Source organism: Populus trichocarpa, chromosome 11 (assembly GCF_000002775.5).
Source record: "Populus trichocarpa isolate Nisqually-1 chromosome 11, P.trichocarpa_v4.1, whole genome shotgun sequence".
In the NCBI taxonomy this organism is placed as follows: domain Eukaryota; kingdom Viridiplantae; phylum Streptophyta; class Magnoliopsida; order Malpighiales; family Salicaceae; genus Populus; species Populus trichocarpa.
In genome coordinates this window covers 11849869-11917463 of record NC_037295.2, presented here as the reverse complement: position 1 = coordinate 11917463, position 67595 = coordinate 11849869, and the positions used below count along the sequence as shown (strand labels likewise).

The 67595-nt window shown below is 33.3% G+C and overlaps 1 protein-coding gene and 1 pseudogene across 2 annotated transcripts; both read left to right on the top strand.

The window, feature by feature from the left end:
* The first annotated feature begins 39678 nt into the window (after positions 1-39678).
* Positions 39679-46129, top strand: LOC7483642 (serine/threonine-protein phosphatase PP-X isozyme 2). 2 transcript variants are annotated; one of them, XM_002317317.4, is made up of 8 exons: positions 39679-40056; positions 41463-41615; positions 43520-43582; positions 43656-43741; positions 44677-44752; positions 44854-45122; positions 45196-45274; positions 45668-46129. In XM_002317317.4, exons 1-8 carry the CDS (start codon positions 39916-39918, stop codon positions 45716-45718), a joined length of 918 nt encoding a protein of 305 aa, XP_002317353.1. In that variant the 5' UTR covers positions 39679-39915; the 3' UTR covers positions 45719-46129. The 2 variants fall into 2 exon arrangements, with proteins under 2 accessions (XP_002317353.1, XP_024437373.1); XM_024581605.2 differs by lacking the exons at positions 45196-45274; positions 45668-46129 and having other exon boundaries at positions 44677-44774; positions 44854-45009.
* A 6677-nt stretch (positions 46130-52806) lies between these two features.
* LOC127905922 (uncharacterized) lies at positions 52807-66373 on the top strand (annotated as a pseudogene).
* Positions 66374-67595: the final 1222 nt, after the last annotated feature.

Sequence of the window (67595 nt, the reverse complement as noted above, 5' to 3'; positions counted from 1 at the left end):
AAAAGTAAAATTCCTTAACTAGATCACCGATGTCATAGCATACAATAAATTCTACTTTCATAGTAGATGAAGCAACAATAGTTTGTTTAATACTTCTTCAAGATACAACTTCTCAAGCGAGAGGAAAAATGTATCATAAAGTAGATTTTCTTGTATCTACACAACTAAAAAAATCCTAGTCTAAATAACCAATCACCTCAAGGTGATTAATATAAGTCAACTTATAATTCTTGGTTTCTTATAGGTACTTAATAACTTTCTTAGCAACTTTTTAATGGTCAATTTTTGGGTTACTTTGGAAACTTCCCAACACTCCTACTATAAATTCCAAGTCAAGTCTTATATAGACTTGTGCATACATTAAACTGCAAATGCATATAAAATGGAATGTTACTCATATGCTCATTTTCCAATGCATCTTGTGTTTATTGAATATGATTGAATTTATCCCATTTGACAATGGGTATTATTGAAGATACACACTTTGACATCTCAAATCTTTCTAAAACCTTTTCAATATAGGCATTTTAAGACATTTTTAATGTTCTTTGAGACCCGTCTCTGTAAATCTCTTTGGTAATGACATAAGAGACTTCACTAAAATCTTTTATATCAAAGTTTTAAGAAAGAAATTGTTTTATCTCATGTAGCAAATCTAAATTACTACTTGCAAATAGAATATCATCTATATATATAGCAATTCCTCCCACTAACCTTAAGGTAATGTTCTTATTAAAACTGTATGAGACTATAATATTATGAAATTTAATATACCATTATCGGTAGGCCTGCTTTAGTTCATATATAGATTTCTTTATCTTACAAAACAAATGGCTATTTGTGTCATCACAAAAATCTTCAGGTTTATTCATATATACTTTTTCACTACAATTTCCATTTTGAAATGATGTTTTCACATCCATCCAATGTAGTTCTAAATGAAAATAAGCTATTAATACTATTTTTATTCTAAATAAATCTTTTTTAGAAGCTAGAGAGAAAATTTCTTTGTAATATATACTTTTCTTTTGAATATAACTCTTAGTTATAAGTCTAACTTTATATCACTCAATAAGAAACACCTTTTTTTTTTCTGTTTTATAAACTCATATACAACCAATAACTCCAGATCCTTACGGTAATTTGATAAGATTCCAAACTTGATTTTTAGACCTAGAAACTCACGCGTTTACTAAATTCTTACCTTACAAAAAATTCAAAGATTATATCACCATCAAGAGTTGTTATCCCGGGTTAGAAAAAGACAACTTAAACAAAAAAGAATGAAAGGGATTTAATACTAAGAAATGGACAAAAACTCACATGGAGTAGTTATTTCTGTTGCTGCGGTTTTTCAGGTTTCTTCCAAATACTGGCTGTTGTGACTATTAGGAGAAGTTGTTGGCGCCACCACTAATCTTTAACACCACTTCCAGTTACGCTGCATCACCAGAGCTTCTCAAACTCAAATAACAAAACCCATGAACTCGAGCACCCCCAAGGTTGTTGCTGCGAGCACAATGCCTACTGTTTCTGTCCACAATGAGGACAACACTTCCTGCAGCTACGAAGTGAATTAATTGTTATTGTTGTTAACACTACTAAAAAGAAGGGTGATTAGCATCGGATCTTAGCATCAAAATAATTTAGATGCAATTTTAGCAACAGATTATATATATATATATATATATATATATAAATTTTTTAATATTAGCAACGAAAAATCAGATACTAAAAAATAAATTAATATATTAAAAATCAGTAACGGATTTTCCGTTGCTAATATGGTTGCTGTTAAAAAAAGATTAAATTTTGACTTTTATAAAAAAACAATAAACAATAATGACCCTTTCTATACTTCTCCAGAAAACAAAAGGAACCCCACAATTGCAAAATTTCTTCATTCTCCAGAAGAACCCAATATTATCCATTTCTATACTTCTCCACAAAAACCTAATTAACCCATATCTCCCTTTTTATTCCTTCTCCATAAACCAAATCCATATCTCCCTTTCTATTCTTTCTCCAGAAACCAAACCCATATGTCCCTTTCAATTCTACCTATCTCTGTCATGCGTCATTTTCCACAAACATATTTTGTTATTTTCTTAACTTCTTCTCCAGTTAATTTATGCTTCCAAACTTCTTCTGTACAAGTAGTTGAGAGATAGTGGGGGAGAGAGAGAGAGAGAGAGAGAGAGAAGAGAGAGAGAGAGAGAGAGATTGGGGATGTTTTTGGCTTTGATTTGGGATTGTAATAGAAATCAACGAGAGATAAGGACAAAGTTTTCTTGGGTATCGAGCAAAGCTTTCTCTGGGGGTCTTGGTTGGCCCGACTCTTTTCAACCAACCTGGCGTCACCCCGCTTTGCAATATGAACGGACACAAAGAAAGAACGCAGGCAACGAAAATGCAAAAGAGGGCAGATTGTGGGAATGTGGGTTTGATTTTGGGTAAATAAAAATATTAATATTTTAACTTTTTTTATATTAGATTTAAATTTGACGGAATCAATTTCAAATTTTTGAAATTGAAATTGAATTGGATAAGAATTTTTAATCAGCAACGGAATATCCGTTGCTGATTTACACATTCAGCAACCGATAATTGGTTACTAAACAAATCAGCAACTGATAATCCGTTGCTAAAAAATTAGCATCTATTATTTGCATCTGAAATTATTTGTTGCTAATTCCGTTACTGAATTTTATGAGCAACAGATTTTAATATTATCTGCAATGGACTAGTTAGTTGCTAATAGGCTCATTTTTTAGTAGTGTAAGGTCGTTGTCCAGGCCAACATCATTTTATACTGCCACCAACGGTTCACAATGGAATGGTCCTCCTAGTCCCTTGGCTTTCAATGCTTTCAGACCTTTACTTTACTTTTCCTTTCTTTTCTTTATTTGTTGTTGCTTTAGGTGGTAGAAAGGATGGGCCTTTAAAGCACTAGGGAGGCTGAGGATCCATAAATAAAGTTAAGGTCATTGGTGTTTTCAAAGGTGATGGCTGTTAGGATGTAAAGGTGGTTGTCGGTACTGTTGGTGTTGCTTCTCTACTGCCGTGGGGAAGGAGAGAGCTATTGTAGTGTGGTTGGCTGTCAAGGCTGGAGCTTGCAGACTGTGGTGGTGATGTCGTGAGTTGTGATGGTAGCTATTTGACAGTGAAAGAAAGCTGATGAATCAGCCATAGATGGTTGAGGGCTGTTCTGGCTGAGGAGATTATGAGGGGAATGAGATGAATTTCTTTTTATTTTGACAGTGGCAATGTGGAAAGTAGGGATACCTGCTAGAGAGAGAGGATGTGGGTTTCAAGTGCTAGTTTAGATGTTTAGGGTATATGAGAAGTTCAAAAGAATATAAAAGGCAAATGTTTGAATAACATTAATTTTTGGTGCTCGGAAGGGATCATTGCTATTAAATGATTTTGTTTTTTTGCTTTTTTTTTCTTTCTTTTTTGGCTGCTGAGGTCAATGTTTTATGGCATTTTCATAGAAGAAATGGTGAGGTTTCAGGGTTTATGAGAATCTTGATTCTTGATGTTCAAGAAAAACATCTACAGAAGAAAGCTTGTCTTGTTGTTTTGTAACTGTTAAGGAGAAAACACCAACAGTCTCAGATTTTGAATTATTAGGGATGAGTTTTTGTTGTGTAATGAGAGAAACTTGGGGGAAAAGAAAAAAATATCTAAACCACATCATGTCCATTAATTTGGCATATTAATACAAAGATAAAGGTGCATAAGAGTCTAGAAGAGTGCAACTCAGGCATATTCTTTATAAGTTGTGATTGAGACGGGTCATTGTAGTATTTTTTTTTTTGTGGATATTTGTAGATAAAATAATTGGTTCTCAATAGTTGGATCTTGTTAAGGGGAATTATTAGTGTGTTTTGAGATAATTATAGTGTATTTTGGTGAGAGAATGATGGACAAAATCATGTTGAAATAAGGTAAATCGAGCAGTTTTTTTTTTGGTTAAAATGAAAAAGAAAATAAATAGTAATTGAACGCGTTGTTTATGATTTCTCTTTTAAAAATGAATCACTTGTCATCTATAGTATCTTTTTTAATTCAGTCCTTAATCTTTTAAGTTTTGCAATTAAGCTCTCAATTGAACCCAATCAGGCTTTTCAAAGTTTAATTGGGTCCCTATTATTCTAATTATTGTAAATTAATAGGTCTCCACACTTAATTTCCTTTCAATTAAGTTGTTAATTAAGTCATTTAAACTCATTAAAAGTTTAATTAAGTCCTTAAACTTAATTAATTCTTCTAATTTTGGCCAAATTAACTTTCAAACTTAATTTTGCTTCAATTAAGTCCTTAATTAAGTCAATTAAATCCATTACAAGTTTAATTAAGCCCTTGAACTTAATTAATTCTTTTGGTTTTGGTCAAATTGACTTTCAAACTTAATTATGCTTCAATTAAATCCTAATTAAGTCATTTAAACCCCTTAAATGTTTAATTAAGTCCTTGAACTTAATTAATTCTTCTAATTTTATGATTTAAATTAATTGGTGTGCTATTGCAAGCAACCAAAAATAAAACCTAGACTTTTAAGAATATATGCAGTAATGCGAGTAAGGATTGTTCTCACGGAGAGTATCTAGCCTAATTTTTATGCTATGTAAACAAAGAAGGTTTGAGTATAATGAAAATAATTTTAAGAAAAACAACTAAGAAAAAAACTCAAATTAAAGTATTGAAACTAATCAAAAGAACAAACATTGGTCAAAGTCAACATCCACTATCGGTACTTTTACAATCGATCATCGAAGCAAGTATATATCAATTCTCACTTTGAGTATTCATTATTGGAACTATTTTCCTATCTCTCCTTGGTCACAAGTAATTAGAAAACAAACAATTTAACTAATCATAACTACTAAACAACTCAAGACAAGATTTAAAAATTTAATTTAGTAGCAGCTTTAGAATTAAAGAGATTGATGAAACTAAACAACACAAACATAAGAAATTGCATTTAATTTAGTCAAATATTCTTCCTAATATTTACTAATTTTTGACGTAGCAAATCATTAAACCTTAGTTGCTTCACAAATTAGAGAGATCAAACAATTACGGATTTGATATCTAACATAGCATTAGATTGCAACGAATAATAAACTAGTAGGCCTCCTAGTAATTAAACGAGACAATAATGAAAATAGGCATTGAAGAACATTAAATACTCAAAGCATAAATTCAACAATGAAAAAAAAATAAATCTCACAGTTTTATTGATTATGAGGCTTCCGTTTCCTTTGACCAAATAAAAATTTAGCTACACAGGACCATGATGAAAACTCTCATGAAAAAAAGAACGAAAAATTCAAGAAGAGGCATAAGAAAGAGAGAGGAGAGAAGTTTAATCTGATTTCCCCCTCTCTTTTACATGTTTTTTTCTTCTCTTTGGAAATCCATAAAATCTCCTAAAAATACTATCAATATTATCCTATAATAATAACCACAAAATCTGAATAGTTAATGAAATTATAAAATAATAAAATAGAGTTTTAATATAATAAAGAAAGTGATGTCTTCAACTGGAATTCATGCACCAAATCTGGAAGCTTTCGAAAATAAATAACATCATAATAGATTTGCATGCCAAAGGATATTTCAACATGTTGGTAGTATAGGTATAATGACTTTATGCCGAATTTCAACCTCGATACAATTAATATATCTCAAGACTCAAAAACATGAAAGTTATAGTGATTTTTATTAGAGTTTCATAGCATTTTGAGTCATCTCAACCGAAGCTCAGATGAAAGAGTTATGTCTAGATTACAAAGTTGTGTTGAAACTGTCCAAAATTGCCTAATTAACTTTGTTTTGCCCTTAACGTCTCAATTTGCATCCTAAATTAAAATATAAAAATAATGAGCATATTTAGACACCAAATAAGTATAAAATACTAAACATTAAGGAAGAAAAATATGACATTTTACATTCTCGTTAAATTCCCTCACACTTAACTTTTGCTTGTCCTTAGGCAAAACTCATTTTCATTTTCCCAAAAACACCAAGGTTGCAATACCATCAATAAAGAACAATTATGCTCTTTAAAAATCATAACATATCATTAACAAACATCCTTAAACAACTCATAATTATTAATAAATAGTTTCACTCGAAGATGAAGTAAACTATATATGTAAACCCTTAAGGAAATAAACATCCAACTCTCGTGTGGTTGAAAGATATGTGTTTCACTTAATTCCATTTCAATGAAAATAATCTACCATGGGCTTACATATCTTCTTATTCTTTCTTCACCCTAGGATCACATGCATAACACGAATCATAAGGATTTTTCAAGGATTGTAATGAGGCTTAGGATCAAGGTGAGAAACATTTGGGAATGTAGCTCAAAAGCCATCTAAACTAGGAATAAAAATAAATCAACTCAAACTCGAATATATAAGACATGTAGAACAAATCACTCCATTTAACACTTTTTTCAATTTTACTTTAAAGTATTTAAACCATGTAAAGCTTTTATATTGAAAAAGATTGTTAAAAAGGAACAACTTTTGTTTTTTTCCATGTTTATGTATATCATGTATGAACACATCTCTTTCTTGGACTTTAAGGAGGAATTATGAACATGGACAATTTATAACATTAAAAGCAATTTCCTCCATCATTTTTTTTCTTTTTCCTTTCTTTTTCTATTTTTACTTAATACATCAACAATATAACTCATGAATTGAGAATGAAAACATGTTCTATAGACATAGTCACACCACCAATACAAACACCCCCACATTTATTTCTTGTACACCCAAACATATTATAATAATAACAATACTCCATTAGCTTTACAACTTGGATAAATGTATTCTTTTTCGGGTTTACATCTTGTAACATGGGTTTCTAATAAACAAAATAAAGCTAAAAGGGGTTTCAATAAAGGAAAAAATTAAGTACAAGATAGGCTATTTAACTTATATAGCTTATAACAAAAAAGGCCTTAATCATGATCATGCTTACATGTGTCAATATGATCTCGAAGAGCATCAATGCGAGTTTTAGAGAAACAAATCCATAGAAAAATATCTTGCATGAAAAAAAAATAGTGAGACTGATATAGATGTGTTAGTTTAAAGACTTAAAATCTCACCGATTTTTGTCTACCAAATTTAATCACTACTATCCTCAAGAAAAATAACTAGATTGATTAATTATAAGTTGGAGAATTACTTATTCAATCTTGTTATGAATTTTTTTTCAAATTTAATTGAATCTTGCTCATGTTATACACAATCATAAATCGTTGAAAACCACAAGAACTCAAGCAAAACTTTTTTTTTAACAATAAAAATAGAATTAAAACATAACCTAAATCCTTTCCCCCACACTTAAAACCTACAGTGTCCCAAATAAAAGGTGAAATGCAAAGAAAATGAAAAAATAACCAAAATATAAAAACAAAAATAAGAAGAAAAAGAAAACAAACTCTTTTTGGGTTGCCTTCCAAGCAATGCCTTTGTTTATTGTCATTGGCTCGACTCAATGCTTTCTTCTTCAATCACCATAAATCGGATCCTCAATGTCCATTTTTCCCACATTCTCTACTTGAAATCATTCGTAGAAAGGCTTAAGTCTATGGCCATTCACTTTGAATATTTTGAAAGTTGCTAAACTTTAGGTTTCAACTGCATCGTGAGGAAAAATATTAGTAACAACAAAAAGTCCAATCCAACGAGAACGTATATTACCTGGAAACAAATGAAGCTGTTAGTGGTGTATAAAGACTTTTTAACCAACTTTAAACTACTTCCTCAAGATCATCTTGTCATGAAAAGCCTTTGTCTTTTCCTTGTAAATCATTGCACTCTCATAAGCATCATTATGAATTTCTTTTAACTCTTGTAGTTGCAACTTTATATGTTCTCCACTTTCATCCATCTTCATGTTGAAACTCTTGATAGCCCAATAAGTCTTGTGTTCTAACTCGATAGGAAGGTGGCATGGTTTCCTAAACACCAACTGATATGGTGACATACTAATGGATGTCATATATGCAGTCTTATACACCTACAAAGCATAATCCAAACACAAACTCCAATCTTTTCTACTTGGACTATCTGTTTTCTTAATTATGGATATGATCTCCCTATTTGACATTCCTTCTTGTCCACTAGTTTACGGATGATAAGTAGTTGAAACTTTATGGGTTACGTGGTACTTTTTCAGCAAAGCCTCCATAGTTCAATTGCAAAAATGAGTGTCTCTATCACTTATTAGAGCTTTTGAAATTCCAAACTTCAAGAATATGTTGGACTTGATAAAATCTGTAACAACTTTAGAATCATCAGTTCTGGTGGCTTTAGCTTCCACCTATTTCGAGACATAATCAACAAGAAACAAAATATAAACATAACCAAAAGATACAAGAAATAGTCCCATGAAATTGATTCCCCAAACATCAGGAACTTTACAAAATAATATGGGGGTTTACAACATCTCATTTCGCTTGGATATAGTATTTGTCTTTTGACAATGATAGCATGACTTCCAAAAAAAAATATGAATTACAGGGTAAAGATGGCCTATAGAAACTACATGCTAACAGTTTTGTCATCATCCTCTTAACTTTAAAATGACCTCCATAGGAATGACAAAAGGTGAGAATAGAAATAATTTCATTTTCGAGAACACATCTTCTTATCACTTGATTTGCACAATACTTTCATAAATATAGGTCATCCCACATATAGTATTTGGGATCACTCTTAATCTTATCTCTTTGAGCCTTAGAGATACATGGGGGTAACATATTAGTAACCAAATAATTTATAACATTCGCATACCTAGGTAATATCATGCTCACGGAGAACAATTGCTCGTCAGGAAACATTTCTTGCAAATGAAGTTTATCCTCCACAAGAACTAAACAACTCAAATGATCTGTAACATGATTTTTTATCCATCTTTTGTCTTTAATCTCCAAGTAGAATTCACTTAAGAGAAGTATCCATCTTATTAATATTGGTTTTGCCTCTTTCTTCATCTTCAAATAACAAAGAGTTGCATGATCAGAGTAAACAACAACTTTAGTACCAAGTAAATAAGATTGAAATTTTTCAAAGCAAAAACAACATCTAAAAGTTCTTTTTCAATAGTAAAGTAATTTCTTTGTGCATTATTCAAAGTTCTTGAATCATAATAAATGGTATACGATGTTTTTTTTTTAATTCTTGACCAAATATCTATTGCATAATCACTTGTGTCACACAGCTCTCTAACAACATAAATGTTGATCCTTACCCTCAATAAATAACTGACATCTATTCTTTAACATCAAGTGATGAGATACACCCAATACATGGCCTCTGGACCTTTCCCATTACCCTATAAAACCCACACCAAAATCTTAACCGGGGGGGGGGGGGGGGGGTTGCAATGGAAAAAAAAAAAAAAACAAGAGACTGAAAAGAAGGGACGATAACCACACTGCCGTTACTTATTTCAATGCTTTCCAGTTTTGAAAAACCTTACACCCTCCAGCATCCACTCCATATCATTGAACACCAGTGCAAACGACTGCCTCCATTGTTAGTACCCCTCAAACACTTCACGCCATATATATTTAACTTCACTCATGAGGAAGACACAGTCATGAGATATAAAAATCACTCAACATTCTCATTATATAGATCCTCAGGCACACGAAGTTTACCACCAAGGCTTCTGTTTGTATAACGCTCCAATTGCTGAAGCTAGCGAGAAATTCAGGAGAACAACGAGATGCTGTCATTACAGAGTAGAAAATATTCATTATTGCCAGTACAGTCCTGTGAGTTTAGTAAGGGTATCAAACTCGCCTCGAGTTTTTCATTCAAACCAGACACCTCCCTCTCAGTTGCCCTAGGTATAAAGCTTCTCCTCTTTTTTTTTTTTCATTTGTTCTTGTGCGAGTTTGCTGCTGCAAAGTTTGTTTATGCATATTCTCACTTACATCTATGCAATTTGTAGTTTTATATATGCTTGTATGTCTGCTGTTGAGATGTATATGGGAACACATGTTGCATTTTAAACCTGAACCGAGATATCTACTATGATCTGGATTCCTTGATGTATGCGTTTTATGGGTATCTTCCCTTTGCTTCAGGGCAGTAGGGTGAGCTTGGATTAAATGTTTTTCACTAGGTAATGATCATGAGTTACTTGGTGTAGTGGCTTTCGTTTTCATATAATTTGATCATAAATGCCTAGAGTCTAGTCAAGATGATGGTGTAGGGAGCACGCCTTGTTTCGCCTGTGATGAATTTCTCTGGGAACTATCGATGTTAAATGTTGATCATTAGGAAGCAATATCGGGTCTGGGTTATATCTGGAGGGAAGTTTCTTCGATTTCTTCATTTTGATCTTCCGGAGAAAAGAAAGGTGCATTAGTTTTTGTTAGTGGGTTAGGCTTTCAAAGCCATTGTTAAAAACAAATGGGCTGTTTGTTTTTTTTTTTTGAAAGAGGCTCGTGTTCTTTTCTTTTTTTTTAGGAACAAACTACTTCGTTGAATAAGGCCAAGCTAGAAACCCAATCCACAGAACTGGGCTGAACCAACTGGACTGAAACTTTGAAGTCTAAAAACACATTTAGCATAATCAAAATCTGTCCAAGAAAAAATATATTTTTGAGTTTTTAATGGGCGTTTGATAAACATGATTTTAAAATAAATTTCAAGCCTGTGAATTTTTATTTAGTTAAGGATGTTTTTGGCAAACATATTCTAATATTTCTTTTTCAGTTTTGTATTTCTATTTTTTTATGTTTTGCCAAACTTAGCCTTAGTTAAAATTTAATTCAAAATTTAGATTTTTAAGGGATTATTTTGCAATTAATTTTGGGCCTCTCACATCTTTTTACCTTTTCATATTTAATATTTGAGATTTTGAACTTATACGTAAGTTTTTTTTCTAGTATTAAATAAATCAATTTTAAAAATTAAAAAACAACAAAAAAAATCCTTTTTAAAAAAATAGATTTATGTTTTAAATTGTATATGGCCAAGTTTCTAGAAAAAACCATGTTTTCACTTTTAATAAAAAAGAAAAATACAAAAAGAAAACACGAAAGAAAAAAAAATCAAATAAATATTTTTCATGATTTAGCATCTCTTAAAAATACTAAAAAAATTATATATTTTTTATATTTTGCATGCATTATGGATTTAATAACAAGTTTATTAAATCCATGGAGACTTGACTTAAATTTTACAAACACTAAAAAAATCAGTTTGTTTATTTTTAATATTAAACATTATGAACTTATACGCAAGATGTATTCTCAATATTAAAAAAAACAGATGCAAAAAAATATGTTTTGGCTTTAAAATGGTTAGGCTTAACCCATAAAGTCATGATCCACTTTGCTAGGGTGGACCTGTTATAACCAATAGTAAGACCAACAGTTAGAAAAATAAAACAATGCCTTAATAATAGTAAGATAAATAAACAATTTAGTTTACCTTAGGTAAAGTATGCTGGGAGTGATATTGTCCTCCCTATACACAATCAGTGTTTTTATCCAAACTCTACAAATCAGTTAGGGTTTTTAGTGATCAGAATATTAGGTAGCGACTCCAAATCTTTTTAACCTTAAAAAAAGATAGGAGTTCCTTATTCTTTCCACTCCAAACAAAAATCTTGATCCAGAAGCATGGTTGTCGCAACGTCGCACACTTGCGATAATTGTTATGCTTTTTTATGGAATAGATCATTATTATCTTTCATCATTTTATCCATAAAGCAAATACAATTAGTTTCTAATGTCTTATGAATATTATTTCTAAAGATAACACAACTATTAATATCATGTCTCCATAAGTCATACCATATACAATACTTCTTTACCTAAAGTCTAGTCAATAATAGGGATGATATGATTGTGAAAAGGCTTAATTTACCTCCACACATCAATTGGTCAAAGATTTCCTCTACTCTCTTAATGTCAAAAGAATATTTCCTATTTTCTTTAATAATTTTGGTAGCTTATGCATATTTGCTATTAGATTTACAACTTCTTTAGGCTTTATCAATGTAACGATCTTAAATGGTCTTCTTTATTTCATTTCAATGCCACTAGATTTAATAGCTTCTCTAGACTTTATCAATGTCATGATTTTAAATAGTCTTCCTTCTTTATTTTAATTACCAATATAAACTATTGTTAAACATCATCAAACTCCTCATCTGAGTCTAAGATAGACAAGGAATGTGCGTTCACGATTGTCATAACTAATTTTTAGGTTATTTCCCTTAAATTTACCTTTTTCATTTTAAAATAAAAATAAAAAACAAAAGCAATAATAACAAGAAAACTAACAATTGGTAAAAGCTGGTCGAGGAAGGTTCAAATATATAGTAGAATCAAACAAGAGTTTTAGATAAAATTAGGAGCCTAATCACAACCCATTGTACTAAGACTAGATAGATAGTGTATATTTAAGATCAAATTAAATGATTATTGGATGAGTCTATATAAACATTAAGTCCAGGGACATAATTATGGGCCATATTGAAAGTTTAATTATGTTTAAGAATTAATTTAGGTAAAATTAAAAGATTTAATTAGGTGCAAGGACTTAATTATACTTTTAATAGGTCAAATTAATTTTATTAAGGACTTAAGTTTGGGAGTCCAATTTTAGACTTAATTGAAATTTTACAAAGTCAATTGATTGAAATCATGGGTAAAATTGTAAGAAAATCAAAGTTTAGGATCAATTAGGGGTTAAATTGAAAAAATTCACAACAAATAATCTTTTTGAAAAGCCATTAAACTTTGGGGACTTAACTCGGTTGAAGACATAGGTGAAATTGAAAAAATTAAAAGTTTGATGGTCAATTTGCATACATCCAAAAACACGGACCAAAATGAAAAAGACACTAGAATTTGAGGTTGATATTGAAGTTATGCAGGGAAAAATTGCATAAAATTAAAAGTTCGAGGTCAATTAGGGATGTAATTAAAAGAAATTAAAAGCCGAAGGACTAAATTAAACTTTGGTCAAATCCCTAAATTAAAACCCTAAAAAGTCAAAATGATATCGTTTCATTTAAATGAAACAACATGTTTAGACCAAAACAACATTGTTTTGACAAAGCAGAGATAAAAAAGAAAAAAAAAGAAGTAGACGACTTGTCGTTTGGTTACTGTTTATCATCCCTTACCTTTTTCCTAAAAAGGCTGCTCGAGTGATAATTTTTCAGAACATTTAATGCTTATTTCTCAACCAAATCGGATTAACCATACACCATTGTGATGGCCTGACATTGTACTACACCCTATGATAATTCTTTCCGGCTGATTGCCCCTATAGCCGTCGCGACACCGCCCTAAAAAGGCCAACCTAACTAGCCTTGAGGAGCCCAATTTTCACAAACCATAAAGACACCTTTGAGCCAACAATTGAGATTCTTCCCGCTTGAATCAAGGGCTAAGATTGGTCCTTGATAAAGACAAGATGTCCCTCTTCCACCTCCTATAAATAAGAGTGGATTTCGAGCATCGAGGGACAACAAATTGAAGTGCAAAGTAGGTAAAAAATCAGCCTCCCTAGTTTTTTTTCATCTTCCAGCCTTTCTCCTCTTCCTCCTCTGTGTCTTCACCGTCAACGCCACCACCAGCCTCATGTCAAACCTCCTAGCATGACCACCACCCACCCACCCACGTTAGGAAAGCTTTTTCTTCTCCCCCTGTTGCAGAAACCATGGCCATTGCATGCTGAACAAGAATTCGTTCTACATGCAAAGGCAATTATAATTAACATGGTCACTAGGTGAGGCTAATGACCATGTAAGCTTGGCTGAATCAGTTTCAGCCCAGCCCAATATTAAAAAAAGAAAAGAGAAGTATGTTGGGTCGTCAATCGACCCAACCCAATCTGATCGGGTCCAACCCATTTATAATAATAAAAATAAATAAATTTTTCAAGGACCATTTTTTAAAATATTTGTGGGTCTGTCGTGTATTTTTTTTAAATAATTTTGTCTAATATTAGGTCATAGACTTACGCTATAAGATACAAACTTGATATCAAAATATCTTATTTTTCTTCAAAAAACAATTTCAAATTTTCAAAAATATACTTTGTTTTTTTTTTAAATGATGTTTTGTTTTCATGCATACATCCAAATCCTAAAGGTTTTTCATGCATATTTTTTTAAAAGAAAAAAATTACATTTTTATCATATTTTAAAAATATAAAAATGGATATCGTAATCGGTTTATAATTATCAATTAGGGTTTGTCAAAAATACTAAAAATCTCATAATAACAAGTTTGTTTCCCGAAATATTAGATATAGGAAATAAATGCCACAATAAATCTGGGACTTAGAACAACTAGGATTTAATCCAATAAGGTTGAGCTTTTCTCAGGAAAAGAGATCTGCGTTGAACCTTAGGCACAACCAACATATAGAAACATGACTTAGAAAAAGCAATTGACAAGAAATGCAACTTACCTTAAGTAGAGTGCACTAGGGTGATGCGTCTTCCCTTTGCATAACTAGTCCCCTTACATAAACTCTTGTAGACCATTAGGTTTTCTAGTGACCATAATATTAGGTGGCGACTCATGAACCCCAAAATCATAATTTTATGATTAAACTCCAAAACCCCTTTAACATTTCTCAGAAGACAGATCTGTCATTCGACGCCATACACATCACGATAATGATATTGTCTAAATAGCCATCTAGATATGTTGGGTGGAAGCATAGAGAGCAAGGATATTTTAATTAGTGATGAACTTAACAACTTTATCTTCATGAAAGCATTCGCTACACTATTACCATATTAGTATATGAATTTGGGAATGTGTTCCCTCATAAATTGATTTTCTTCCTTATAGAATAGCTTAAACTCTACAATCTTTATTCCTTTTACAATTGGGTGTAACATATCCATTTAATCATGATATGGATGTCCGTATGCATGTTTTGTTATTTATCTAATTTTTAACTCTATATCTTTTAAGTTAGTTCTATCATATCTATCTTTTTTCCTTGCTTATTGATCAACAACAAGGTCTTGTTGTATAAAGGATTGAGGTTTCCTTGTTGTAAAATAACATGTAAGGCATTAGATTTCTAATACCAGGTTATTACATAGGATAATAGTCTATTAGGGTATATAATTAGCATGTGGTTGTGTATACACTTGTTGGGGAATTGGTTTATCAAGGGATATTATGCTTAGGTTACTTTATTATTGTTTTTGTTGTTGTTGTGTATGATACATTAGTATATATCCCATTACATTAGGCATGATAATTTTAAATGCCCCTACTATAGTGCTTCTGCTTATAGAATTTCCCAGGACTTGACCCCCAGGTGCTTAGGCCTATAGATTTCAAAACCTACTCTACCGCATTTCATTTTGGATTTTATTCAATTGGTTAGATATGGCATACACAATTCTATTAACTATCATGATATTGTTGTGGTAAATCGTGTTTCCTATGTTCCCCATTTTTATTTCAATAACCCTCTTGTCAACATTAAAAAGATTTAAAGGCTGATAGAAGGATGCTTATTTAAGAGTTTTCATTATCAACTGGCTAATACTTATTATATTTGGTTATGACTATTTTATAATGCCATCTAGCCTATTGAATGGATATGTATATGGTTGTGTTTGAGGCAAAAAAGGAATAATATGCCTATTTATTAGTGATGATGACGTTGTTGGAAGAGGTGGAAACATAAGCAACTGTATAAGGATAACATGGTTATGTCCAAATTTAGTTCTATATTGTAGGAGTGAGTTGGATGTTAAAGATCCCTCTCGTGTTATGTTTAACACTAGTTTATCCATAAGAATATCAAGTTCTTTTTTGCCAAGAAACTAGCCCTTTTTTGTTAATTATATTGATTGTTAATCAAGTACAACAACATGTTTACTTATATTCTTTTTTGGTGGCATCTTTGTTGTTTAATAGAAGAAATATTGAATTTGTCCTACCATGTATGCCAATCTATTAACACTCATAGATAATTCTTCTTTTTCTTCCTTTCAACAAGAAGAAATTACAACTTGGAATGTAATTCTAACAAAATATAGGTAGTAGCCTCGTAAAATCGAATAGGGAATGGGGATAATAGATCTTGAACCTTAAAAAAGTTATTTGTTTTGTCCATCACATATAAAAGAAAAAAAATGCTTAAAGAAAAAGGAAAATAAAAGTGATATAATTCAAATAAAGTAGTAAAAAAAGCTGTAAAATAAAGCAATAAAAACTAGAAAGAAAATAAATTATATTAAAATAAATTGCATTTATGGGGTTGACCATCATTTATAGTGACAATATGACCTTTTATATATTGATACAGAGTTTGAATATATCTAAATATGTAACTATTGTCGCATATGTGCGGCGTCGTGGCGATCGTCCACTCTCGGTATGTATCTGGCAAATATGGGGATGGGGAAGACAAGGAATTCTTGTCTTTTATCCGTGGAAAACAGGAATGGGAGTCTCTACCTTGTATTTTGGTCACTAGAAACCCTAACTGGTCTCAGAGATCGGGTACAGGGACTGGTTGCGTAAAAGAAAGGTATTAGCACCCTAAATACACCTTACCTAAGATAAACTGCATTGTTTAATTGTTTGATATATGCTAAGGTGTTGTTGTGTTTTCTAGTTGTTGGTCTGTCTAAGGTTTTAAAAAAATCCTCCTCGGTAAGGAGATCCCTTATCTTATCGGGTAAAACCTAACCGTTTTAAAGTCAACAAAAGAATTTAATATCCGGAATAAGTTTTACGTATAAGGTCATAACCCCAGATACTAAAAGGAAACAAAATAATTTTTTTGTTATTTTTGGAATATTGGCCTAGTTCTCATGACTTTAATAAACTGGTTATTAAAACCAAAATGCATGCTAATACATATTTTTGATTTTTTTTTTGTTGTAGGAAAATATAATATGATTTTTTCTTATCTTTGGGAGACTTGACCGTATGTATGAAAACAAAAACATGATTTTTTCTATATAATTTTTTTGCAACATTTTAGAGAAAATCAAATATTTTAATACTGAATTTGTATCTTTACAGTATAAAAATACAAACCGATATTAATCAAAATTGGTAAAAAAATACATGAGAAAATTACAATTTTTTTTAAAGGGTTTTTTGAATTTCTTGGATTTTTTTTACTGAGCCGGACCCGGCCCAATGCATTTTGGTCTGAGGGTGGCACCTATCCGGCCCAGTAAACAATGACTCTCCATTGTTCACATGAACAGTGGAGAGTGAATTATAATTCACTCTCCACTGTTCATTAGCAAAACAATGGAGCTGGTGGGGGGGTTGAAGTGAAGCAGAAGAAGAAGGAAGCTGACCTGATGGTGTTGGCAATGTTGGTGGCTCACGGTGGCATTGCTGTTGCGGCAGCCGGTTGTTCCAGACGACGATTCTTCTTTTTTCTTTTTTTCTCTATGTTTCTTCTTCTCCCTACTTCTTTTCTGGTTTTCATTTTTTCTTCTGCTTTCAGTTTCTGTTCTCCCCCCTTTTCTATTTCTTTATTTCTTGGTTTTTTTTCCTCTGTTCTTTGTTCACTCTCCTCGTTGTCTCTGTTCCTCTCTGTTTTTCTTTCCCTTATTTTTTGTTCTATTTTGATCATGCCCCTCAGTTCTCAAAATAATTCCCCCTCTGTTTTTTTGTTCGTCTGTAAACCTCCCCCACACTCCTTTTCTCTCTAAAGACCTCCTCTATTTTTCATCTTCTTCAAAAACCCTAATTTGTTTTTCAACTCTTAAAACAAACATCCCTTATAATCTTCTCCCTTGTCCCTCTGTCCTCTCTGGTTTAAAAAACAATCTCCTTGTTTTCCTTATCTCTGTTTTCTTCCGTCTGTTCCTCTCTTTCTTTGTTTTTTCTTCGTTCTTCTCTCTATAATTTTCCTAAAATTCCCCCCTTTTCTCTTTCCTTAGCTTTTGCTATTATAAGGGCAGGGGAAAGGCAGCAACCCTACCTCTGTCCAATCATGGAGATAGGGTAGGGTGGCTGGGGCGACCTCTGTGCAGCCGCCCGCAAGGCATGACTCCCTGTCTAATTTTCATCATGGTGGCAGGTGAGGAGCATGGGTTATGTCAGGGGTTTGGGCAAGTTGGGGGGGGGGGAGAATGGCATTGCAGGGAGGAAAATTTCTTCCTCCCTTGCCTCTGCGTGTCCAGGGGAAGAAGAAGCACAGTGCCGTTCAAAACAGCACTGCTTCGTGGTTTTTTATTTTTATTATTTTTTAACAGTGCATGAAACAACGCCATTTTGCCTAAAACACGCCGTTTCATTTAAAATGAAAAGACCCCAAAACATGTTGATGTCCAAATCAGTCCATAATTTATGATTTGTTTAATCAAGTCCTTAATTGCAATTTTGATTTTAAGAAACAATTCAATTACATCCCAACCAAATTCAATTGCCGGCCCTAAAGTTGGCCGCCTTTTTCAATTTTTTCCTTGGTCTCGGATTGATTCAACTGGACCTTTAATAGATAATCAAACTTTCAATCTATTCAATTTAGCCCCCGATTCGGTCAATTCCAAGCCCTCTATTTACGTGTCTTTTTCAATTTGATCCTTAGTTTTGTTTAACTTTAATATTTATGCAATTAAGCCCTTGATTTAACCAAATCAACTCTACAAAATTATAATTTGACTCCAGAACTTTAATTTCTTCCAATTAAAGCCTAAATTAAATTAAAAAATCAATTTTTCTTTCAATCAAACCCTTCATAAATTCAATTAAACCTTTAATAAAATTTAATTGAGTCCATAAACATCTGATTTTAAACATTTATTTCTCAAATTGAATTTTTCTTTGCAAACAGGGCTCTCATCAGTCAATGATATACTGTCAAATTTCAATCTTTGTATTTTTGAACCTTTTGAACTAATTTTTAGCAATTTTCTAGGCGCTCTGACATCCTCTTTGCATTGCTATTATTTTTTGGATTTCCTTCAAATATATTTTTTTTTGTATTTTCTCTTTTTTGTGTGGGGGCCCAAAATGGATAACAACAGATGCCCCCTCTTTATAATACTTATGGAGCAAAGATTTTGCATAGTAAGTGTTGTAAAGATAAACAAAACTAAACTTTCAAAACTGATCTTCTCAAAGTTGGTTGATCTGAAACTCTGTCTTTACAACAATCCCCTTTAACCGGAAACTAATGATCAAAATCATGCACAACTTGGCTATTCTGAGATCCTAATCAAGCAATCTTCTAAATTCTATCTTTGGTTGGGTTAACCTGAAATCCCATCTGACGATTTCCTTTAACCAGAACCTAAAAAAACAAATATCTTTTTTTACGGTAGGGTTTGAGCTCTTTTTTTTCTTCAGAATTTCCTAATGATAGATTTCTACTCACTTTTCTTCCAATGCTAAGAAAATATTGGTGGCTCGGTCATCCTGAGATCTCACCTGGTGATCTCCAGATTCTAGAAAAATATATGTGTAGCTTGGTTAACTTGGAATCTTATTTGGCGACTCCCTTTAATCAAAAGTTCTATGTATGATTGAGTTAACCTGAGATCTTATTTGTTTAACCAGAACCAAAGTATGTTTGTGTGTAGCTCGGTCAACCTGAAATCTCATCTTGTGATTCTTTTTAACCAAAGCTAAAATCTGTGTGCGGTTAGGTTAACCTAAGGTCGCATTTAGTGATCTCTTTTAATCAGAACCAAAGTCGGTATGTAGCTCGGTCAACCTGAAATTCGATCTGGTGACTCCCTTTAACTAGAGCTAAAATCTGTGTGGGTGGTTGGGTTAACCTGAGATCCCATATGACAATCCCCTTTAACTAGAACCAAAATTCTATGTGGAGCTCGCTCAACCTGAAATCCCATCTAGCGATCCTCTTTAATTAGAACCAAAATTCTATGTGCAGCTCGCTCAACCCGAAATCCCTTATAGCGATTCCCTTTAACCAAAGCTAAAATATGCGTGTGGTTAGGTTAACCTGAGATCCCTTATGGTGACCTCCTTTAACCAGAACCAAATAAAATGTGTGTGTGTGTGGTCTCATTGTAATGTGTGACTTACCCAAGTGGAAAAAATGTGAAAAGTGATCTACCTAGGTGGAAAAAATGTGAAAAACAATCTCATTGTAATGGGTGTCCTACCCAGATGGAGTGAAAAGTGAAAGTGGTCTCACTGTTATGGGTGACCTACCTAGGTGGAAAGAAAATGTAAAGAATGGTCTCATTGTAATGGGCGATATACCCAGATGGAGTGAAAAATAAAAGTGATCTCATTATTATGGGTAACCTACCCAGGTGGAAAGAAAAAAAAAGTGAAGATTTTTCAGAAATGGTCTCATTATAATGGGTGACCAATCCAAACGGAAAAAAAGTTTTCAAGGTTAAAAATACAGAGGTTTTTCAAGAATGTGTGTGGTTGGGTTAACTTATGATCAAATTTAGCAATCCTCTTTAACCAGAACTAAAGTTCTATGCGTTGCTTGGTTTACCTGAAATCTCATCTGATGATTCCCTTTAACCAAAGCTAAGTTCCATGTATGATTGAGTTAACCTGAGATCCTGTCTGATGATCGTTTTTAATCAGAACCAAAATTCTGTGTCTATCTTGGTCAACCTGAAATCTCATCTGGCAACTCCCTTTAACCAAAGCTAAAATATATATGTTGGTGAGTAGCTTGGTCAACCTGAAATCCCATCTGGCGACTCTCTTCAACCAAAGCTAAAATCTGTGTGTTGGTTGGGTTAACCTGAGATCCCTTCTAGCGATCTCCTTTAATTAGAACCAAAGTCGGAGTGTAGCTTGGTCAACTTGAAATCCCATATGGCGACTCTCTTCAACTAAAGCTAAAATCTGTGTGTGGTGGTTAACCTGAGAGCCCTTATGACGATCTCCTTTAACCAAAATCTATTTTGTGGCTTGGTCAATCTGAGATCCCATCTTGCGATCTTCTTTAACTAGAACCAAAGTCGGTGTGTAGTTTGGTCAACCTGAATTCCATCTGGCGACTCCCTTTAACCAAAGCTAAATTTATGTATGTTTTTTTTATGATAGAGTTCAAACTGAAAACTCGTCTTGATGACAGGGTTGATCTTCTTATTTCTTTGAGATTTTCCTAATAATAGGGTTCATCTCATCTTCTTCTTGTTCCAGGGTCAAAATAGTGATTTCTTTTCTATCATCAACTCAATGATTCTTTCTTTGTCCACAATCTCGCTGGACTTCATTAAGGATCTTTCTTGTAACAATTAAAAAATGTTTGATGCAATGTTTTGAGGTTAGATGACATGTGTGCATCTTTACCTGGTTTGAAATATAGGCCCCTCTCTTTGACGCTCCATTGTTATAGGGTGTCTTTGTTTGCTATTCAAAGCCTTCTTTGTTCTTCTAATTTATCGACTCATTCGTGTGCTAGCCTTCAACTTAGATACAAGTGTAGTGTCTATCTTGGGCTGTTCATGATGATTATTGCTCTCATTGTTTCTCAAGCTTGACCATGCCTTCAAGTCTGGTGTTGCTTGATTCATCATGAAGGAGTTTAACCAATCATTCATCTCTTAGATTCTCTTGAGAACTGTTCTTTCATTAGTTGTGTGTGTCCTTCATGGAAACATCAGGTCTTCCAGACATGCATCTTATAGCTTGCAGTGAAAAACTCATGGTTGTATGCTTAATGTTCTTCTCAATAGATTCCTCTTAGCTCATCTAATCAGATTCTGAAAAGAAATGTCTCGGCCTTATCAATGATGTTGCTTTTATCACCCATACGTATGCGGTGAAGTGCGCCTTTGGGCTTCAGAATAGAGGTCTCACAATCAGTCTTGGTGGCATGCATCTTTCCAACATTCATTCAAATGCAATCGTATGAAAACAGTGGTCGATAACCATGTTTCAAAGGATGACAATATGAAAATGTCCTTCAAGTGTGGCATTACACTCGATTGCTGCTGGAGTTCACTTAGATCATGACTGTCTATGAACAATATTGCCCCTAGTATAATCTGAATGTGCTCGTTCATTGATTATCTTTCTTTAAACCTTATTGTCCTCAGTTCATTGATTAATCATTTGATCATCTTTCATTTCCCCCTAACTAATCTGAATGCCGTTTGTTTTCCTTGTTCATGGTCCAATGTATTACCCTTGGCTGCTTCACTTTTCTAGGAGTGTTGAGAAGTGTCAATGACATTTTTATCCAGGAATTTGCAAACTCGGTCAATTTTCTTCTTGTTTGACAATATTTCTTGTTCTATAATCAAATCTCATATTTCAAATATCGTGTCTATTCAAGTCTAATTGTTGAAATGAAATAAGAGAGATGTCAGGTTTTTAAGGTATTTTCAAAAATCAAGCTTGTCTGGTCAAAGATCCAACACACGTCATTCAATACATGCAGTCCTTTGATTGTTTTGTATTTTGAAAACAAAAATTAACCCGTTGTAAGATTAAAATGGCTTTTTCCATGATTATTTGTATCCATTTTAAACTCTGATTTTGGATATATCTTTTGATGGTCTGTGATGAGGTGACCTTTTTATAAATTTCAAAAACAAAGTGCTTAGGTCAAAACTCAGGCTTTATCAAGACAAGTTATTTTTTTAGCACTTATTTTATCAGCATGCATAATAACAAGTAGCTTAATCCATGAAGCCACAACCCTTATAGAAAAGCTCTTTAAGTTTTGAGAGCACCATTTATCGGTTCAAATTGCTTACTTGATCAAAAATGGCTTTTAAAATCATATAATGTAGGCTATGGTTCATGGCTATGAAAGAAAGGAATTTCACAGGCTTAAAAGGTGTTTGAAAGTTTTAAAGATCTATGATCAACATCAACTATTCGTCAACTCTTTCTCTTGTTGTCTTTGTAGAGGAATGACATACAACCATGTTAAAGATAAAATCAAAATTCTCTTAACATGGGTTATAATACAACTTTTCTTTGATGAATAACCAATCTTGATCATTTTAAAGACATCAGAGGCTTTATCACGGACCTCAAAAGTCATGTTTGTAGCTCAGTACTTTTTGGTGTTTGACTTTCGGCGTTTGTTGTGTCTAATAACTGTGACATGATTAATTCTAGCACTCATCTTCACTGTTTTGTCTGGATGATAATGAAAGACCAACATCGGTATTTTCTGCCTCTAGTCTATGTCTCTTTTTTCTTTTAGGCCTTTCTCAAATGTTAGACTTTTGTTCTTAGCCTTCCCTTTTCTATTAGTTCTATCAGTGTCTTCAAAAATATCTTTCATTTTCCCCTAATGTGGAAGCTCCCGAACTCTTCGATGAGGATAACTCCTTCCTTTGAAGAAGGATGAAAACAGAGTTTCAAACCGAAAAGCATCGAGAAAGAAATAGTTTATGAAAAAATCTCCTCGACCCTAGTTAGGGTTTTTTTTAAAAGAAACATTCTATCAAGCTCAAAATGGGATTGCAAGAGATAACCTTTAGAAAGTGACAGGATAACAAAGATGGCCTTTTTTCATTTCAAACAATGTCAATTAGAATCGATAAATTTTAACCTCATTTGGTGTAATGATTTGGACTTGTAAGAGATCATGCTTCGCGAGTCCATAGCTACTGAATCCACTACGCGTTATTATGCATACTATTAAAACTTAGCTATATAGTGTTTGGTTCAATTTCATGTGTGAGCTCAAAATTGATTTGGTCACCCCATATTGTTTATCTTGTCATTTTAACAAACATCGAGTCATTTCTGCAAGCAAAATACTTTTAATCTTTCAGGATTGATTAGTCTTAAATGCAAGTTAGAGTTTGATCAAAATATTGTCAAAATAAAATGTTAAACATCTCATGATTCCAAAACATATTTTATTAAATGATGAGATATGATCTCAAAACAAAAATGGTGAACAACAAAATTGATAAAACAACATTTATAATATAATCAGCTTCTTCCGCAATCATCCATGTCTTGTTATCCCTCCTTGGTGATGGCATATTAACAATATGATCATTGATGTCATCCTTTACAAAATCTATCTACCTCTTGCTCACCAACTTTTAGACTTGATCTTCGTTGTTCTTGCAATTCTTCACATCTCATCTGGATTATTCCGTCTAGAGAATCATGTCTTGGAGCAATGAACTAACTGTGCTTTTTGTTCTTAGTGGCGAAGTTGAGCTAGAATGGGAAGCATTCATGGAGAAAACCCTTTCCTGATATCTTTGTTATCATTACCCTCAGAGGCTGACAGGGGATATGGAAACAAACAATGACTCTCCCTTTTTACATCGAATGCAAAGACGCTTCTCTTCCAAGTGAGCCTATGAAGTGAGCCATTCATAGATACATTTATCATGCGATGAAGGGATTCTTCTTGCAGCAACTTCATTTCATCAAACAACTTTCATTCCCAAGTTGCTGATTCAAACAACTCGACTTTAATACAATGGTATATATATAATTTTTTATGTGAGCGAAACTTGGGCTTCAAGAATCTCACAATCTTGTATCGTAAAGGCTTTGACCTTTTAATCATTAGACCGTATTCTATAGTATCATATCATGTCTTGGGATTCAGGATCTTTTGCCATTGTTAGATAAAAAGGTTACACACATAATAACATGATTCATTATGTATGCAACAAAGTAGAAATTCTTGATTTGTTGATGACACAATATCCACGTGTTTTGGAAGAAAATCAAAGGGTATTTTTGTATGGGCCCTCAAAGCGTCAGTTGAAACAAAGGAAACCTGATATTCGTTCCTGATCATGCTTTGGATAAGGAAACCAGAGACAATGTTGGTTATTTGGCTATGTAGCTTTGTGAAAAGGGATTCGTAGGTCAACTTGTTATACTCTTTAAAAAGAACCCTATATTTCCTTATAGTCTCCATTGATGAGCGTATCAGAACTTCATTGATGGCATCCCAACATAGGTCACCAGCTGGGTGCATGGTAGAGTAGTGAATCCTTTTACCACAAGCTATGTTTCTGGATTGGAAGTTTGAGTGAATCCTCCTTAACACTGTCAGATGTCGGCAACTCTTGACTCTAGCGAGGAAAACAGAATTGGGGGGCCTTTATTCCAAACAATGAGCATGTATGTTTAAATATTCTTGCATAATGAAACAAGAATTTCGATTCTAGCTCAAGCTCTACAACAAAAATTTCCTGAGTGACGACCATTGTGTCATCCTTAAGTCCTGAGTTCAAGATGCTTCAAGAAGGGCTCGCTTTTGATGCAAAACAATGGGCAGGGAGCATACATTTTAAAGGCAGGTTCTAGTTCTTTTATATGAGACAAAGGGTAGGTTGACTATTTAGTCTCTAAAAAGGGTCTCTTGTTGTCCAGTGATCACCCTCGTGAAGGTAATATGGGGGCTCAGGAGGTAATGGAATGGCATGTGCACAAATCATTACCATTTTAAGCACTCAGCAAAGAGTTGGGGTTTACACAAACTTAAACTTTGACTAAAAGTCATAAGGTAAGCTGCTAGTCCTCCACTTAACCTAAAGTTTTTCTCAGTATAAACTCTCATAAAAAATATGAATGATGCATAAAACAATTCTATACAATGCATGAATAAATATGCACAAGAATTAAAGTGTATAAGCAAATAACAAAAGGAAATGCATATTAAAAACACACAAAACCGAACATAAAAATCAGACAAAAACAAAGCTTAGTCCATAAGGTCCCTAGTGGAGTCGTCATTTTGTCGCATGTGTGCGACGTCGCAGCGATCGTTCACACTCGGTATGCATCTGGCAAATATGGGGATGAGAAAGACAAGGAATAGGAGTCGCCACCTAGTATTTTGGTCACTGGGAACCCTAACTAGTCTCAGAGATCAGGTACGAGAACTAGTTGCGTAAAGGGAAGGTATTAGCATCCCAAATATGTCTTACCTAAGGTAAGCTGCATTGTTTAATTCTCTGATATATGCTAAGGTGTTGTTGTGTTTTTTAGTTGTTGGTGTGTCTAAGGTTTAAGAAAAATCCTCTTCGGTAAGGAGATCCCTTATCTTATCGAGTAAAACCTAACCGTTCTCACGTCAACAAAAGAATTTAATAACCAGAATACATCTTACGTATAAGGTCGTAACCCCAGATACTAAAAAAAACAATATAATTTTTTTGTTATTTTTAGAATATTGGCCTAGTTCTTGTGAGTTTAATAAACTGGTTATTAAAGTCAAAATGCATGCTAATACATATTTTTGAATTTTGTTTTGTTGTATGAAAATATAATATGATTTTTTTTTTTATCTTCGGGAGACTTGGTCGTATGCATGAAAACAAAATACATTTGTTTTTGTTTTTTTTCTATATAATTGTTTTTGCAACATTTTAAAAAAAACCAGGTATTTTAATACTGGATTTGTATCTTTACAGTATCAAAATACAAACTGATATCAATCAAAATCGGTAGAAAAATACGCAAGAAATCACAATTTTTTTGAATTTCTTGGATTCTTTTTACTAGATATTAATCAAAACTCTTCCAATATTTCCTGTATTGATTTCTATAAAAATTTAAGTAAGATTCTTTACTTTAAATCTCATTATCCTACTATAAAATTTTACATTTCTGCAAATTTAAGTACGTTTTGACTTGCCTCTTCATTCACATCAGAAATTTTTTCTGCTTTCAAATCTAGTATATCGACTGGAAGCCTGTGACCAGATCTTTAGATCGTTCTCAGGTGTAACAACGTCAAGTACTGGTTTCTTTACTCTACCTTTACTCCTTTGGTATCAGAGCCTACTGAGATCTGGGTAGGAATAGTATTATAAGAAACAATATTCGTGGTGAGAAGAGAAAACATTAAAAGTATAGGTGAACGCTACTGAATGGTAGTAACTCCCGTTGAGTGATGAAAGGGCAGTAAACCCATATAAACTGCGACCTGCATTTTTAAATTTATCTTTTAAATTATAGATTTTGTTTTTTATAGAACAATTTTCATTCCAGCTTCCTCTACCTCTGAATCTTCTGAAAGTAAAATAGTTAATAATAGTGAAGAAATTACAATTGAAGATTTTACGAAATATATTGATGATTAGAAAATTTCAAAAGTTTCAAAAACACAAAATTATCAAACTTCCAAATTTGATCTTTTCAAAACTGATTTTATAATCAAAACTGAAGAAAAAGATATCCAGCTCACAAAACCTTTTGAAACTATCCAACTCCTTTCTCCTAAATCCTTGCAAAAACATCAAGATCGAAACTACAAATATATTTAAGTCAGCCTAGTACAGGTTGGGATCAAACCTCTTACCAAAGAAGGTCTTAATACCTCTATTCTAGAAGTACTCAGAGATGCTAAATTTCAAAATTTCCAAGACTCCTTACTTAGTTCTATTGAGTCTAGCCTATGTAGTGGTCCAGTTTCCTTCGACTATTATCCAAACCTTACTATGTCCCTTAAATACCGAAATATCTTACAAAGCATGATCCTAAAAATAAAAACCCACAATTACAATATGCTTGAAGGATCGATTCTAGCCGCCTTGATCTTCAAGATCCACTACAAAGCCATGTTTTCAGCCTTTTCCAGCAAACACAAATTCCAATCACAAAAGGGTGAAACCCTACTCCTCCAAACTGATATATTTAGATCAAACACAGTTGTTCCTAGAGCCATCCAGTGGAAAGATGTAACCCTTCCAAAAGACTGGATCCTTGAAGGTGTAACACAACCTCAACCACTACAACCACCAAAACCAAATATCAAGATCAAAGAAATAACTCAATATACTGATGGAAAAGTCAAATTGTCTCTCCATCGACACTCAACTAGTTTTAGGTTTTCAAATGAATCTTCCTCATCCAATACTATAGATCTAGGAAGAATCTCTAAAATCCTTTTTCTTATAAATATACCATACCAAACAAATGCATCTAGGAAATTAACTTCTGATATTCCAAATACTAGCTTTCAAAATATAGATTACACCACAAATATACATAAACCTTTATATACAAACCCTAAACAACAATCCCCTCCAACCTCTCCAACCTTTTCTGCAGTCACAAAAAACATCCAAAACGAGCTGAATGTTTTGACTTCATAAAAAGAATTTGTTGTTGACAAAATTTATTTCAAAAATGATTTTTATAATGCCCATAACTCTGACAAGAGATTTTGGTTTTTCAAAACTTTTTTACAATAAAGACACGAGATACAAAAATGTTTTTATGATTTCATCACATTACATAAAGTTCAAATCTTCTTTTTTGATTGATTTGAATTGTATTATGCATATGAACATCGTTTTGCATATCATTTCACACCTATAAAACATGCATGTCCCATAACATCTAGAAATAAAACTCATGTTTGGGAACTTGTTTGTGATCCTTCAGTCAAGTCTGAACATCCACCCTTAAGAAACCTCAAAATCCAACACAAAGACCAAACAGTTGAAGTTGCTCCTTACAAAATTCCCAGTGAAGACATTATTACAAATACCAAACATATTATCCAGCAAAATAATTTTTACAATACCAAACTTAACACCTTAAACAAACAATTAACAAAAATAGAAAAGCAGATCCAAATTTTTTTTGCCAACCCTTCTAAAACTACAAAGCCTATAGACCTTAAGCTAAAAAAACCTAGTTTTCAAACCTTACCAAGTCACCAAAACAAGCCAAACACAACTTCAAAATAACAAAAATGACTTTTTCAAAGCCATAAAAGACCACTTTCACCAAATCGAAGCCTCAGCCCTAATTGTTCTTGACACCCCTCAAGTCAGTAACAATCCTTCAATCTCTACAAGCCTAATTAACACCATTTAAAATAATCAAACAGATCATATCCAAACTTTTGATGAAGACGCCTTCAGAGAAGAAACTCCTGAGATTGATAAACTTGTTTAGAGAAACCCCAAATCCCTCGCTGCCCTAGACATATCCATTCAAAATAAACCTACCATTATCAGCCAACATAAATTTAATGCCTTCTCCCTCTATGAATAGAACATAGATGGAATGTCAAAATACCACATCCTAAACACCCTACAACAAATGACCATGGCAGTCAACGCCTACAAAACCCAGACTGGTACCCCAGATAAAGTCATAGGCAAACTTCTTATAACTGGTTTCTCTAGCCAGTTAAAAGGATGGTGGGATTATCATCTCATTGAAACTGAACATCTTCAAATTCTAAATTCCATAATAACTTAAGAACAAACACCTATCTTTGACTCTTTTAGGAATACCATCCAAGATGTTGTAACAACCCTTATCTTAACCATCCCTTTATATTTTGTAGGAGATCTTTCCCATCTGAAAGATAAAAATGTTGAACTCCTTTCAAACCTTAGATATAAGAAGCTTAGTGATTTTCAGTGGTATAAAAACACCTTCCTCACCCGTGTTATGCTCCAAGAAGACTTAAACCAACCCTTTTAGAAACAAAAATTCCTTGTTGGTTTGCCTATCGTTTTAGGAGAAAAGGTCTGAAATAAAATCAAAGATACATTTGCATCCAAAACCATTCCTTATGACCAACTGATATGTGAAAAGTTAGTCAGCTTTACCCAAAAAGAAGATCTTAAAATCTACCAAGACTTCTGACACGATCAAAGAGTTGATGTCTTATCCCAAGTGCAGGAGTGTCAAAGTAATAAATAACCCGGCAAGACCGGGGTCGAACCACAGGAGGTCAAATATATAAATTACAAATAAAGAAAAGATTTAAAGAGAATAATAACAGAAAAGGAGTTGAAGAGAGTTTTGGGATGTGATATTGGTGTAAGGATTAAACAATGATAAAACAGATGTCAAGGTTAGAGGATTCACTAATGGTATTTCAAATAAATATAATATAAACTATTTTTATTACTCAACTGAAAACCACACACAAAGGAGGTTCCAGTCAGATGATTTATCGTTATTAGCTCATTATAAATTATTAACATGATCATATTAATCATCTTATCTAAGTAACACCATACTTATAAATATCATCAGGCATTCATGTTGCTAGCTTATGTTAATAACAAATCAAGTTCCTATCATAATAACGATGTCGGCCGAAGACTATGAAGGATCAAACATTTGATGTACCAAGTGTTATACAACACAAATCTAGATTAACCATTTAACAAGCAATGTATTAAGAATTGGTAAGATAAAAAGATAAAACATGTTAATAGCAAACTTTCTTGGATATAAACATTGAAGTCCATGTTGAGTTTATATTATACATATTCTAACACCATTAGTAAAATCTTTTCACCTTGACATAATTAACTTAGATAAACATAATGAAGAAGAAGAACACAAATAAACTAGATAAGAACATAGTTCTGATTAAAAGCATAATCAAGAGATTAATGAAAGCAAAACTTAAGCATTACAAAAATATAAAGAAAGAAAGCAAGAACATGATCTTGATCTGAAAACCAAGATGATTAAATACATGGCAAATGCCTCCTTTTATAGGCTAAAATTTGGAACTATTGATTGGTTGACAAACTATTTAGTTGGTGGCCAACCATTGATTTTGTGGCTTGTTTTTGACATTTTTTGCTGCTGGTTATTAACATTGTTAGCTGGTTATTGATATTGTTGGCTCGCCAAAACATCATTGCTAACATCAGAATTTGAGCCCTTTGTTCCATGAAAGCTGTGGGCAATTATCTTAGCTTTCCAACAAAAAAAACCAGAGCTTACTTGGACTTCTAGAACTCAAGATATGAACTGAAAACAGAACAGTGTCTGAGTTGTAGAACAGATTCCGACTTCTCCGTTGTTGCTAAGATTTGAACTTGAAAACGGCAGAATTGAGTCTTGGACTCCGCATGAACGTTTTAGGTCTATGTCTTAGCTTTCCATCCATATAAAGCAGACGAAAATCCAAGGTCTACAGCTCCAGTTATGATCCAATAACCGAATGGTGTTCCAGTTTGAACCAGCATCTCTTCTCTTAGCCATTTCTTTGTTTTCTTTTTGTCTCTTCACTTTCAATAGTCAATCACATCAATCAATCCTTGAATTGTGAGATATACCTGCTTTCAAAACAAACATTTACCATAAATTAAAGATATATTATATTATCATACTTGTTATTATAAAACATGCTTTAGTTAGGAAATTTAATGATACTTTAGTGCAATACGATGATATAAAGCCTTAAGAAGAATGCATTTTTAAGTACTAATCAACCTCAAACTCTAAAAAGACCTGAAGTGGAAAATGAAATGAACCAAACAGGAACTAAGAAGCTTTTGTCAATAGTTCAACTTGTCTATACAAAAACCCACTTGCAATGGAAACTGTCCCAAGTCCAAGCCATATTCAAAGCCCAATAAACTACCTTACAAGAGTAATACTCATAGAAAATATTTCTACTCCAAACCAGAACAACCTTACTATAAAAAAAACCCATAAAAAACCCACAAATGCCTATAAACCTTCACAATCCAAGCTCAAACCTATGCATGACTTAAAAAACATATTACAAATGTGGCAAAAAAGGTCATACTTCCCGATTCTATAAAGTTAATACAAAACTACATGAGCTCCAAATAGATGAATAAATTATTAACCAAATCCAAAACCTTTTCATTGAATCTTCTGATACTGAATCAAGCCCTTTAGACACCCTTCAGACACTTCTGGAGAAGCTTTTCAAATAGATGAATTGGCAACTTCTAATTCTGATTCCAAAACCTCAACCTATAAACAACTCAATGTCTTAACCAGAGACCAAAAATTTATTCTTGAGACCATCAAAAGATTAAATGATCCCTAATTATAAAAATCCTATTTAGACAAGTTGTTGAATAATTTTAACAAACCTAAGACACCCCAGCCTATTCAGAACCATTCCATCTTACCCACAACCAATGTCAACACTTAACTACTATCCCAGAGTTACAGTAAGAAAATCCTCAACAAGAAAAAGAAATCCAAATCTATAGCTATTATCCCAGAGTAACAGTTAGAAATTAAGGCCCTTAAGTCTAAGTTACAAACTCTTAAACAAGCCAAACAAAAAGAATCAAGCCATATTACAACACCTCCTGTCCAAGTTAGAAAGTCAGTTAAATTCTAAACCAGAATCTGAAGAACAAACTCTTGAGACTCATGCATTAGATGCATTATCAAACATCGAACATGTTCCTGAAGATTTTTTAATGTTTTAAAGCAAATTACTTCAAAAAATGTATTTAATAAAAATTACTTTAGTTTTTTCAAAAGACTACAAACTAGAAACTATTGTTTTGTTTGATATAGGTGCTGATTTAAATTGTATCAAATAAGAAATAGTTCCTAAACGATTTCTTCAAAATACTTCTGAAAGACTTTCTGTTGTTACAAATGACATAAATCATACCATTATTCTTAGAACTCCATTCATTGATATAATTACCCTTTACAAAGCCAAACATGACTGCATTACTTCAAAAATTAATGATGTGAGACTTTTTTCCCTTTCCTAGAAAAATAAAAAACTAGAAATCTTAATTTAATCAAAGTATGTTCTATACATAAATATCATATCAATGCATTGATCCATGGAAAACAATTTCATTTACATGATTTAAAAAAAGATGTTTCTTTACAAATAATTGAACATTAGTTACAGAATTCTATTTTACAAAAAATAATTTCAGATTTCCAGAACAAGATCGAACATGAAATTTGTTCTGATCTGCCAAATGCTCTTTGAAAAATAAAACATGTTGTTGATCTTCCCTATGAAGATAACTTTTCTGCAAAGCAAATACCTACAAAAGCAAGACCAATCTAAATGAATGTTGAATTAAAACAACATTGTAGACTTGAAATCCAAGATTTAGAGTTTAAAGGTCTGATCCAGAAGTCTAGATCTTCTTGGTCGTGTGTTGCATTTTATGTCAACAAAAATTCTAAGATAGAAAGAGGCGCACCTAGACTTGTGATCAATTACAAACCACTAAATAAAGCTCTAAAGTGGATTAGATATCCAATTCCAAATAAAAAAAAGATTTATTATAAAAATTGCATTATGCTTTTATATTTTCTAAGTTTGATATGAAATCAGGGTTTTGGCAAGTTCAAATTCATCCTAAAGATCGTTACAAAACTGCATTTACAGTTCTTTTTTGTTAGTATGAATGGAATGTTGGCCATTTGGTTTAAAAATGCACTATCTGAATTTCAAAGGATAATAAATGACATTTAATGCATATTCCAAATTTTGCGTAGTCTATATTGATGATGTTCTTATTTTAAACACTTACAAACATTCTTTCATGTTACAAAACAAAATGGTTTAATTGTCCCCAAATCAAAGATTTCTTTGTTTCAAACTCGTGTTTGTTTTCTCGGCCATTATATCTGTTAAGGTACCATCACACCCATTAAGAGATCCCTTACCTTTGCTAACAAATTCCCTGATAAAATCTTTGATAAACCTTAGTTACAAAGGTTCCTAGGAAGTCTAAATTATGTCTTAGACTTTTATCCTAATATCAGTAGACTTGCAAAACCCCTTCATGATAGACTAAGAAAAAACTCAGTACTATGGTCTGATGCACATACTGCTCTCGTTCATCATACTACAAAGAAAGTCCAAGAAATCCCTTATCTTCATTTAGCCAATCCCTTAGCTCCTAAGATTGTAGAAACATATGCGTCAGAATTAGGGTATGAGGGTATTCTCAAGCAAGTTCAAAATTCCAAAGAACAAAATTTTCAATTTACTTCTGCCCATTGGAATGACTGTCAAAAGAATTACTCTACCATCAATAAAGAAATTCTTTCAATTGTTCTATGTATTACAAAATTTCAAAGCGACGTATTAAACTAGAAATTCCTTTTATGTATTAATTGCTAATCTGTTAAAGATGTTCAAAATATTGCTTTAAAACATATTTTTGCTCAATGACAAACTATATTAAGTATTTTTTTTTATATTGAATATATAAAAAGAGATATAAATTTCCTTCCTGACTTTCTAACTCGTGAATTTCTCTAAAACAGGTCATGATGCCTCTCAAGTCCAAAGATAAGGGCAAAACCTCTTAGTCAGCACCTACAAAACCATAAAAAAAACCCAAAGCACTCCAAAACTTATGGCTTCTGGCATATCTTCTGCAAAACCAATAACTTCTTGATACGATGCAGTTATTGTTGAAGAAAAAGCAATAAATCCTTCAGCGATACAAAGTGACAAAGTACAAAATTTGATAGAAACTCTATCCAAATCTCCAGAATTACTTCTGACCTTACAAACTTTCAGCCAAAAATCCTTTCAAGAGGATAAATCTTTTCAATCAGGTAAAACTTCTAAACTGATTTCAAAAACCCAAGCAAAGTCTTCTTAAAAACCTCTGCTTCAATCTGCAAATCTTTCATTATCCCAAACTAATTTCATGAAAACTTCTTCAAAACCAAAATCTGAATATTTCATCAAAAATAATTTTCAAAATGTTTTAACTATTGAAGATGGATTTTACCATCCTGATCCTCTTGTCACAGCTACAAAACATTGTTTTTAGGATGGTACTTCAAACCTTGAGAAATTATGAAAACACATGCTTACTACATGGTCATCCTTGAAATTTCTAGTTCAATAAAATTTAAACATTTTAACTTTAAACAACACCATACTAAACCATCCAATTCCACCGGTATCATCAAAGATGTCCTTCATCAAACTGATTGGAAACAACCTTTTCATTATGAGATTCGTTTTCCTATCAACTTCCAAACCAAATTACATAAATATTGCCAAACTTATTCCTATTGGGACTACCAACAAGCATGATTTAATGCTTTATTTCTCCAAAAATTCAAAGAAAGTCATTCATGTCTATTTTATTTTGATAACTCAATCAATACTACAAAAATACCAAATTGGTTTCGTCAATGGTGGGATTACTTTGGTTGCATTACCGAACTCCATCACCCACACCCTGTGGTTGAAAAAGGCTACAAACTTTTCAAAAAGAATTTTAGAGGCACAGAGGGAGAAAAGAAATTTCCCCCGATGCTTATGTTCTGCTCCAAATTCTTTGTGCCTTGGGTATGCTTATGATACTTTGACTATAATGACCAAAATACTCATGTAATTTTGATCAGAAAATACAAAGTAAAATGGTGGGACTGTTTTACGGCAGAAAATAAAAGCTTTGAATTTACTGTAATGTTATGGCTTTCTTTAAACAACAGACATGGCATTAAAGAACCACCACATCTACAAGACCAATCTCAATCCCTTTTCCTCACCCAAAAAGCTCATGCCTCAACACTCTTGGCCACTGCCAAGTCTAAAAAAGAATATTTTGAGGTCATGAAAAAACTCCTGGATAGTGGAAAAGGAGAATTTATGTTTCCCTCTTCTCCAGCCTCCTCATCCTCAAGATCATATACTCCTCTAGGTAATGAGAATAAAGATGATTGTTATGACATCTTACCATATTTACAAAATCCATAAAAAAGAGAGTATTTTCAAGGCTTTTTAGGCTCACCTGTTTTGAGCCCTTCTTTTAGGCCTAGTCTTTTTAATTTTCAAACTCTTTTTCCAGGCCCATTGTTGTAGGCCTTTTTCTACAAAATCTCCTGGTGCTACAAAATGACAAATCAACTGTCGATGAGTAAGAAGACAATAAAGAAAAACCTCATAAAATTCAAAGGCAATTTCCAAGATTGTCGTCTTTGTCCAGAAGGAACAAAAACACATGGCCAACTACAACGCGCAAAAAAGAATCTTCAGTCTTTCAAAAGGTCTTTTAGCCTCTTTAATGACAGCTCCATTATAAAAGGAGACCTCCTGAGTTTCAAAAGGCAGAGAAAAAATACACTGAAGAAAACTCTATGTAAACACTCTCCTGTAACCAATATCTCCTATATTGATTTCTATACAAATTTAAGATTCTTTACTTTAAATCTCATTATCCTATTATAAAAATTTTACATTTTCCGTAAATTTAACTATGTTATGTGTTTGTTAGAGGATCTTGTCTTTGACTTGCCTCTTTATTTACATCAGAAATTTGTTCTGTTTTCAAATCCAGTATATCGGCTGGAAACCTGTGACCATATCTTATACTAAAAGAACTAAGGTAAAACCCCAGCTCCGTTATTTTTCATATGAACAATGAAGCAATTGTCTTTTTTTATCCTTTTTGTTTTTAAATTTCATCTTCCAATTTCTTACTTTTGATTAAATCCTTTTTAATTTTTTCGTAATTTTCCTTTAATTTTAGATTGATTTTGAATTGGTCTTCAAAATTTATTTCAGTTTATTTTTTTATAAAATTATCAGAGTCTTAAACAAACATCCTAATATGTGGTTGGTGCTTAATTTTGTGAGTGTCTATTTTTATCATCATTGTATTAAGTAAAAACCATTTTAAAAAAAAATTGTTAAACTTCCACAGTCTACATCATGAGTTTGGCGGTTTAAAAAGTGAAGCTTAGGTCGATCCAATATGTCTTCGTCTCAATATTAAAAACAAAGATGTCATCTTGAAAAAAATTTTAAGCCAAACCAAGCTTTTTATCAATCATATGGGTTATCTTTGGATCCCTCATATCGGGGCAACTTTGACACGGGTTGATTTTAAACCCAGGCTAGGCAAAGGCTTGGGTCAAGAAGTTTCAAGACTTACCTGTTGGGTCGGGCCCTTTTGTTTTCCTTTTCCTTTTCCTTTTTAAATTCAATCTTCCAATTTTTTTTATTGAATCCCTTTTGAATTTTCTTTTTCAATTTTATCCATTTATAATTGGTTCATTTTGAATTAGTTTTCATAATTTGTTTTAGTTTGCTTTCTATGAGGTTATCGTAGTCTCAAACAAATATCATGGTATTTGATTGGTGCTCAATTTTGCAAGTATCCATTTTTGTTATGTTATCATTAAGTAAAAAAATTATTAAAAAAAGTTGTTAAACCTAGTGAATTCGATTCGGGTCATCAGTTTGACGGGTTAAACTGCGAAGCTCGAGTTGATTCAATATGTCATCATCTCAATATTAAAAAAAAAAGTCATCTGGAAAATTTTTATAAAGCCAAACCACACTTTTTAACGACTATTCGGGTTGTTTTTTGACCTGCTAAGTCGAAGACAACTTCCAAGTAGATTAATTTTAAACCCGAGTCAGGTAAGGAGTTGGGTCGGGAGGTTTTAGTATTGACCACCGGGTTAGGTTAATAACAATGCTAATAATTTCATGTGGATTAGATATTTTTTTCATGTTAATTTTTTTTATTCAACCTTCACTGTAACATGTATCAATACACATACACATATATATTAAGTCGCGCTACGTTGCGAATCGAATAAAAAAAATTGAATATTTAAAAAACATTCAGACCATAAATAACTATTTGGTATTGTTATTAAACCTAATTCATCGAATTAACCTTGAAACCCATATTACTGACTCTTTATCTAGTCCAGATTTAAAATTAATCCGTATGGAAGTTGTCTCGACGAGACCCGATCGACTTGGCAGGGCCAAAACCAATACGAACGATGGGTAAAAAGCATGATTTGGCTTAAAAAAACTAAAAATGACATTTTTTTTAATATTGACACGTTGACATATTAGATTGACCCGGGTTTCGTAGCTTAACTCACCAAACCTGTGGCTCGGATCATGGATTCAATTAGGTTTTAATTTTTTTTTTAAGTATTTTTACTTAACAATATGATTACAAAATAGACACTCATAAAATTAAGTATCAATCAAATACCGTGATGTTTATTTGAGGCTATGATAACCTTATAGAAAGCAACCAAAAAATTATGAATATCAATTCAAAATCAACAAAAGTTAATGGATGAAATTGAAAAAAAAACACAAAAAAGGACTCAATTGAAAAAAAATTAGAAGATGTAATAAAAAAGGGGGTTGACCTAGTGGATCAGCTTTGAAACCTCCTCACACAACTCTTTGTCTAGCCTGAGTTTAAAATTAACCAGTGTGGGAGTTACTTGACGTGACTTAGTTGACTTGGCGAGCCCAAAAATAACCCGAATGACTAGTAAAAAGCATGACTTGACTTAAAGGAAAATTTTCAAGAAGCTATTTTATTTAATATTGAGATGACAACATTTTAGATTGACCGGGCTTCACAATTTAACCCTTAAAAAAGTGACATAGATCATGGACTCCTTTGAGTTTAATAACTTTGTTTTTTTAATTAGTTTCTACTTAATGATATGACAAAAAAAATAGACCGCTCATAAAAATAATTACCAACAAAATATTTAGATGTTTGTTCGAGACTGTAATAATTTCATAAAAAGCAAACAAAAAATAAATTATAAAGAATAATTCAAAATCAATGAAATATTGAAGAATAAAATTAACAAAAAAAAAGAAAAAAAAAAGGATTCAATCAGAAGAAAATAAAATAAAATATGGAATTTGAAAGAAAAGAAAGATTATTTACTTAATGATATGATAACAAAAATAGATGCTCACAAAATTGAGCGTAAATTAAATGTTGAGATATTTGTTTGAGACTGCGATGATTTTATAAAAAATAAATTGAAATAAATTATAAAAATTAATTCAAAATCAATGAAATATTGAATGATGAATTGAAAAAAAAAAAAGCAAAAAAAATTCAATCAAAATAAAACAAATTGAAATTTGAAATCAATGAAATATTGAATGATGAATTGAAAAAAAAAAGCAAAAAGATTCAATCAAAATAAAACAAATTGAAATTTGAAAAAAAAGAAAAGAGAATAGCTTTTAGGTCCCCTAGTTCTTTCAATATAGATTATTTTGTAGAATGCTACAAGAAGATCAAATTTGTTTTAAACCTATAAAAATGTCAATGTCTCATGGAATTGTTTGATATTGTTATTAAACCTGAAAATATAATTGTTTTGAAATTTAAAAATCAAATAATATAAAAATCTTCGCGGATGAATATTTAATCTTTCAATATTTACTTCATTTGTAGTGTTTTTGTTTTTCTTAAAGTAATTTTTCTATTAAAATATATCTTGTTTATTCTAGTTAACACAATGTTTTTAACCGGAATTATTGGTTATTAAAAAAATATTTTATAATTATTAAAGCAAGTTAATAAAAAAATATCATAACAATATGTTTATATTTTATATGTGATTTGAAAGCTTAAAAAATCATAAATGTAATAAAATTATATTTAAAATTTTTTAAGATTTTAAAATAATTTGACAATTTATTATTATTATTTTTATTTTTATACCAAATACATAATAATTAAAAATAAATTATTATTATTAAAATTAAAATTAAAATAATATATAAAAATTCTGTCAAAACTGATAATTTTTTATTTTTATTTTTGGGGCAAAATAAAAAGAAATAAAAATTAAGAAACGAAGCGAAGACTAGCCCCACGGACTTGTAATTTTATTTTTTTTGAAAAATAAATAAGTGATAGGACATATATGTTTGCTATAAATAAAATAACGAGACCCTGCTCAAACACACAATCTCAAAATTACATAAATTTAATTTAAAATGATTTAAAAATATATTATTTGATTCTTTTTTATGATTATATATATAATCATCTAGATTCTGATTTCTCCAAACATGGATGAGATATTTTATTTGTAGGTAAAAAAAAAAAAAAAAACTTGACACTTACTTTCATCGAATCTGACTTTCATCAAATCAGATATTGTCGGTACACATTACCGATAATTTGTCACATTCTCTTTAGAGCGTCGAGGGAGAGAGGGCAGGCCACAAAAAAGAAATGAATCAACTAATTAATAATTATAGTTTTATATTAATATTAATAATTAGCTAGCCCGTGGTATTACAAATTATACTCAACAAATACTCGCAGCGAAGAAAAGAAAGCTGCCATCTCTGTTGTAGATGAAGAGATAGAGAGAGAGAGAGAGAGAGAGAGAGTTTTGGAGAAGACACAAAAAGGAAAAAGAGAAATCGGAGAGGAAGACAGAAAGAGATGTCAGACCTCGACAGGCAAATTGAGCAACTGAAGAAGTGCGAGCCATTGAAGGAATCGGAAGTGAAAGCACTTTGCCTCAAAGCTATGGAAATCCTCGTCGAAGAGAGCAACGTTCAACGCGTCGATGCTCCCGTCACTGTACGTTTTATTATTTTTTGAATGTCTTCCTTTTGCTATGTGAGGTAAAAAGCCTGCTGCTAATGTTACATTTGGATTAATTTTTGAAGTCTATTATTGGTTTTGATTCATCATAACTTGGTGTTTTACTCCTAATTCTGACCAATCTTTATTTACTGAAATACTGAATTCAAAATTTTATTTTAGGGTTTTTTTTTTTATATAGAGATGTCAAAACAATCGAAAAACACCTGAAAACATCATCAATTTGGTGATTTTCTTCCTTTTCCACAACACTTTCAACTGCATTACCAAACACACACGAAGTTTTGTAGTTCTTATTTTGAGATTTCTTACTGGTTTAATATGTATTTGAAAAGCTTTTTTCTCTCTAGAGAAATTCAGTATTAGTTTATTATTAATAAGTGTGTGTTTATATATTAAATTTTGATATAAATGTGGACTATGTTTATGCTTAATAGGCACAAGACGTGAACCTTGTTAGTACGATTTTTTTTTTTATGATGGAGTAGTTATATGCCTTTTCTTTTCTTTTCTCTCTTTTTTTTTTTCATTTTAATATGAAATATAAAATATTTCAAGATTTTAACCATTCTATTTAAATAATTAGACAATTATAGAAATAGTTTCGCATCTACTGCGAGTCTGTGTTTTTGTTTTGTGTCGAGACTGTCTGAGTTAGCTGCTCATGCAAAACAGCAGAAGATAATGTTGGACAAGGAACCTTTGGTTTAGGATGACTTAGGTTGGTTGGTACTTCAGTTGTCTTAGGTTGAATTTAGGTCCAAACGTATCGTAATTTGGGTAAGTCAAACGGCGGATTTAGTTCTGGATGAGTCTAGTATGACTTTCTTAGTTCCTTAGCTTGCTTTTTTAATGTTAATATTACATCAGGAGGAGTGACATCTTGTTTCTGAACCCAAAAAAGGTAGCTCCTACTTCAAAGTATAGCAATGAATTTTCTGCCACAAATATATTTCATAAAATGAGGAGCAACCAAGAAGCGTATCTTATGGTTGTTTTCTTTCTGGTTAATTTAAAGTCCTATATGTCTCCTATGCTGTATGTTTAGAAAGATACTACTCAATGGATGTTTTGTCTCTGAATGTATGGGAGTAAAATCTCAGATCGTCACATGGAAATAAGTTTTTACCCCATTGTATATTAATGTTATGTTGCCTACTTCATCTGAGCATTTAGCGGCATGTTGTCTTGTAATATCATTATTAATTTGTTTCACAATGACAAACTTCTTGACATGCATAATTTCTTTTTTTCAAACAGTTTCTCTTTGATTCGTATTTACATAGAATGGTTTAAACAGGATTACTTGGAAGTGTTTATTCTGTATATGTTTCAGGTTTTCAATATCTGTACTAAGATTATACAATTTTCACTGTGCATAGATATGTGGTGATATTCATGGACAGTTTTATGACATGAAAGAGCTTTTCAAAGTAGGAGGGGATTGCCCAAAGACTAACTACTTGTTTCTTGGAGATTTTGTTGACAGAGGATTTTACTCCGTTGAGACATTTCTGCTTCTACTAGCCCTTAAGGTACATATTATTATTATCTATTGGAATTTAAGGTACTCTGTTGAGACATGTATGCTTTTATTATTAACAAGGTTCTTTCTCTTACTGATACACAACGTTTCTTAACTATATTTCTTCTGATTTTTCATCACCCCGCCATTCTCTTTGGAAAGTTTCATGGTCAAATGCCAACAGATTGACTTCCAAAGTATGTCTCCTTTTAGGAGTTGTTTCTGGATAGATTGTAAAAAAAATAAATTTAACTCGTATCATGACTTTTTGGAGATAACACTGTCTGGGAGTATGTTATTTTAACCTTTGCATGTTAGGGCATAACTACAGTTCAGGGGAGTTTTATATTTGATGCTGGTGCAAGGTGTGTGCACCATCCGGTTGATCATGCTTACAATTTAAATGGCATAAGAATTCATGCATAATTGGCAGTTGGTCTAATAATTTGTTCCATTTCTGCCACCTAAGAATTTCTTATAAAAAAGTTAAACTTAAACTGATATAGCAAGATAGTGACTGTTAAAATAGGAGTGTCAGGTTGGGTGAATTTTGCTTTTTTGTTTTTTTTTTTTTGCGCTTCCAATTCAACTTTTCAATTTTTCCAATATCATATCATGACCTGACCCATGAAGTTACAAAACCCAAGTGGTTTTTGAGGCAATTTGGATAATTTTTCTGTGGATAACGCTGATAACCACGAGCCTTGTGGGACTAAATTACAACAATTTTAATCTACAGAAATAAGATGAACAGTTTCCTTCCTCACCTGAATGGAGCATAAGCCACAGCTTGAAAAACAAAAAGGACAAAGAAGAATCACCATCTTACTGGAATATGATGTAAACGGATTGGATCTATTTTACAATATTAATATATAATTCACTGCTTCCAATTAAGTTCCTAGTTTAAAGTTTGAACAATTATACTTTTATTTTTCTAAAGAACATGCCTATCTTTACAAGCAGCATCTAAGGATTATAAAAAGATGACGAGAAGATTATTTATTTTTCATGAGTCCAGCGGCTGAGAAGCAGGGAAACAGAGTGAATGAAGAAAAATATGTATTTATAGGAGGGCTATGATAGGACTTATAAATTTTATTCATGTTGAGGTGGTGCCTTAGGATATATATATATATATATATATCCTGGTCGGGTTGGTTTTAATGGATTTTCAGAATCTTGACCAACAACCTGACCTGTGAAATCCATTTTCTTGCCTTTTGAACCCAAATATATTTGCTACAACCAAAAACCCATCTTTTATGAGTTAGGTGTTAAAGTCATATCTTCAATTTTGTGGACTTTTCAGGAGGTAAAAGCCTTCTCTAAATTAATTTGAGAGCTCAATATCAAAATTGACAATGGTTGTTAAAAAGCTACCTGAACAATAATAATCAATCAATTCAGTAAATGGCATTTTGAGATTCTGTAGTAGCAGGAGCAATAAAAGAAAGTGCTGTACTAAATGGACTAGGGATAGAATGCATTAAGAGATTGGAAATTATGTGTAAATTTGAACTTAAAAAACCCTGGTAGTTCAAAATTTGACATCAATGCTATCGATGTATGAAGACCTTACTAGAAAAAAATGAAGCTGACCAAATTCATTGATGAACTAAAAACTTGAAGCTAGAGGTCAATGAGAAGCAAACCTAATCACTTGATGATCTTCTTGAGACCTTTTTATTTTTATGTCATCATCATGGACTATGGTATCTTACATAAAGCTGCCTAAAAATTGTTGTCTTGGTGGGACTTTCAGCCTGAATTCAAGCTTGCATCGTGAAATTTGGCTTGGTAATGTATAAAATTCAAAGGCATCAGTGATTATTTCTGTTCATTGAGTAATTAATGTTCCATCAATTGTCTTATAATCTCTCTCTTTTTATCTAATAGCTTTTGTATTATCAGGTGAGATATCCAGATAGGATAACACTCATTAGAGGGAATCATGAGAGCCGTCAGATAACTCAGGTTAGATCTGTTATGATTATTCTTGTTCAACTTCTATTTGTTAAAGATTTTGATGTTGGTTCTTTCTTCACAGGTATATGGATTTTATGATGAGTGTCTGCGTAAATATGGCTCAGTGAATGTTTGGAGATATTGCACCGATATATTTGATTATCTAAGGTATGCTAATAATTTAGGGAAATATCCAGAAAATGAGGGGGGGGATCAGGGGAGAGTGAGAGAGAGCAAGATATATCTGAGTTAACAAGGTTGGATGCTATAAAAATCTAGTAAGAACGGAGTTACAACTGAGTTTTCATCAGGTGGTTGCACTGGATGTCCAACTAATGATTGCTGCCTGCTATCTAATAATGGCCTTTCATGTGATGTTCATCATCCAATTGAGGATCATGTGGTACAGTGGTACTTATGCAAAGAGAGTTGCAATTGTGTGAAAGCTATAAGTTTTCTGACGTTGGCAAAATCCATTCTGTGCTGCTTCTTTTCTGCCATGTCAGATTTCTCTTTATCTGGTACTGGGAGTTACTGACAAGTCACAGTTTTTATTAGACATTAATTTACCTCGCGTTCCTTACACCATGGTTTCAGGACTTAGTTGTTACCTTCATACTAGTTGGAACCCTGATTTGATTGTGCTTATATTATGGTAGGATTGGGATAAAGTGTTAAAGCTTCTTTCTTTTCTACTGTCCTGTCATATCATAGCAAAGCTGAGAATTAACGGATACTGACTAGTGAGGTACATACTATTGTCATCTACCTTCTGATGGGTGCCCTGGTCCAACTGTGCTTATATTTTGGTAGGGTTGGAAGAAAGTATTAAAGCTTCTTTCTTATTCCATGGTTTAGTGTGATGTCAGAATGATAGATTTCCATTGATGTGATTCAATGTGGGAATGACTACTTGCCTTATGGACAGAAAGTAAAGTTTTCTGTTAATAAGTTTCATTTATATGTTTGCTTGCCATGTCACTGCAAGTTCCAATGGACCTTCTAAAATCAACTTTAGCACCTGTTATTGTCATTCTTTTTCACCCCATTTAAAATGCTGCTGACAATATTTTTCAATTCTAATTGTGTTGTTGGTTTATCAGTCTGTCAGCACTGATTGAGAATAAGGTTTTTAGTGTCCATGGTGGTCTCTCTCCTGCCATATCAACATTGGATCAGGTTGAAGAATCCATCCAACATGGTTTTTCTTCTCCTTCTGTTATTATTTTTTCTTCACTGAAGATTCGTGGAAGAAACTGCTAACACAACCCATTTTCCAGATCCGAACAATTGATAGGAAGCAAGAAGTACCTCACGATGGTGCCATGTGTGATCTTCTTTGGTCAGACCCTGAAGATATTGTCGATGGTTGGGGGTTGAGTCCACGTGGTGCCGGTTTTCTATTTGGTGGCAGTGTGGTCACTTCTTTCACCCACTCAAACAATATTGATTACATATGCCGTGCTCATCAGCTGGTGATGGAGGGGTATAAGTGGATGTTCAGGAACCAAATAGTCACTGTCTGGTCGGCTCCAAACTACTGTTACAGGTAAATTAGCATGTAAGATTTGCCCCCTTATCTGCTCAATGGTAATGTGCTTTTCCCTTTGAATATGTTGCAGATGTGGTAATGTTGCTGCAATCCTTGAGCTGGATGAGAATCTTAACAAGCAGTTTCGCGTGTTTGATGCTGCTCCACAGGTTTGCATGAACAATCTCAAGAATTTGACCTCGAAATATGTTTTAAACAAATTGCCCATGGCATTTGATCATCAAAACAGCAGCAATATCAGATTTATGCACACAGCCATATAATAGTCTGGATACATCTAATAGTCTGGATACATCCAGTTTCATGAAAAATCGCATTTTTAACTTGGATTGCATATGTTTATTCACAAAATGGACACATTTAATGTAATATAATTACCGCTAAAAAGGATTGGGATAAAGCATTGCAAGTTCCAGAAATGTGTGTAGAAACTTACACTTCCATGCAAGCATTAAAGGTGTACTTGGGTGCTACCTCTTATGCATTGTCAATGTCGTCGTATGTTATTGTAATGAGCACTAAAAGGTTCAAAATGAATGCAGGAATCAAGAGGCGCACCTTCCAAAAAACCAGCACCCGATTACTTCTTATGATATCCGATTACATGAAGTTTCGTCACCTGAGACAAGTGAATTGATGCTGGAGAAAATTTATGGTGAAGAAATCTCAGACACAGGGAGAAATTATTGGGAAGGTTACCCAATGATCAACTCTTGAAATAATCAGCAAGAGTTGTACTTTTTTTTTTCTCGCTTGGATCGTTGGGGTTTGCCTTTCTTTTGCGTCGTTAAATTTCACCTTTTTTTTATTTTTTATTTTTTTTTATGTCAGTGTAACAGTAATTATCCTATGCAATGTGTGATTGGGTCATGGAATATGGGACCCCCTTCCTTCATTTGCCAGGATTGCAGGGGCAGTGGTCTTGCAAAAGAAGGTTGCTACACTTGGATTGCATGTGAAGGCAAATATGAGTTTGGGAAAGAAAAAAAAAAAAAAAAAGGAAAGCAAGGAAACTATTCCCGTGAACATTTATTGAAGATTTTTTAACAGGACCTGACTAGTTCTCATGTGTTCGTGTTTTTATTTATTGTGAGGTGACCAAATTAAAGAGTGATCAATATATATATATATATATATATATATATATTGATGAAAAGGCTTCTCTTACCACCTTTCACCAATCAATCAATCACAACGATGGAATGTAAAAATCATCTTGCCCAAAACTTTGTTTAAGCTCTCAACGAGTTGGATCTGTTCTTTAACTTGAATTCAAGACAGTTCAATGATGATTTGGTTTGGGACATAAGTGATAAGCATGGAGTTTGTGTTTCCCTCGCAAGATAGACACGCGTGGTTCTTGACTTGCGGTAAGAATCAAAGCTATAACAACAAAAGAAACTTGTAATGTTTCCAAGTACTCCTACGAGCTCACGAAGGATCCTCTCACGGTAATTCTTCTTAAACTTGAAGGTGTGCCCAGACTTTTTGTAGTTATTTGTACAGAAGCATGAGATAATATGACGGAAGGAAGTGCACCTTAATGCATCAATATAATCACCCTAAGAACTAGATCCGATCCTCTAGTGAAGGAGTGGGTGATCATATTGAAAACAATCGAGATGAACTCCAGTGATTGATCCTTTTCATGTTAGCCTAGAGGTTGATTGCTATTCTTATGAATTCTATGTTTGGAAGGGGAAAAAAAGTGTGTATTTTTTAAATATCACTCTCAATAAAAGGAATTATTATAGCAAATCAGAGTGTTTTGATCCATTTTATTAATTGAATTTTATTTGGAATTCAAATCAATATCCTAAAAAGGATTTCAAACACAAAAACATATTTCTCTTTAAATTAAATTCAATTTATAAAGTTTCAAATAACCTATATAGATTGAAGTTCCTTCTTCCGTAATAATACCTTAAGACCACTACATTAACGCTATTACATATCTTGTTGAAAAGGAAGAGGTTATGGTATTAAAATAGCCTTAAAGAGGTGATTCTTCTAAACTAATGTGTAAGTCTTTGTGGTTATTTAAATCAACTTTTTAATTTATATTTTTTTATTGTTGAAAAAAAAACTTGTTTTTCTTATGGTACTCTCCGAAATCTCTACTCCTCCACCAATAGACATTACATCTATTGAAATAAATTCAAAGGAAAAAGGCCAACTAAGAGGGTCATTACTAGCCAATATGGTCATTACTAGCCAATATAAAAAAGGTAGTGATCATTCTTACTCTAAAGAATAGTGTTTTAAACAATAAAATCTCTACTGATTATCTGAAATAACTCTTGGAGTACACTCTTTTCTTAGAGCTCAAGGATTTATTAAATCATAATACAAGAAAAGTCTTGGCACATTGCAAAAGGATATTGATCTTTTTTATTAGTACCAAAGAATCTTTTAAATATTAGAAAGAATAATGAAAGTTTAAATATTCAACTATCTAATAGGTTAATCAGTCCCTTAAATATGCTTCTTTACAGGTTTAGTCCCAACATATTTGGCTAGGGTTGCAAAAGAGCTTATCGATGTTAAGGTTGATCTGGCCTCTAGAGTGATTGAAGTTGTGAATCACGTAGAAAAATATATCTTTATAGAAGTAAGTCAACATTACCTCTACTCTTCTTAAATAATAGAGACCATCAAGAAAGATGGTCTTGAATGATCTTGGTGGGGTTTATTTATCTTCAAAATTTTATAAAGCTATAGTTATTAGTTATTTTCTAATGGAATAATGATCATGTATTGTTTTTTATATAAAGTACAACCATAATTTTTTGTTTTTCTTTATTCAAACAATGATGTTATTTTTTTTTATTTATATTAATTGATTGTTTATGAGTTTGAGCACATGCTATATAGAGACATAAATTTGAACAACTTATAACCCAAGTTAAACTAATTATACTTTAGGTATAATCAATATAATGTTGGAGTGATATTAAGGTTATGGTCTCTAAGTTAACCTTATAGTTCCTCAAGGAACTCCCTCTTCTAGCTTAATATTCCAATAAGGGCAATATCTTTTCAAATACTAATCATTGATCGATCGATAGTGTAGTTCCTCATCTTGGTTAGATAGGTGATAGACACCTCTTTTCAGAACTTTGACAATAACATATAGACCCTTATAGTTAGGAGATCATTTTTCATATTTTGAATTATTATGACCAATTAGAAATATGGCCTTTCATACTATATCATTTTTTTTAGAAATATTTTGATCAAACACACTTATTATATGCCCTTTTGACCTTTTTTTTATGTTCTAGCAAATGATCTAAAGCATGAAGTCTTACTTCATCCAAGTCCCCTAACTTAAATAGCTTGACTGAATGATAGTTTGAACTATTTATGTTATACTATACAACCCTTTTAAATGACTGTAGGTTAAGCTTCATAAGTAACATGGCACCATGTCTATATATTAGGGTAAGTGATGAGGTTTCTAAAATAGTCTTCTATAAAATATTATATTCCCATAGTACTTCTGGCAAAGCATCTTGTCATGCCTTAGGATGGAGATCAAAGTCTTATTGGTTGATTTTACTTGCCCATTGGCTTAGGCATAATAGGAATATATTGGACTATTTTGAATTTATACTCCTATTCAAATTACTCCATATCCTCCCCCAATGAATACTAATCCTTTTTTAATAGTAATAGTTTATAGGGGTCTAAACCTATTAATCATTTGTTCTGTAATGAATTTGATAATTATTTCATGGTTGATCAATCGATAAGAAATAACTTTAACCCACTTGGTAAAGTAATTTGTAACTACAAGGATGTTGTTATGTCCTCTTAAAGATGAATGACATATCTTATCAATGATGTTCATTGCTCAACCCCTGATTGGCCATAAGTTGACTATTGCATTAAGTTCTCTAAAAGGTATATGTTAGATTGGACCAAACTATTAATATTATTGGCATTACTTTGCATAACTAATGCAATCATTAGTTATGCATAGCCAATAAAAATCATGATTCGCGATAAGCCACCCCATCTTAATTCTAGAATTGGTGAGCTTCACCAAGTTTTTCAAAAATCAAATATAACCAACAAGACTTATTTTGATTCTAAGTATCTTAGTAGAATCCTAGTCTTATGTCTCCTGTATAATAGTACATTTTGAAGATATTGAAATTCTCTATAGGATCTTGGAAATTAGTCTTATGTTTATAAATCATGCTTATATAAATCAGGTATGAAAATGCATAATATGTAAGACAACTTTAAAATCAACATAACAATTAGCAAAAATAATATTACAAAACTAGTAATAATAAAAATAATTCTTAACTAGAAAAATAATAAAACATAATTATACACAACATAATAATACATCTGAGGCTATCTATGTCTTCTGCGACGATGAGTGGATGAACTAGCTTCATCAATAGCACAACTTTCACCTGTCTGTGTGGTCTTATCCTCCAAGACAATATCATATAGGCTCATTGTCTCTCCTAATAGGTCAAGTGTAGTGCGACATGTCTCGAATCAAGAAGATGCATAATAACGAGCAAGTCCATCATCATCAAGATCACAAAAATCAGTCGCAACACGTTAACTATTATGTAGCAACTATCCAACCTAAAATGAAGCAAATAGAAATTATTAATCCATAAATAAAATACAACAATTTTATCAAAGCCTATAACAAATAACAAATACTTACAACATTTTGAATTTGACATGCATGTAGCTCATAATCCATCTTCTCGCATGAAGGAACTTGCGTTGGGTTAGGTGTAATAATTCGGTGTGTTATACTCAAATACCAGCCTATATATTCCTCCTCATAAATTACAGGATGCACTTCTCTAAAAATAAATTGTTTCCATGCATCCCACATCGATATATGCCAGAGATGATGGGTCATCTAATTATAATCAACGTGTCTACCTGAACAATTAATAGAATGCAGTTGATTGCTTGTATCTATATCCGATGGAATGTATTTCTTAAAGCCAAATTGTTGCATCATACAGTCCGAACAATGCAATTCAACAAGCTCAAAAAAATATGAGGGAGACAACTGATGTTTATAAATTCATAGCCTATGTGCATGTAATAAGAGTGACTACCATATCATCTGCTGAATAAGGATTACATACGACCTATTGAAACATCAACAATGCAATTATTTCTAATCATTTACCAATATCAACCCATGAAAAAATATCTCCCAATATTTATAAACATAAAAAAAATTTCAATATCAACCTATGCAATAATTTCCTAACATTTACCAATATAAAAAAAAATCAAACATCAACACAAGTAATTAATTATCATCATTTACCAACATCAACACACACAATTATTTTAACCGGTTTACCAATATCCAAAAAATCAAACATCAACACAAGTAATTAATTCTCTTCGTTTACCAACATCAACACAAATAATTATTTCACTCTCATAATTTATCAACATACTTGATTTAGTTGTTGTCTATCTAACTCGCTATGATAAAATGACAAAACATAGGTTGGATTATGTTCAAAATATCTACTCTCACACCATCTGTTAATAAATAAGTAATGAAATTTATTAAATAAGGTTTCCATTAAAAATATTATTAATCTAAACAACATAATTTATATGTTTAATAACATATAACTTGTATCCTAATGGAAGTTGTAGATCAACCTTCAAAACCTAGATAAACATAACAGGTGTAGACTCAATTCGTGGTCGCTCCAAGTGTAAATACTCTCACGACCATAGCTTTATGTACAAAAAAAAAACATACAACAATTAGTAACCAACTCAAATATTAAAAAAAACATAATAAAAAAATAACAAACTTATTGCATTTATTTTACATGTAAAAGCAATAAACATCCTCCAACTTGCTTTGATTTCAACAAGCTATCTTGACACATATGCCTATACAAACATGTAAAGATGTATGAACCCCAACTATATAGTGGAATGAACTGGAAATCCTCCAATAATGGTAGGTGGAACAAGGGCACATGCATCCCACTAAGATCCATGAAAAATATAATGTCAAACATGTGAAGTATGTACGCTCTAGCAAACCTGCACAATAGAACATCGAATTCAAATCAAAATACAAACAAATGAATATGCTAATTGAATTATTAGTATGCATTAACATACCATTATAAGATCTTGTCATCATAATTATCGGGTAACTCGAAAAAGTTTTTCCAAATCCATCTCATAGATAAAGCATTCCCTTTGAACATTTCAGGAGGTGGCACTCGTCCAAATGCATGTTTGTATAAAGTTATCTTATTCTGGATACTTACGACAGTACATGCTCGCCCATCTATAGGCAAGCCAAGTATAACAACAACGTTTTACAATGTAGGAGTCATCTCCCCGAAATGAAGGTGGAATGTATAAGTCTCCTGTCTCCATCTCTCAATGAGCATCGTGGGCAAATCATGATCCATCTTTATGTGTTGCAGATATGTGATGTAATAAAAACCTGTCTGGATGATGTATGGAATCACCGGATCAATTTATAAAATTTGCAATAAATCTTACCCAAATCTTGCATAATAAAAGAAAAAAGTTTGATGTATTAACATGAATTATAAGGTAATTAGCACAATAAATAATCATTGTCAAATGAAAATCAAACATGCATTCCCATTCCATATGACCTGTGATCTATATGACTTTTGCAACTGTAGAATAAATGGATCAATCGGTCCAAGATCCATGTGCTGAGGAACTCTACGGGAAGATGAAGATGACGTGCCTCGCGTACAAGGCATCCTAACCAAGTTTGCCTATAAAATACAAAAATAATTTAAAATTAGAAAATAAATATTACAAATAAACAATTAAAATTAAATTATAAATAATAGTAAATGGATATGTAATTGTCTAACTTATTACATACATTGTTTGTATTCACAAGTTTTTTTATTATGCCCTATTTGACTGCATATGTCAAATCTATGTTGTGATACCCCTTTCTCGCGTCTATCTCATTATACAATCGAGTTGACTTTTTTCGACCCTGATTGATTTTCCATCTTGAAGGGTTCGAGTATACTTGAGGAACAATATACTCATTCCACTCTAATTCATCAGACAAGGGATTAAATAGAGGCTCATATGTGTTCTTATACATTCTAACACTAAAATACTGATCAACAAACTAGGTAATATCAGATGTTTTTTTGCACAACATGCAAGAATATAAGAATACGGTCGATGACAACTCTGTCATTTATCATAAGAGAATATTTTATCTAACAACTTAACAATTCGTCTAACGTTTTTCTTCTGATACCTAGTTTATAAGGGGTGTGAACTTGAAAAGTACCATCATTAATATTGAAAAATACTGCATTATGATCTCTAGATCTAAGTATGTTGGCATCCAATTCCAACTAAACAACAGGAGGCCATAATTTCCTTTCTGTATTATGATCTCTGAATCTTTTCATTTTCTTATAAAACTATAATAGTAGTTTTTTTAATAATTATGATTCAGAATAATAATTTTTATTTAAACTATTTTTCTAACAGCAGTTCTTTAAAAACATGATTTAAAATAATAATTATGTAGAAATTATATCATTTTATCAAAACTTTTAAAAAATGTGTCATTCCCTCTTAACCTTTTATGAAATTATGTTAGTTTTCAAAAAAGAAAAGAAAAGAAATTCAGGAAGGGTGCTGCTGCTTAGACTTTAATACTAGAGTAGAATAGAGAGAAGTGTTTACGATGTAAGAGTACTTTCAGAAAGAAAGAGATCTCTATAATGGAATACGAGCGGATACACAAAGTGCAGGTATGATGACACCCATTTCTTGTTTCTATTTCTTTTCCAACTTAATTAATGGCTGCTCCTTTCCTTTTCTTTTTTCTAGTTTATGGGTTTTCCTTTTCTAGTTAACTGATTTAATAAAGGTAACCAAACATATCATTTCTTTTTGGTATGATCTGTTACGTGGGAAATACTTAATGAACCAATTTGGATATGCTCTTGAAAGAGAGGAGTCTGTTTGCAATAAAGAACTTTGGGGAAAATGCAATTTGGTTAACTGCTTAGCCATGAATATGGTGGATGATAGTGAACAGGTAGAGGTGTGTTCTGAGTGTTCTTTAATTATAGGATATCATTCATTTATCATGGTAAATTCTGCCCATTTCAATGCAGACTGTTACACGTTATATAAGCTGTTTGGATTCTAGACTCTTCCTCTTATAACAAGAATGAGGAAGTCTTAACAAAACGATGAGTATTGAAAGTAATCTAAACGATGAGTTTTAATGACATAATAAAATGATGCGTTTATAGTAAATTGGCAACAATAACCTAATTTGAATTAAAACCGCCATTATCTTCTTCTCTTTCTTCTGCTTGTAACAATTGCTCCCTCTCGAAACCAACCTAGTCCTTAAGGTTGAAAGTTGGAAATCGTAGCTTCAACTCATCATTGAACTCCCAAGTCGCGTCCACAGGTGGCAACTCCTCCCAATGAATGAGAACTTGTGTGGCCGCCTGGTTGTTGTGCCGAGTCATTCATCTGTCCAATATAGCCCTGGGTTGTAGGGAGGGACCTTGATACGGAATTAGAAGAGATCGTTGCACCACCCGATTACCTATATGCTTCTTGAGTTGAGAGACGTGAAACATGGGTGAATCATGGAGGAAGATGGTAGATCGAGTTTATAAGCCATAACACCCACTTTTGCAATTACCTGGTAAGGACCATAATATTTAGCTGCTAATTTTTGTGATGATATGAATGATGTTGATTGTTGCTTGTATGGTTGAAGTTTGAGATAAACATAGTCTTGAACCTCAAAACTTCGGTCGCTCCTTTTCCTATTTGCAATCATAGTCATTCTATTCTGAGCGAGTTGAAGGTGTGCCCAAACTTGTTTAATTACCTCTTCTTTAGTGTTTAAATACTCATCCACTAATGTCACTGCTGAATCCTTAGGAGAGTAGGGAATGTGTATGGGAGGAGGAAAACCGTATAATACTTCGTAGGGTGTCATCTTGGTGGCGGAATGGTAGTTGGTATTGTACCACCATTCTGCTAAAGGCAGCCGCTTTGCCCACTGATTTGGACAATCTCCAGCCATGCACCTCAAATAATGTTTGATGCATTTGTTAATCACCTCGGTCTGACCGTCTGTTTGTAGGTGATAAGCTGTAGAATAATATAGGTTTACTTCTTGGGTGCTGAACAACTCTTTACAGAACCTACGAAGAAATACTGGGTCTCTGTCACTGGTAATTGAAGCCGGTATCCCATGGAGTTTGTAGATGTTGTCCATAAATGCTCTGGCAATTGTAGGAGCAGAATAGGGATGGCTGAGTGCCACACAATGAGCATATTTACTGAAACGATCCACTATGACCATGATTACATCCTTCCCATCTGATTTAGGTAAGCCTTCCACGAAGTCCATACTAATGTCAACTTAATGCTTGTTCCTCTGACAAACGTTGCATTCACGCACATGCTGTCTAATGTGTTTATGTTGCCCTTTCCAATAGAATAAGCCCCCCACCATCTTAGATGTAACTGTCATCCCTGAATGGCCCCCTAAGGCTGAGTTGTGAAACATGGAGATGATCTGACTTCTCATTGCAGAGTTATTACCTATAACCACCTTCTTTTTCCTATTCAAATGGTCATGAACCCAAATGTAATATGGGTGAGAATCCGCAGACCTTTATAGGTCCTTGATAATAGTTTGGACTATTGGATCATTATCATAAGAGCTTCTGATCTCCTCCATCAAGCTGGTAGAGATGGTGGAAGTGGTCAAAGCATATAGTTCCTGGCTTGGAATTCTGGATAGTGCATCAGCATGAACATTCTCTTTCCCGTGTTTGTATTTAATGTCATAGTCATATCCCAGAAGCTTGACCACCTATAGATGTTGAGTCGGTGTGGTCATTTTTTGGTGTAGAAGGTATTTGAAGTTGATGTGGTCAGCGCGGATGTGAAAGTGTTTGCCCCACAAATAATGCTTCCATTTAGTAACCGCATGCAATATAGCCAACATCTCCCTCTCATAAACTGACAGGGTTTATTGTTTTGGCCCCAAAGATTTGCTTATGAAAGCAATGAGATGTCCTTCCTGCAACAAAATTGCTCATATACCTGTCAAAGAAGCATCTGTTTCTACAACAAATACCTTGTTGAAATCTGGAAGAGTCAGGATAGGAGCACTAGTCATCAATACCTTCAAATGATTGAATGCTTTTGAAGCCTCCTCATTCCACCCCTTAGCATCGTTCCTTAGCAGAAGAGTTAATGGCTTACTGATGCTTCCATAACCTTTAACAAACCTACGGTAATTACCAGTCAATCCTAAAAATCCCCTTAACTGTTTCAAGCTTCGTGGTAGTGGCCAATCCATAATTGCTTGTATCTTGAGAGGATCAGTTGCAACACCACGTTCAATAATTATGTGTCCCAAGTATTCCACTTGTTTATTGCAGAAAAAACATTTGTTAGCTTTTGCTACCAACTAATGTTCACTTAGTAGCTCCATAACCATCTCTAGGTGCTCATAATGGTCAGTCAAGGTCTGACTATACACTAGGATGTCATCAAAGAACACCAAAATGAATTTTCGTAAATGTGTCCTGAAAACTTCATTCATGAGGCTCTGAAAAGTGGTTGGAGCATTGGTTAAACCAAAGGGCATAACCAAAAATTCATAATGGCCACTATGAGTCCGAAATGCAGTTTGAACTCTTCTCCTACTACCATACGAATTTGATGGTAACCAGATTTAAGGTCGATCTTGGAGAAGATAGTAGCTCCCACCAATTCCTCTAGCAGTTCCTCAATCATTGAGATAGGATATTTGTCCTTGATAGTGAGCTTGTTCAAAGCTCTATAATCCACATATAACCTCCATGTTGAATCTTTTTTCTTCACCAAAATCATTGGGGACGCAAAAGAACTATTACTAGTCCTAATGATTCCAGTATCCAGCATTTCTTTCACCATTCTCTCTAGGCTATCTTTTTGTAACCCCAAATATTTGTAGGGTCTGAGATTTACTGCTTCACTTCCAGCCTTGAGTGGAATCCTGTGGTCGTGATCTCTCAGTGGTGGCAATCCTTTAGGTTCCTGAAACACATCCTAGTAGGATTCTAGGAGACTCTGCAGGAAGGCATCTGCAATGCCCTGAAACTGAGGTTTGAATACCTTGGAATCTTCCTCTACCTCCACTAACTGTAGGCTATATAGTAGATAGTCAGCCACTAGCTGATGGTTCTTGACTAAGGCACTTAATTGTTTGAGTTCAATACTTTGAAACTTGGGTGGATTTTCTCCCTTCAATAAGACCCTTTGTCCTTGCCAGTCGAAAGACATCCATAGATATTTGTAATTGCAAAGTATGTCCCCCAACAGAGAAAGCCATTGGATTCCCAATACCATCTCACAATTGTTGAGGTCAATGATAAAAACACCAGCCTGAAAACTTATTCCCTGCATCTTCCATCTGAGACCTTTGCATATGGATTTACACACCATCTTATCTCCATTAGCAGTCTGGACGGTCATTGGTTTAATATAAGTTAACTGGTACTGCAATTTAATGGCCAATGCTGTGTTTAAAAAATTATAGGTGCTGCCGGAATCAATAAGAATACACATAATAGTTTTGTCCATCTTTCCATTGACTTTCATAGTGTTTAGACCCACTGTTCCCTCCAAGGCATCCAAAGAAATGTGGGGTGTGACTTCTCTGCTAATGACTTCATCTTCTGCAGCCTCCTCCTCTTGGATTATCTCTTCCTCCTCTACTACACTTAGTGAATACACCATTTTGTTACGGCACCTATGCCCTGGCATAAACTTTTCGTCACACCTGAAACACAATCCCTTCAACCTTCGATCCTCAAACTTTTGGTTTCTGATAAATTTAGTAGGTTTACTTGGATTTTGATAGGTATTGTTGGTAGGGCTATTTGACCATGGAGCAGAATGTCGTTTAGGTAGGCTTGCATGAGAGGTTGCAGGGTTATTTGTGGTATTTAGTGGAAAAGTAGTAGGCGTGTTAGCAGGAGAATTAGTGCATAAGCTAGCAAATCTCCGGACATAATTGGGAGATTTTCTGTATGTAAGAGTATTAGCTTGTAATCTGGCTAAATTGTAAGCATGTTTAAAGGTTTTGGGTTCAAACATTTTGACTGTGTTTTTTATTTCAAGTTCCATTCCCCCCAAGAATATCACTAAAGCCTGTTTCTCATTAATCTTCGCCTTGTTCCACAATATATCGAAGTCTTGGATATATTCTTCTAGATCCCCACTTTGCTTTAATTCCATCAACTCCTCCAAAGGATCTTGTCGCCCACCAAACCAATACCAAATAGCTTCGACATAGTCTTCCCAAGAAGTTTTTTGGTCTCCCAAACTCCTCAGGAAGTTTTGATGCTTGTATAAGGCAACTCCATCCAAGTAGTAAGATGTTATTTATAGTTTTTCAGAATCAGTCACTTCTTCAATTTCAAAATATTGTGTGCATTTGAATAGCCACTTATGTACATCTTCCCCATTAAAAGTTGGAAAGAAATGTTTGGGTTTGTTTACCTTGTAAGTTGGAACTCTGTCCTCCCTTAGCTACTTGTTTCTAATATCTGCTCTTTCTGGGTTTAGAGGTTGTCGTTCCCTGCTATGGCTTGAGCTGTCTGGAGCTTAGGAAATCTTTTGCAAAGTAAACTCTAGTTGTTGCGCCATGGTGCCCATCATATTCCTGATGTCGTTAATCTGGCCACCTTGATTTTCAATGGTCTGATTTAACTTTAGAGTTTGCCCCTTCAACATGTCAACTAGCAGCTCATACTTCTGGCTATGGTCCTAGGACACTACTGCAATGAAGTCCTCAATGCGTTTTAGATCGGTTACCCTTGTCTTTAGAGGCATGGTGGAAATCCGTGGATTGCTAGCTCTGATACCAGTTGTTACATGGAAAATACTTAATGAACCAATTTGGATATGCTCTTGAAATAGAGGAGTCTGTTTGCAATGAAGAAATTTGGGGAAAATGCAGTTTGGTTTACTGCTTAGCCATGGATGTGGTGGATGATAGTGAACAGGGAGAGGTGCGTTCTGAGTGTTCCTTAATTCCAGGATATCATTCTTTTGTCATGGTAAATGCTGCCCATTTCAATGCAGACTGTTACATGTTATATAAGCTGCCTAGATTCTAGACTCTTCCTCTTATAACAAGAATGAGGAAGTCTTAATGAAACGGTGAGTATTGAAAGTAATCTAAACAATGAGTTTTCAAGACATAATAAAACGGTGCGTTTATAGTAAATTGGCAACAATAACCTAATTTGAATTAAAACCGCCATTATCTTCTTCTCCTTCTTCTGCTTGTAACATGATCATTTATTTTTGTTTTTCGTGAACATGTCTCTTAACTGTTTGATTCTTGTTTCCATAAAAGAGTACAGTTTTTCTATTTGGTTCTTTTAGTTTCTCTAAGTTTAAAAAGATGTGTGCTATTTTTTTTATTTTTTTTACTTTTGGTCTTAAGACTGAACGCCTTCACGGTAAAGGGTTGAAACTTATTTGATGTACTTGTTAGTTATTAATTTGTGGATTTAAGGTTTGGTATTGCTTTTATCTTGTATCTTAGCATCTTTATGTTTTCTTTTAATTAATTGATCAACTGCAGACTTGTATAATATCTCATAGTAAGTTGAGGATGAAGCTCATGGGACCTCACCATCACAGACACAAAGATGGATCAAACGGTAAATCTTCAAGAACATCTCCTTCCAAGCTTGAGGGTACTGAATTTTTCAACGACAACTTATTTGCTTCCAATAGTGGAGATTTCAGGGAAAAAGGTCTCTTTCATCTTGTCTTCCAAAGAAAAATCTAGTATGGCTATTTTTTTAACATGGGATGGAATGCACTAAATTGATATTTATATATATTTGGAGCTTTTAAAAGCAAGCTTTTACACTTCTGTTGCACTAAACGATTCTTTTGTGTATCTTATATGTTTATTTATATTGAGTTATGCTCTCCAGTTGCAGCTCCCAAGAGCTCTGTTTGTTTTTGCATTTCAAAAGCGTTTTTAAAAAAATTTAATTTTTTTTATTTTTTTATTTACTTCAAATTAATATTTTTTTGGTATTTTTAGATCATTTTGATGCGCTGATATCAAAAATGATTTTAAAAAAACATTATTTTAATATATTTCTAAATGAAAAACACTTCAAAAAACACTTCAAAAAACACTTTAGAAGTTGCATCTGTTAACTTACAGAGTGAGGCAATGTTGGACCTCTGCCAAGTTGGTTAGATATCTGGCCAGCTGATGGAGATAGTGCGCAAGGAAATTGTTGATAATGGTTGTGTTAAAATGCAGTCATTCTCAAAGTGTGAAAAGGGTAATTCAATTGCAGTTCACCCTGTCAGAACAGTAGAAGATGAGAATGTTGATTACGCTAGCAATGCTAGCTCGTCTAGCTTTGAGTTTCATAATGAGAGATTTGGTAAATAATCAATTTTCCAGGCTACTTTCAAGGCCTATGCCTTCTAAGTGGAATGATGCAGAGAAATGGATAATGAAGAGGTAGAATGTGCAACCTAAGTATTTCAAGAATAATAACGTACAAAACCAAACTAATTGGGCTTCGGTAACAAGTAGGGAGAGGGTTTCTCCAGAGTTGTCAAATCATGATCCTAAATCATCAAATAGCAGGGTTGCAGAAACTAAGCTTGTAGATTTATGCCAGCCTGCTTCACATATGGCGTTTGAAAAATTCTCTTTCGCTCCTCTTGGATCTCCCATCATTTCTGGTCTAGCATATGGGGTCAGCAACACCCTAGTCGATCAATGTTGTTATGAATTGTGTTGCCGTGTTTTGTGCAGGTGAAGGGATGCACAGTCAAGAATAGCAGTGCTAGGTATTTGAAGAACACGAACTACACACAAGGTGTTTGATAAAATGTCTCTCTTATTATTTTATTAACTGCATGTCTTTAAATACATGAAAAAACTTAACAAACTTCCCTAGTTATCAACCACTAACTGTAGTGGACAATGTGCTGCCACTAACTCAGCAACAACCTCAGAAAAACAAGGAATTTACTCTAACAAAATCAAAACAGAAATGAAAGAAAAGAAAACAGACAACACTTGATTGAATAACAATTAAACAAACTGAAATGCTAGAGTTAAAATGTCAATTGTCTAACACTCCTCCTTGACATTTTGACGACAAATTCCAATCATTTGTCTTAATGACTCGAATCTCTCTTTAGGTAGTGGTTTGGTAAATATATCTCAAGTTATTCTTCGGAAGAACAATGAATCAACATCACTTCATTAGATTGTTGAACTTCTCTAATAAAATGAAACTTGATTTTGATATGCTTTGTACGTCCATGAAAGACTGGATTCTTTGAAATTGATACTGCAGAATTGTTATCTCACATGATTTTAGTGGCTTCAACCTGTTCATGTCCCAAATCCTTTAACATTTTCCTCAACCAAATTGCTTGGTTGACAGCAGAGGCAGCAGTAATGTATTATGCTTCTGCAATGGACTGAGCTGTTATCTCTTGCTTCTTTGAACTCCAGGTGAAGAAACCTGAATTGAGTGAGAATAAATACCCTGAAGTGCTTCTTAAATCATCAACACAGCCTCCCCAATCACTGTCAGTATAACCTCTTACTTCCACAGCCCCTTCTGATGATCTTGGACAGAAAATACCGAGATCAATGGTACATTTGATGTATCTAAGTATCCTTTTTGCTGCAATGAAATGAGTCTTCCTTGAAGAATGCATAAACCTTGAAAGAATACTCACAACAAAACAATATGTCAGGTCTGCTTGCTGTGAGATACTGAAGGCTGCCAATTAAGCCTCTATACAAACTTTCATCCACTTTTTCAGATTCATCATCCTTGCTAAGCTTGATACTTGTTGTCATGGGAGTCCCCATTAGTTTACAATCCTGCATTTTGAATCTTTTTAGGATGTCTGAAGCATACTTCTTTTGGCATGTAAAAATGCCATGGCTGGATTGCATCACTTCCATTCCAAGGAAGTAATTCATCATTCCAAGGTCAGACATCTCAAACATCTTCTTCATTTCGTCTTTGAACTCTTGGATCATTCCAAGTTCACTTCATGTGATGAGCATATCATCTACATAAATAGATACAATTAGAAAATGGTTACCACAGGATTTCACATACAAAGTTGCTTCATTTTGGCTTTTGATGAACCCAAGTTGAAGCAGATATGTGCCCATTCTGTCATACCAAGCTCGGGGAGCTTGTTTCAACCCATACAAGGCCTTCTTAAGTAGATACACATGATCTTCTTTATCTTTAACAACATATCCATCGGGTTGCTCTACAAAGATTTCTTCAGCAAGAAATCCATTCAAAAAGGCAGAGTTGACATCAAGTTGGTGAATCTGCCAAGAGTTATGTGCTGCAAGTGCAATGAGAAGTCTAATAGTATCATACCTTGCTACTAGAGCAAAGGTCTCTAGGTAGTCCACACCATATTGCTGAGCATAGCCCTTTACCACTAATCTAGCCTTGTGTTTGCATATCGAGCCAACTGGATTGAGTTTTGTTTTAAAAACCCATCTTACACCTATCACCTTGAGACGCTTAGGCCTTTCAATCAGCTGTCATGTTGCATTTTTGTTGATCATTTCCATTTCTGCCTCCATTGCTCTCCTCCATGCTGGAAATTCTTGAACTTCAGTATAACTGGTTGGTTCTAGAATTGCCATGTTGCATCTTAGGTGAATATCTTCCAATGATCTTATGCCTCTAACTGGAAAGTCATCCACTGATTCATCAGCTTCCAACTGAGGCTGAATGGTGAATGGATGATCAGAAATCATATTTTTCTGATGTTCCCAATCCCATGTGGTTGCTTCATCAACCTTCACATCTCTGCTGAGAATTACCTTCTTTGTTTGTAAGAAAAGGATTTTGTATCCTTTAGTTGTTATTCCATAGCCTACAAGAACTCCCTTCTGAGCTTTATTGTCAAGTTTGCTCCTCTTTGGCTTAGCTATATGATAATAGCATATGCTGCTTAAGATTCAAATATGATCTACAGCAGGTTTGACACCACTCCAGCCTTCATATGGTGTCTTGTCCTTCAGTGCTTTGGTTGGAAGTCGATTCAGCAAGTAAACAGAGGTATTGACTGCCTCTGCCCATAATATGTTTGGCATTTTCTTTTCAAGCAAGAGACATCTAGCCATCTCCATTACTGTCCTGTTCTTCCTCACACACACACCATTTTGTTGTGGTGTGTATGGTGTAGTGTACTGGTGCACAATGCCTCTGTTGTTGCAATACTCAAGAAACTGATTTGAGGTATATTCAGTACCATTGTCAGATCTTAAGCATTTAATTAGCATGTCACTTTGATTCTCAACTAAAGCTTTGAATGTTTGAAAGATTGTAAATACTTCACTTTTAAATTTGATGAAATACACCCAACACATCCTAGTATAATCATCAATAAAGAGAATGAAATACTTGTTACCACATAATGAGGTTGTCTTCATAGGTCCACACACGTCAGTGTGGATGAGCTGAAGCTTTTGGCTGGCTCTTCATGCTTGCCCTTTAGGAAATGGTGGCCTTGATTGCTTGCCAAGTTGACATGTTTCACACAATTGAATCTCACCATTCAATGTGGGCAATGCTTCAACCATTTCCTTTTGTTTCAGAATTGACAAGCCCTTTTGATTGAAATGTCCAAATCTTTTATGCCAAAAATTTAAAACATCCTAAGTAGCACTCACATATGCATGATTGGATACTTTATCCCAGTAAAAAACAAAGCTTCTGTTTTTCATCTTTACACAGAACACTTGTTCTCCAGAAGGATCAAAGATAGTGCATTTATGATCCTTAAACTAAAGAGAATAGTTTTTCTCCATCATTTGTCCAACACTCAACAAATTTTGACTGATTTCAGGTATACATAACACATTAGGAATGATTTTGATACCTGAACTTGTTTGAACATTTACTGACCCTCTGCCTTTGACCTCAAGAAATTCTTCATTGCCAACCTTTACTCTGGATTTGTAAGATTCATCAAGAGTTTTGAACATTCCAACATCATTGCACAAATGGTGTGTGCATCCACTGTCAATAAGCCAAGTATCAGCTGAATCATTTGTTGAGAAACAAGTGACAACAAATAATTGCTCCTCCTGTGTATCAACTTCATCTGCTAGGTGAGCTTGTTGAGGTTTTGGGTCTGAATTTTTAAACTTGCAGACCTTTGTGATGTGCCCTGATTGCTTGCAATTTCCACAAATTGCATCTGGCCTCCACCAACAATATTTTTCTGAATGTGTGTTTCTTTTACAGTGAGTGCAAGGAGGAAACTTCTTCTGTTTTGAACCTTCACTAGTGTTGCCCCCTTCATTTCTGCCTTTAATTCTCCGATTAAGCAACTTCTTTCCTTTTCTAGCTTGTTGTTTTTGCACATAAAAGGCTCCTTCAGTCAATCTGTCTTGCCTGCTTGTTCTTCATTGCTCATGTGCTTGAAGAGCACTCATTAGTTCACCTAATGAGATTTTACTGAGGTCCTTTCATTCTTCCAGAGAGGAGATTTTGGATTCAAACCTCTCAGGAAGAGTCACAAGAACCTTCTCCACAATCCTGCTGTCAGGAAAGTCTTCTCCAAGTAATCTGATGTTGTTGATAATTAGTGAAATTCGATCAGAATACTTTGAGATTGTTTCATCTTCTTGAATGTTAAGTGCCTCAAAATCTCTCTTCAAATTCAACACTTGCATTTGCCTTATTCTGTCACTGTCTTGGTATTCTTCTTTTAGTTTGTTCCAAGCCTCTTTGGCTGAATTGCATGCCATAATTCTATAGAAAATGCTTTTTGCCACGAAATTCTGGATGATTGATTTTGCCTTGGATTTCTTTGCCTTTTCCTCACTGCTGAACTTGATTTGAGCCATAGTGGGATATGTTGATAAGGGAGCTACTGGTTTGTCTTCGGAAACAATTTCCCAAAGATCATAAGCTTCAAGAAAGGCTTGCATCTTCACTGACCAAATGTGGTAGTTTTCGCCAGTAAACATAATAGGGGAGTTTAAAAGTAGGTTGTTGGATGTCATTTTTGAGATTTTGAAAACAATATTTTGGTCCTGTAAGATCTAAGAGAGCTCTGATACCACTGTTATGAATTGTGTTGTCGTGTTGTGTGCAAGTGAAGGGATGCACAATCAAGAACAGCAGTGCTAGGTATTTAAAGAACACGAACTACACACAAGGTGTTTGATAAAATGTCTCTCTTATTATTTTATTAACTGCATGTCTTTAAATACATGAAAAAACTTAACAAACTTCCCTAGTTATCAGCCACTAACTGTAGTGGACAATGTGCTGTCACTAACTCAGCAACAACCTCAGAAAAACAAGGAATTTACTCTGACGAAATCAAAATAGAAATGAAAGAAAAGAAAACAAGCAATACTTGATTGAATAACAATTAAACAAACTAAAACACTAGAGTTAAAATGTTAATTGTCTAACAAATGTGCTCAAAGTACAGATTTAAAGGAAGTAGATAAAAGGGAGCCATATTGTACAGAAAGTTCAACACGAGATTCAGCAGGTAAATTTGTTCGCATGTTTTGCTTTATTATTTTTAATTTGAGAACCCCAGGGCCATTTTTTTGTCATGGATTTGGATTCAAATGACATGGTCTGAAACAAATGAGTGTTGTGTAGAAGGTAATTGAAGGCACTAAGACAGTGTATGTATCATTGATTCATAATGGCATCTTGGGGATGGTAGTTTATTTGTTCCGCTTGATGTCCCTCTATCAAGATGATTAAAGAGGAAGTTGAACTTGCTTTCTTATTTCTGTGCTTGACATCCTGAAGTCAGTTTTCCAATCCTAGAGGAAGGCTAACCTATATACATGTACACTAAGGATTTATTAACAGCATTTGGGAGGTCTATTACTGGTGGGCAGACAACTAGGGGAAGTGGGAATCAACTGTTGAGGGCCCGTCTGGTGAAATGGATATGGTGGGGGTGAGGCAGATAATCAGGTTTGTTAATTATCTGGTTTATGGCCTTGCACAACTACTGTTGTGCCAGGCCATAAACCAGGTTTTCAACTCTTCTTCTTCATCAACCAATCAGGTTTTCAACTCTTCTTCTTCATCAACCAATCAGGTTTTCAACTCTTCTTCATAAATGTAGAAATCACTGTCTATTTTTCTTGTCCCAGAAGAGTGCACATTCCTCTAAAACTGTACTTCAGAATCCCTGTTACCCAAATATCTTATTCCTCTTCATCTACTGTTATTTTTCTTGATAATTTGATGATATGATCTTGCAGTTGTTCCTGTCATAAGATCAGTCTGCATGAGGAATATGAGAACAGAAATGACCCCTGTTACAAGTCGAGCCTTCTAGGACTGCTACACCTGTTGGTGCAACAACTCCTCTCCGCAGCCCAACTTCCTCAATCCCATCTACTCCCCAAAGACGTGCACCAGCACCCACACATGATCAAATTTAATTGACCATGGTTGAACTGGATCTATTTTCAGGCGCGAGATGAAAAAATGCGAGCCCAAGCACATGTGAAGATGGTGAAGAAGATTGCTATGACAAGACAGAGATTGGAAGAAAAACAAGCTGCCGCTGAAGCCAGAAAAAATCTTGTATATTGCAGGTGAATACGTCAAAGTGCTTCGTTTCTGTTGAGTAAGATGAATTTCTTTCAGATATCAAGTATGAACTCAAAGAAACTGGATTCGCAGGCCTTTCAGTAAAACAAGTACACGAGAGAACTGCCCTTCATCCGAACCTCATGAGTGAAGCTTGTAGGGCAGGCTTGCTCAGCTGAGACAACAAAGAGCTGTGGATCTGAAACCAAAACTATGGTATCCAACTGCTCTCAGCAGCAGGCAAAGCTTCCCATGTCATTAGTCCCATTTTGAACCCCAGCACTGGTGTCTTTTTGTTTCTGCATTTTGGGATTCCATGCAATATGCTCAATCTCATGTCTTCTGTTCACATTCCTAGGAAAGGAGCAAAGGCCTCTTCAAGTTCAGAAAAATCACAAATGCCAGTCTATTGTTTGCCACATTCTTGGACTTCAGTTACGTTCTGCTATTTTTTATTGCTTAGCTGATGCAACCTTTTTCTTTCTTCCTCCTTCCCTAAACCAAGGTTAAGCTCTCTCTCCTCCCTTTCAATCTCTTTCCTTGTTTGTTCTCCCTTTATCATCTTATTTTACTATTCAGATCTTATTAGGGAAAGTCAACATTTTTCTACAAAGTTTTTCCACTACTTCATGTAATCACAAATTTCATTTCTCTACTCTTTACTCTCTCTTTTTTTTAATGTGTTCCTTCTATTTTTATTGAATTTATATGGTCCTTTTACTCAATTGTTTTTAATGTGATTTTACCATTTGGAATTTTGATTATTTTGAGTTGAATTTTTTGTCAAATAACTTTGTTTTTCAAGATTTTGAGTTCGAGATTTCTAGACATTTTGATGATATTTTAAGAGTTTTGAAATATATTTTTTTCATGCTCAGAATTTATATTATTTTGATTTTTGAATTTTTGGATATCTTTTCCAAATTAATTAAGCTTTATCTAGATTTTCGCCCCATATGGCAACAGTGAACAATAAATTGAACAGGCAGCCCAACAGAGATGCCACGTTAAGAATTTGTTGAGTGGAGTGGAGGGGCGTATAAATCCAAATAAAAAATAAAAAACAATTACTAGATTAAGAAGTAGAGGGACGAACTTTTTTGTTAACCCGACAAACATCACATAATATCATATTAAAAGAAGCTAAATTGCTTTAGATAACATTAGTTATGTGACCATGCTTTGCAGCTTGTTGGATATATGTTTTGGCAAAAAAAAAAAATTATATATATATATAAGCTCTTTAAATTTTTATTTTTTTATTTTAATTATAAATTAAAAAGCCTATGAGAATTATTTGTGTCAATGAATGCAAAAAAAAATAAAGTGTTAGCATGTTTATTCAATTCGTCTAATTGCAAGTTGAATAATTTTTTTCCAACGCAAAAGAATTAATATGTAGATATTATTAACGATTTTTTAACATCAAGCAAAAAATATAATCATGGATCACAAAGTTGACTTTTACATATAATAAAATATAATAAAGATCATATACATTAATAAAAATATGTAAGATTTCAAACTAATTTTTAACATAGCTGAAAAATAAACAATGTTATAATTGCTACAGTGAAACATCATTTTCTTAGTTTATGTAGAATAAATTTTCAAAAACAAAAAGTGTAAAGAAAAAAATTAAAAAAACATATTACAAAAGAACAAAAAAATGATATAAATATGCCAAGTGTAAAGAAAAAAAATCCAAAAAAAAGTGTAAAGGAAAAAAACTAAGAAACATTAAAATCATGAA

Bases quoted from the DNA above. Each gene is read 5' to 3' on its own strand.
- LOC7483642 (XM_002317317.4), top strand. From the start codon at position 39,916: ATGTCAGACCTCGACAGGCAAATTGAGCAACTGAAGAAGTGCGAGCCA. The intron at 41,616-43,519 runs GTACATATTATT...TTGTATTATCAG, and splicing joins TGCTTCTACTAGCCCTTAAG to GTGAGATATCCAGATAGGAT. The intron at 44,753-44,853 runs GTTGAAGAATCC...CCCATTTTCCAG, and splicing joins CCATATCAACATTGGATCAG to ATCCGAACAATTGATAGGAA.